We start from the raw sequence: 66,625 nt of genomic DNA on the forward strand, positions 1-66,625 counted from the left end.
ACATGATGTTTTTTTATTTCGGTGCATTAGAGCATTCACACCGTCCGCCTGAACAGCACTTGTCAGGCGCATCTCCGCTGCATCTAGAGATGAATCGCCAATTTTTTACACGTGCCGAAACAAACATTGAAAATGCTGTTTCAATGATTAAATTGACTCCATACCACTTTTACCAAGTACCAAGTTTGCTGCCGCCCCACACACAATGCTCAAACCTTCAGACTAATTAATAACTCAGATACTATTACTGATACCATTTAGGGCTGCAACTATCGATTATTTTAGTAATCGGGTAGTCTAAATATTATTCTTGCAATAAACCAAGTAATCAGATATGCGTGGAAATGTTTCATTAAATTACTTCTGCTTTGTTAGTCAAGTCAAGTCAATTTTATTCATAAAGCCTGTTATCACAAATCTCAATCTGCCTCAGAGGGCCTTACAGCATATGACATCCCTCTGCCCTTAGACTCTCATACTGACTACGGAAAAACTTCCCCAAAAAAGCCCTACAAGGGGAACAAAATGGTAGAAACCTCAGGACGACGACTGAGGAGAGATCCCTCTTTCAGGACGTTAAAGGGTTATGGTAATATATAGAGGATAAAATAAGACAGTCTAAAGTCTCTTATAATGAACAAGCAACTAATTGCATTTTCCTTTTAGAAAAGTCAATATTTTTCAGTGTATATAAACTCCCCCAGAGTATACTGTACATACCCCCCCCCCCCCCCCCCAAAAAAGTGATTAATTCCAGTTTCCTCCCCTCAATTTTAAGTTGTCTTTCAAATCAAACATCTTAAAATATGAGTGTAAGCTATTGTTCTTGCAAATGCATCAACCAAAATGTAGCTTAGCCAATTTAAGAAATGCTGCGGTTCAACACCCAGCCTGTTTAAAGTAACCTGTGCTCTACTGGCCACAGCCAGACGATACTGTTTCTGCAGGCTGAATGGCCTCTGGATTTTTCCAGGAAAGTCCATTATGCGAAAGAGATAAAGAGAAGACAAATCACCCTGCTGAACTACACTCAGTCCACTTTGACTTCACAGTGGTGTCAGAGAGTGGACCTTCTTCCCACACAAACAGCCTTTTTCTGAATCTCAGTTTGCAGGGAGCTCACAAACTACACAACAGACCAGCTTTGTTTTGGCCTGTCATCGAGTTACATTAGTCAAATCAGATTTGGCAGTTCAAAACAAATATTGGACTGTATATTCTTTTTTTAACCAAAGGGCTAGGTGATAAAACAGTAACGATAATTATCTAAATATCGGGTGATACAAAAAATGTTCAGTAAGCTTTTCATATAATTAAACTACCCATAGAGGGGGGCAGTAATGCACCTGAAACGCCAGTTTCCACCCACCATTCACCAGAAGAAAAAGACAGAAAAGCAGCTGTGGTAGTATTAAATAAAAATAAGAAGCTAAGACCAGGACGAACACCTGAATTGACATCAGTATTTTTGCACCTTTTTATGCCTTTCACGAGTATTTAAACCTCTGAAACTTAAGAAAATTGCTCTGATTTCTCTTCAAAACACGAGAAAAAAAAAACATAATGAGCTACTTGGCAAGAAATGACCTGCACACCACAAAATAATAGTAAAAGGTGACAAGGAAATTATCTTAAATTTAGCTGAGGCAATTAATAGATGTGTTAAAAAGCAATGGAAAATGTCTAGAAAACCATATATATAAAAAACATATATATATATATATATGAATATATGAACTGATTTTGAGCTGCTTTATTATACTGCAATACTTATCCTCAGGATCGCCTCGAGACATCTCTACTCGATATGTTGAACACTGCAGAGAAGCTCCTCCTTCTCCACTTCTCTGCACACATTCAGCAAACATATCATCTGTTTACTGAGACAATACAAATCTCTGTATAATTAATGAAGACCACAGGTTTACTGTTTACTTGTGTCACCGGGCTTCACATCTGTGTTATTTAGCCAGCAGCACCGGTGCTTTAAGGTGTAATTCAACCTAATGAACCGGTGGACTCTCTCTGCCTCTGAGAAACTCAAACTCCAATCCAACACTTCTTCTCTCTCCAGCTCACCTCTCGCTCTGCTCGCCAACTCTTTTGTCTTTCTGTATCTTCCCTCTCTCTCTTTTACATAAGTATCTCTCTCTCTTTCACTCTGGCTTTTTCTGCTGCAGGGCCCGAGGAAAGAGGCCTCTGCGGTGGATGGAGGCAGAAGAAGACAAATAACTTTTCAGGGCACAGGAAGTAGGTCATCCTCCTATCAAATATTTATTTCTCATACTGTGCCTAAGGCTCCAAAAGGACTCCCTCTTTAGATACTGTACGTGTGCGTGCATGTGTGTGTGTGTGCGGTTTCATGCTTTGCTCATTTGCACATATATGGCTGCTCATGGTCTGTGTCTCGCTGAATTTGAGTACAGAGATGTTGAATATTTGAAGGTTCCCCTCTCTTTAGGAGCTCTGACCGCATCTTTAACCAGTCTGCTTTATGACACGCAGCAGATACTGAAATAGCGTTTCACAGCAGAGACTATATGTGTACTGTATGCATCCATTTTTAGTCCATTTTGCAGTGCATAGGGTACTGTGTGTTCAAATTATGGAGAAGAAATGGAAAAAGGGGGCAAAAATATGAATATTTTGTCTACAGATAGAAAGTCTATGGCATAATTAAATTTAAATTAATTCAGTTTTTTTAAATAAACAACAAATATGTTTCATTCTGCTTGACTAGTTTTCTTAGTCTTCTTAGTCTTCTTAGTCTTCTTACTGCACCGTGAATTTAGGGTGGTCTAACACATCCAATTAGGACACACAGATTAACTGACCAGAAAAAAATGAATGATTAAAAAAAGCATCAATGTATAGTAATATAGTAATATATACAGTATTAGTATCATAAGTAGTATATTGTATTATATAAGGTAAAAAAATAGCAGTATTTACTGCTATGAGATGCTGGGGGCGTGTCCACTGAGATGAAACGAAGAACAAGCTGCTGCAAAGCTACAGACTCTCGTTAGCAGCTAGTAGCTAAGCACACGCTCCTAAATCAGTGATACCCAAATTATGGCCCGTGAGCCAAATCTGGCCATTGATAGGGTGCTGGGTGGCAAACAGTAAAATTATTGTGGTAAACAATAATTGCATGATAAAAATATTGCTGTCTTTTAATTCACTGATTATTAATTGGATTTAGAAATGTGGGGAGATTTCCGAGAGCTAATTTTTAAGGTCTTTAGTTTTCTTCATTTCTCTGACCATCAGTTTCAATAAAACATATAAAATTTAGACTGATAAAAAAGAAAAAAAATGTAAATAATCACAATTGAGAAGCTGGAACCAACAATTTATTTTGGACAAATTGTTATATAAACAATTACAGCATAATAAAGAACTGTTGTCTTTTAATTCACAGACAAATAATTATATTTAAAAATGTGAGGGAAAAAAAAAATTCCCAGAGCCAACTGGGATGTCTTTAGATTTCTTCGTTTCTCTTCTTAGTCTGAATATTAAAAAAAAGAGAAAAAAGTAAATAATCACAATTAAAAAGTTGGAACCAACAAATATTTGGCTTTGTTTGCTCGACAAATCAGTTACAATGACTACATGATTTAGTCTTTTAATTCACCGATTATTTATTAAATTAAAAACGTGAATATGGTAATTTCCAAGAGCCTTTGGTGATGTTTTATTTTCTACATTTCTCTGACCACCATTTTAAAATACAAACCTATAAAATTTAGACTGATTAAAAAAAGAGAAAAACTGTACATAATCATTTTTGAGAAGCTGGAACCAACAAATGTTTTGCTCTTTTTGGCCGACAAATTAGTTACACAATCATTGCATTGTAAAAAAAAATGCTGTGTTTTAATTTTATGCTGCCTGACTAATCAATTACTCAACTAATTGTTTCTGCACTGGCGTGCAGATATGACAGGACACTGCAGAGAAGAAGGAGATATTTCATCTTTGGCATTTAACCGCCTGCCTCCACAGTGTGAGACGATGGAGCAAAAGTGCAGGAGTAGCATCGTTGTGATAAAAAGCTTTAATGGCACCCATCGTGTCCTCCAGCACAGTGCACGGCAAAAATGTGCGCTTAAGAAATGTACAAGTAGAAACATTTGATATAAAATATGCTTCTCATTCCAACCTTTACTCCTGAGACGGGAGCACGTCTCCCTCCTCTCTCTTTGTTTTTCACATGCACACACAGACTGCTGTGAGAATGTCAGAGGCCCCGTCAGGAGCCCCTCCTGCTGAGGTGTGTGGTGGCTGAGCCCAGCAAGGCTCCCCATTACTGATTAATGGAACCACATCAGCTCAGTTCAATTAAGAGTCAGCGCCAGCCCCATGCGGTCCTCTCCCCAGGCCTGTCTGAGCTGCCTTTAGCTGCGACACACCGAGGACGGCGGCTGCTGCTAACAAGCTCCGCTGCAGAAACTGATGGAGCAGTGGAGCACCTTAAATCGCTTCACTGTTAACCTACTTTCTTAAATATGTGTCTGATTTTCCTTTTAAATGTCATTTTAAGCCTCGTCTGAGGCTCTTGCCTTTGTGCCTGAAAGGTGCAGTACAGATAAACTGGCATTTTAGCCTTTACCCACATATAAGACATGAATTATTAATATATTGCTCTGGCTGCCGATACACTGCGTTCAGTGGGGGTTTGTGGTGATATGACTACATTATAAATCAGTTAGTAGCCCACAAAAAATAAAAAAAATAAAAAAAATTGTATCAGTACCTTATCCTTCCTATGTCCTGTTCTAACCATCTTTTAATGTTTTCATTTATTTACCCATTTATCTATCTCTTATTCATCTGTTTTTATCTTCTTATCTTTGTTTAATCCACACTGACATGATGTCGCCTTCTAGTATTATTTCTTATCTCATTTTAATTATCTTTTATTGCATTTATTCTTATATTTTCTAAAACTTTTTTCATGTAGTACCGCCTTTAAAACTAACTACCTTTTTTGTAACTGCCTTTTGAAATCTGCCTGTTTTATGACTTTTATTCCTTTTATTTGCTTTATGTTGTTGACATTTGCATACGCATTCATTGCCTTTTAGTTTGACTGTTTTTTTCGGCATGTTTATTTTATTATTCCCTGAGTTCCCGCCTTTACTGTCTATAAAAGCACTTTGTAAACAACTGGGGGCTTCACCACAGACCAAGTTCAACAGAGGCAGGCTCTCTTCGAATGAGCTGGCTCCACAAACCCAAATGCCTCATTCAGATCTAACAGGGTACAAAAAACACGGTTATCAACTGGCTTTCTTTATTCAGACTCTGAGCGCGTTCACAGCACTGTTGGAAATTAGCACCAGCCACAAGCCAAAAACCTGTAAAATATGCCAGTGGCTGCTAGATTCGCTTCACTCGCCAACCAAAAAAACAATGGTAATCTATTCTGTGGCTGGTAGATTTTGAAATCCACAAGCAACAGTGGCAGGTGGACAAAATTTCAGTTCACAGAAAACGATAAATAACCTATAAATAATCCATTATGCGCAGCCTACTTCTGCCTTTGAAGAATATTAAAATGTTTGACAGCGCAAATAAGAGTACCAGCTGACAGAATATGACATACAGCAAATGCACAAGTTAATATGGACTATCTACTTAGGCAATTATATCACTGTTATTTTTAAAGTGACAGCTGCTCATTTTGCAGCTCTTAAACTTTAAATATGATGCAGCTGATGTTAACATTATAATCAATAATTATATTCCGGTTTAACACTTTTTCATAATGAAGGAAACGTATAAATCAACATAGTTTTTGGACAAATTAACTTAAAATGAATTTTACGGAGTGAATAAAATCTGTGATAAATACCAACAGACTAATCTATCAGCTGTAATGTAACAGCTGTGAAAAAAAAGACTTCTGCAAACTAAGCATATGAACGTATAAGTGATAACAGTATGGTATGATTTGAGTTATATAGCATTTCATGTGAAATCATCCCGATTAAAAATATATAGTGACCTGTTAACATGTGATCTGTGGTTTTAAAGAAGCTTCTTTTAGAGCCACTGTGGGCAAAGTGAGCAGAAAACACCAGACACATTCAGTGGGCCCAGATTAATGACAGTCACAACCATATGAATAAAAAAAACAATAAAAGTGCTCAGATTTTCTGAATTACTGATAAATTGCTTGTTAAATCTTGTTTTAACTTGTTAAAAAAACAAACGCTTGGTGATACATATAGCGATACTGTGACTGCACGGCTTTGGTGGTCGCCTTTTTTTCACATTGCGGCTCAACAAGTTGTATAAAGTGTATTTATAACGTTTTCTCTCAGCTGACAGTCCGTGTGGCTCATATGCTGACACTGATTATAGACTGACACTCTTCAAAAAAGCTGTAAAAGACGCTTTTCGGCTGATTTCAGGCTGAAACTCTGAACACAACCTGTTACCGACCAGGTTAAGTTTGACTCATAGGTTACCATGGTGATCTAGCCAGGTAAAAGAGAGCTAAAATAAAATAAGATAATCCTTAGTCTTCATTAGTCACACAGTGGGGAAATTTGCAGTGTTGCAGCAACTACAGGTACAGAATAAAAAGAACAATATAATAGTCAAAATTAACTGCAAATACAAAAATAAATTGAATAATAAAAAAATAAGGTGCCAAGTAAATAAAAAAAACAAGGTGCAACATAGTAACATAAATTTATATGGTACCAACAACTCTCATTCGCGATTATATATATATATATATATATATATATATATATATATATATATATATATATATATATAAAAGTTACCTTCATAGTACAGGAAAACACAGGTTTTACACACAAAATAATACTTCACCAAGGCACTAATCTCGCTTTGTAGTACAGTCTTCTGTTTTTAAATGTGATATATAAATAGCTCATAGCCTCATACAGACATTTCATATTGTTGTATTAATAATCGTTTTATGGTAGTTATATTTCGGGTGACAGTCTTACCTTAAACCAGCTGTTTCTGTTCTTCTCTGTCGATATCCAGACGTGTTTTAACCGTCAAATAAAGTCCAGACTCGTCTTGGTCCTGCTTTGTTTGTCTAAGTTGTCAAACGACCGTTAGCAGCTAGTTAGCTAACGCCATTAGCTTAACTAGCTAAAGTTAGCTCGTCGGTTTTATCCGGTTAGCATTAGCGGGTTAGCATCGTTATTAGCTCCACGCGGTCTCCGTCGCTTATTTTCGGTAAACTCGGTATTTTTGCGCTTTTAGTTGTTTGTTTTGTCCGACTTTCTCGCGGTAAAAGTCCGCCGGCTGTCGTTTGTGTCACCCGCCAGCTCTGACCTCTGCCCCGCAAACCGGAAGTAGATTTACGTGCGTTTTACGCTGCGAGTGAGCGCGCGCGGTAGCGACACCGTGCGGTGGCGGAGAGTAACAGCACGGGTTAAATTACAGATTATAATAATGTTTTAATACTTTATGTTACTTTAATCCTTGTACCCATAAACGTTATATATATTTTTCTGTTTATTTTCTTTTAAATATTTTTAATACGTTTATTTTTCTTCGCCTAGGAACTGTTTTGATTTGTAGATTTTGTCTCGTCTTAATCCTGTTTGGTTTTGTATTGCTCTTTATTTAACTGCTTCTGACACTTTTGTTTAGTCTTTACTGGATTTACCATTTATAACTGTCTTTTTTAACTGTCCTCAATTGTCAAAAAATCAAATAAACATATTTTTGAAAATAAATAAACAAATACAGAGATTCCTATTTTGCAGCCAATTTGTACAAAACATACAAACCTCAACACACATATACACAAAACACATAATAAGTATAATAATAGCATTCATTTAAAGCATAACATAAAGAAAGAAAAAGAGGAAAGGGAGGTTAAAATAAAATCTTTGAAAAAAGAGAGAAAAAAATAAAATATATCAATGTATTGTCACTTTGAAAAGTTTTTTTAAATTTAAAAACATAAATAAATGTAAAAGTTACAAAAACATAATTCATAAGGAAGTGACCTCAAAAACTTACAAAATATAATAATTTGTAAAAATAATTCCAAATATATTGTTGCATTAATTACAAATATAGCTCTCCAGTTCTATATTTTTTATTAGCTTTTTTAAAATTTAAGTCGACTCATTTCTTGCAATTCATGTGACATTTTTTGCCAAGTTTTTGAAAGAAATCAAATCAATTTGCGCAGGGTTAAAAGCATTAAATACTTCTGAAAGGTGTGTGAATGCAGCACAAGTTTCAGAGGGTTAAACACATCCAGCATCTTAACATTTAGTGCATGGATTTGGATTGATTTTTTTTCTTTAAGCTTCCAATTTTTGTCTCAAAATGTAGTACTACAAGTAGATCAACTTTTTCTGATGAAGTTCTTGATTCTTACACTTTTTTTGAGTCATACCCACATGGATACATGCTTTTCCTGTTAGTCAGCTAATTAAATGCAACGCATGATTTATTTTGGCGAAGAGCAACCAATTACTACTCAAGTTCTCTGTCATATGCAAAATAATTACAGATTAGCGCTCCTTGGAAATTGAATTCTTTGTTCTCAGACTCATTTTAACAACAATAATACAACATATACAAAAAATGTGTAAGATGAAACAAGGCAAAAGTTAAAATATAATATGTATATATGGCCAACACACTACTGTACAAAAGTTTTGTAATCGACTATAATGGATGTTTTTCTTCTTTCCCCTCAGTGTTACTTAAGAGATAAAACTGTAAAATGCAGACATCAGATGAATAATGGAAAGGGTTCCCACAGTCATGGAAAACCTGCAAAAGTCATGGAATTGCACAATTTAATTTTCCAGGCCTGGAAATGAGTAAAAATCATTGAAAGTTGTGGAAAAGTCATGGAATTTTGTTGTGTGTAATGAAATTAATTGTTTATTAATCGTCACAGTAGATGCCGATGCTGCTCTGTAAAATGTCACACCTCTCATATATCTGCAATGCCGGCATGCTGTCTAAAATTTCATACTGGAGCGACGTGATGAGACCGTTGTTTTCTTCTGTGTAAAAATACTAAAGCGACCTTAACGACAGGACTTTGACTCTGAGTAAAAAGGGCTTGAGTTAGTGTTTTTACTTTGGGCCGCCGACTCAGTAGTTAGACTGAAGAGGTTTAAACTTTGTCAGCTGTTATTCCAAAAGTGCTGACCTTTGACCTGTGATACTCAACTTATAGCTTGCAAGCCAAGTCTGGCCCCCAATACAGTGCACCATAAATATAAAGTGATTCACACTGGGAATTGTTCTGGCACTTTTAGCATACACAAGGTGCCAAAGTGCAGAAAATAGCATTAAAAAAGAGAGCTTGTTTATCAAAAAAGGATCCTCCAAACCCCTGACACAGGTCCTAGCTATCCTCCAACAAATGTCCTGAAATCTGAGAAATGTTCTAAAATCCTAAAATCCTGGAAACGTCCCAAAATCCCAGACACATCCTAAAATCCTGGAAAAGTCCCAAAATCCCAGACACATCCTTAATCAGAGAAATGTACTCAAATCCGAGAAACTTCCTAAAATCCTAAAAACTTCCTAAAATTCTAGAAGCATCTTAAAATCCTACAAACGTCCTAAAATCGTAGCAATGTCCTAAAATCGTAGAAACATCCTAAAATCAAACAAATGTCCTAAAATCGTAGAAAGATCCTAAAATCCTAGAAATGTCCTAAAATTGTAGAAACATCGTAAAATTGTAGAAACATCCCAAAATCCTACAAACATCCTAAAATCCTATAAACGTCCTAAAATCATAGAAATGTCCTTAAATCCTAGAAATGTCTTAAAATTGTAGAAACATTCTAAAATCCAACAAATGTCCCAAACTCTGTGAGATGTCCTAAAATCCTAGAAAACTTTAAACGTTCTTAAAGTGGCGTCGTGTCATAAAGTGGTCCTCAGACAAACCCAGCTGAGTATCGGTGCTCTAACTAACCGTCTGTTTCGGTTGTAACATTGCAGAAAAGCTTCGCTAAAGCGAGTCGGAGTCATTACTCTGCTCTCGACACTGAAACAGGAACCTGTTGTTCTTTATATCTGCACATTTGCTTTAGCGTCTTTTACCAATGACGGGTGATTTCTTCGCTTATTATTATTGTTATTATCGTTATGAACTGCTGCACTGAGCCACCTTTGTCTCTTTCTGTCCTTTACATTGTCGATGCGGTTGAATCACTGTGCAGCGTTTTCAAAGCCACCACACAGCTGACTGGGCGCCTAAGCGGTGTGGCCATGACACAAAAACATAAAGGCAACATTCTCCGGGAACCGGATGAAAACCTCAGCATCGCAACTTCATTTGACACTGAAAGGAGAACAAATGTTCAACAAGGTCACACCTAATTGAAAGTGATTGAAACAGTCTTCTATGGGGGACTTTTTTTATTATTCCTCTTTCTTTCTCTAACAGGGACTCCTCCCAGGTCACCTTGGTAGTTTCGACTCCTTCTTTTGGCAACTGCTTGAAATATTCAGTTTGCCTCCGGCGCTCTCAAACCCCTTCCCCCATCTCTTTTCTCAATCACTCATCCCCCTCTCCAACCTCCTTTCCTAACTTCTTTTCTGCTCCTTTTCTCCTCCTCGTCTCATCTTTATTCTTATTTTTGTTTGCCTTCATCGCACCTCCTCCTCCTCCTTGTTCTTTTCTTTTTTCCGTCCTCTTCTCTTGCAGCTCGTTGTATCCATGAGATGCAGTTGCCGCAGGGTGTTTGTGCGTGTGTGTGTGTGTGTGTGTGTGTGTGTGTGTGTGTGCGTTTCGGGCCGCTGGCTGCAGGAGGTTATACAGTGGATCCAATGAGCACCTGGAGACCACTAACCATGATCATATCAATAAAAGGACATCTGCTCTACGGCAAGAAAGACCTGCACGAGAAGAGAGGAGAGGAGGAGAGAGAGAATGTGTGTGTGTGTGTGTGTGTGTGTGTGTGGACGGGGGAGGAAAAAGAGGAGGAGAAGAGAGGAGGAGGGGAGTGAACAAAGAAGGAGACAACATAGAAAGAGGATGATAGAGAAGAAAGATGAACAAAGGAGAGATGAGTGAAAGAAAAGGAGATGCAGAAAAAAGAGAGGAGGAGACAGAAAAAGAAGGAGTTTGTGTGGAGGAGAAAAGGGAGGAGAGGAGGGGCAAGAAGAAAGAAGAAGAAGAAGAGCTGGTTAGGAGAAGAGAGGGGGAGAAAGAAAAGTGAGAAGGTTAAAGGAGAAATGGGATGAATAAGAATAAAGTGTAGAAAAGATGAAAAAAAGTAGTGAAAAAAAGGAAAAAAAAAAAAATGATGGAAAAAAATAAGAAGAACAGAAGACAAATGAAAGAAAATTGCAAAAAAAAACATTTAAGAAAAAGAGATGAAGAAAAGAAAGTGATGCATTGGCTTTAAAATGAAATATTAGAATAGGCCAACTGATTTCTGCCAATATCAGAAAACCATTTATTTGCTTTTTAAATTGACAAAGTGAATATGAACTAAACATCAGCCCTGAGCTGAAGTATTTTTCTTATTTTGCTCACTGAATGAATATTATTTACATGAAAACGTGTTGCATTTCATGTCTCCATCTGCTGGTGGACCGCCACAATAAGAGTATGCATAATTATGCTTTCTGTTGTGTCTTTTAATCAAAATTTAATAGTTTTTTTTACTTATTCTATTTTTTAAGATCCATTTTTGCACATTTCAAATGTTCTCGTTTTTGTGTCTTCAGTAAACCTGTAAAGCATTTTGAATTGCATTTGATTTGTTAGAAAAGTGCTATATAAATAAGATTTGATTGATATTATGATGTTAATTCACTACAGAAGAGACTTGATGATCACTAAAATTAGGTGGGATTTTTTTTAAAAGTGGATTTATCTATATCACTTATTGGCCAAATGACGGGCATATCGAAAATTTGCAAAAAAAAAAAAACCAAACTAAAAAAATCCAATATCTTGCATTCCTCAACACTTTGAAACTGAGCAACTTAACAAGACATGGCCCAAAAATCAGCAAGAAATTAGTAAATAAATAAATAAATAAATAAATAAAATAAAAAAAGGAAAAACAAACTAGAAAATTACCGTTAGCATTTAAAACATTTTTTAAAATATATTTTATAATATTCTGTCAGTAACAGAATTATTATAACTATAAATATATGGACATTTTCTCTATTTTTGGGATGATTTTAACAATCCTAACCTCTTTTTTCAAAACTAATTTTTAGGTAATTTTCTTGTCATGTTACTAATTTCTTGCATCAAGCTGGTCACTGCCTCCCCCAAAGTTTTTTGAAGAAAACAAACCAAGTTGCTAAAGGGTCAAAGGGTCAAATAAAAGGCCTTTGAACGCAGCACAAGAAAACTGATGCCAAACTAGGTTTCAAAGGGTTAAAAGAAATGCATCCCCTTCAATGAACTCGAGTTTCTCAACAAGATTGACTCCAGTGTCTCATCTCTATTTACATCACAGCTGTGTCCATTTATCAGAAGATACTAGAATATAAAAAGAAGTTATGCATCATTTTCTAAATGGAGATAAAAATACAAAAATGTTTTTGCTTTAGTCAGAGGGCTCGGACTTCAGCCGTGAACGTTAACAATAAAGCTTCTTCTGTAAGTGACAGTCAGCGCTGTGCAGAGAAACGTGTACAGTCGTCCAGTGGACAGTTTCACTGCTACGAGTCTATAAAAACCTCAGTAAACCAATTATCTGGTGGGATCCTATAACACAAACTAAATCCACTGGGTAAAAAATAAATAAAATATGATTGTTGAAATAGAAAAATAAAAGATGAGAGAAAAGTAAAGCAGAAAGAAAAGAGAATGAACAAAAGAAGATGAGAAAGAAAGAAGAGAGAAATTAACAAAAGATCGCACGCAAAGGAAGAGGAGAAAAAGGAGGAGGAGGACGAACAGATGTGAAAGATGAGAAGGAGGAGGAAGAGGAGGGGGAGGAGGAGGGAGGAGGAGGAGGAAGAAACAGAAAAATGAAAGAGAAAGAAGAACCCAATCAGCAGAATAAATATTTGCATTGTAAGTTTCTACCAATCATGATAAGTTACATTTGTACGTTATTATGTGACAAATACGTTTAAACGACACAATATTGTTAGTGTGTGGTTCGGTTTAGGCACAAAGATCACTTGGTTATGGTTAGAAAAGATCAAGTTTGGGCTTAAAATACTCGGTTTTGGGAACACAATCCAGCTGGAGGTCAGTAATGCCTCTGTAAAAAAACAACTGTTCTGTAGCTCTTTCCCTGCAGAATTGCAACATGATTTGATTTTTAAAAAAAAAAAAAACAACAAAAACAACAGCTTTTTGTTGTACTGTCCAGGCAGTAATACAATGATGTCTTTTTGTTGTTCTATCGCAGCAGAAATGCAGCTGTGTCTTGGTAAAAAAAAATATTATTGTTTTTTTTTTTTTGAGGCACTATCCTGACAGAAATTCAGCGATTTCTCAGCGATTTCTTGGAAAACAGTTGTCGTTTTTTGGTGGCACTTTCCCAGTAGAAATGCAGCTGTGTTGGTAAAAAAAAAATACCAATTTTTGTTGAACTCTCTTAGCAGAAGTGCAGCGATATCTCTTTAAAAAATAATAGTTTTTTGTTACACTATCCTGACAGAAATGCAGCAAAAAACACTATTTTTGGCATTATCCCAGCTGAAATCTCAGTAAAAAACAATCGCATTTGTTACACTATCTCAGCAGAAATGCAATGATATCTTCGTAAAAAAAATTATCACTTTTTGTGGCACTATCTTGATAGAAATGTGATGACTTGTTAAAAAACAGTAGCTTTTTGTTGCACTGTCCCAGAGGACGTGCAGTTATGTCTTGGTGGAAAAAATTATCATTTTGGTTGAACTATCTCAGCAGAAACGCAGCGATGTCTCTGTAGAAAATAAAACTATCCTAACAGCAGAAATGCAGCGTTGTGTTGGTTAAAATGAACCACTTTTGTTGCAGCATCCCTGCAGAAACGCAGCGATGTCTCCGGCTTTTGTTGCACTGTCTCCAGGGGAAATACAGCAATAGATCATTAAAAAAACATCCATGTTTGGTGCATAAAAAGCTGCTGGAAACAACAACTCGATGAAACACAACTGTTTTTGTTGTTTGTTGGTCTGCAGTTTGTCCGCCGTCTCACCTGGTTGTCACACCGTCCACCTCCTGATGACAGAATCATCTCATCACTATGTTACTTCAGAAATGCACAAATGCAAACGTATCCATGATTTGCAGAAACGTACATTAACATTTTCTTCTGGCGACTGGGTTTGAAAAACAGACACAAGCAAAGAGAGAAGTGCATAGAAAGAGGAGAGGAAAAAAATGAAACCTAAGTGAAAAAGGAGAAAGGAAGATGAATCAATGAGTGGAGGAAACAAGAGGAGAGGGGAGGAGAGACGAGAGGAAACAGAGTGAAACTGTTCTGCGTCACGCTGACAGCCGGACAGTCAGGTGTGTGACTGTTGTACTCACTGGTGTCGCCCTCTCAGGTGTCGCCCTCCTCTGCAGGTATTTCAAACCTGCTGCCCTCTGCTGCTGCCACACGGCACCGACACGTTACGGCAGAAATGTAATCTCTGTCTCTCACTACATGATGTCTTTGTTTGGTCCATCTACTGTCAGCTGCAAGCTGGGCGTGACACAACATGGGGAAAATGTATTAAATACTCGAAAAAACTTCTTAATGTCACAAAACTCTGCACACTGAAGTTGGATCATACTCTGGAAACATTTGAACAAAAAAATCTTAACTCCAGGTTCACTCAGCAGTCCTGAAAACAAGTGAGTCAGTGGATCTTTGAGGTGAAACCAACGTTATTTCCAGGAAGTTGAGAAAAAAAATGTTCTTGATTTAAACAGATTATAAAGTGATACAACTTGAATGAGCAACTTGACAAGAAAAGTCCTGCAAACTGCAAAAAAATGTGTAAAAATGTAAAAAAAAAAAAAAAAAAAAAAAAAAAAAAGACAAAGGATTGATCTGAAAATGAGCTGAAAAATGTCTAGAAAATTATGATTATAATCGTATTATTATTATTATATATTTAAAATGATGTGACAAAGCATTTTATTTTATTTTCTAAGATTTTATTTTAACTTTACTATTCCTGTCTTGTTTTTCTTTCTTGCTTATTTTTAAGTAATTTTCTTGTAACTTTTTTTTTTAAAACTAATTTTGGGTAAATTTTTGGGCCATTTCTTGTTAACGTGCCCGTCGCCCTTCAACGTTTCAGAAGGAAATCAGGCTGATATGCTCAGGTTTAAAAGCGTTAACAGGGACTGAAAGCGTACGTTCTTATTACTACAGTAAAGGTGCATAAATGAATATATACGTAGCAGCCATCGCCATCGATGCTGCTTTAATCTCTGAACCAGCAGACACGCCTAAGAAAGTTTCTGTGAATATGTGCAGTGCATTTTATCAGTTACCGTCTGTAATTTGTTCTGTTTGTCGGCGCAGACTCAGTTTATTAGTGTTTGTTTTTCTCCTTCTGCTGTAATGAACCCATTTCCTCTTTTATTCCAAGTTTAGCCAACATGAATTCTCCTCTCGCAGAATCACATTATTGCCGAATTAAGTGTCAATATTTTGTGCAGACGCCGGCTGATGATGTATCTTTTTTTGACAAATTGGATGCATTGTTTGAATTTATCCAGTTTGGAGACCAACGCCGCTGTTATTCTGTGTGTGATCGGTCGTCTCGGTCGGTGCAGCTAACAATCAGGCTGCTGGTGTGTGTGTGTGTGTGTGTGTGTGTGTGTGTGTGTGTTTTAGTCCTTTGTGTGCGTCGGATCGTCAGTGTGAGAAGATGTGGAGGCTTTATTGGAATTGGGGGGTTGGGAAGGTGCAGCCGTTATGATTTTTATCCTCCTTTAAAGACAGAGGAGAGGGGGAAGGGGTAAAGATGGCGATGTAGAAAGGTTGGGGGGGGGTGGCGGTTGGGTTGCAGAGGTGGAGGTGTGGTTGCGGGTGTGTGTGTGTGTGTGTTGGGGGGGGTGGGGGGGTGGGGGGTGGAGATGCAGCAGCTTTCACTGGAGAGGAAAGGGTGTGTGTTCCTGCGTTGGGGGGAGGAGGGACTCTGTCAAAGCCGATGGGGGTATATATTATGTTTTATGGTTACGAGGGGACGCATAAATCACTGTTTCATTAAACGGCTTCGGTCTCAGAGCGCCCCCCCCCCCCCCCCCCCTCCCAGCGGGACATCCCTCTTTTTCTCTTTCCCTCCATCCTTCCTCACTTTTGTCCTCTCTGCTCTCTCCGTCTCAAAACGGGCCCTCCATCGCTCCATCCACCTCTCCTTCTCCCACCCCCCTCCGCCGCTATCTCTCTCTCTTTCTCCTCCCTTTTTCTCTCTGTCTCCGAGCTGCCATCGCACATCGACTCAGTCCGGACGCTAGACAGCCGTCACACAACGGGGTCAAAGGTCAGAGCAAGAACAACAAGAAAACCACAGCCAGTGTCAAGGTTGAAGAAGAAGAAAAAAAAGGAAAAAAACACGAAGGAGAAACAGCTCTTTATTTAAATAAATAGGAAAAAGAAGCACTAACTGTCGTCCGCTTTCACTCGAGACAACATAAATCCAAACACTATCTGAATTTTTTTTCTTCTTTTTTTTTGTAAAATTCCCATCAAGGATGCGGGGGGTTGAAATTTTTGGCGACTGAAAAAACAAAAAAAATCCTCTACAGTCTACAGATGATACAGTGACAACATCCTCTTCAACATATAAAAATACTATGACAAAATCAAATGCATTATAAGCTTATTATATATATTACAATCTGTTAGGCTGTTACTGTGTGTAGATGTATCGCAGTTATCATAATAATAATTAATAAAAGCTACATTAGTTTGAATCTGATTTATGACACAACTCGTCTGTTTTTTTGTGGAAAATTTAACTCAAAGGCTAAAAAAACAAATAAAATCGTGTTAATATGACGCACCTTTTATTTTAGTTTCACATCCATATAAATAACATGTCATCATATATAAAAGCTACATTTTCTGAGTGGCGTTTCTGTGTTGCGTTCACTGGCTCTTCTGACAAATCGGAAAGGAAGCGTTTGATCCGAACAAACACACCGCGGCGTCATATAATGAAGCTCATTATCGGGGACAGCGTCTTGTTGTTGGAAGTGTCTTTACGGTGACAAACACACACACACACACACACACGCGCACACATGCACACGCACAAAACAGCGTACTTCTATACTTGTGAGGACCCTATTTCACTCAACGCGTCTCCCAAACATTTTTGCAGGGCTGTGTTATTGGACAGTTTTTGATATGTTGATAAAAAAATTTTCTTTCCATACTAATACCCATGTAGACACATTACGCTAACAAATGTCAACACGAAAGTTGATTTCGAGCAGTAAAAAAAAAAAAAAAATTAATGATTTGGAATCCGACTAATCATTCAATGCTTCTCTTTTCTCGCTATTTGATGACCTTCAAAACCTGCTAATAGACACATTTTGGGCAATCCTATACAAGAATTGAGGTTTACGCACACGCACACACACACACACACACACACACACACACACACACACACACACACACACACGCACAGCCCTTAAAGGAACAGTTCACCCAGAAAGGAAAATTCAAGGCAGAAATCTAAACTTCTGAAGATTATTTTAAGTAAACTTAAAATAATCTTAATCTTAAATAAACTTAAAATAATCTTGGAAACTGATTGCCTTGAAAAAGAAAAGTAAATATAACTATTAATCTGTTTTTATATTTACTTTATAACTGATGGTTAAGTTTAGCTAAAATTTCGCTGCACTTACTTAATACTGTAAAGTTGTTGCAATTTCAAAATAACCTTGTCGTTTTTAAGTTTTAGCAACTTCAGTAAAACACGTTAATCTGACTTAAACTTGTCACTTGATCATGACAGAGAGGATTTTGCCAAAGATGAAATTCAAAAATCTGCGAGTACTGTTTTCTTAAAATATTTAAGAAAAAACAAATGACTGACGACTTTGCAACCAGCTGAGTGCCGATACATCACGCAGTAAACTTGGTTTACTGAAGTTACTAAAACTTAGAAAGTTTGATTGAATTAAACTTCATTTTAAAGTTGCAACAAATTTTTTAAAATTAAGATGAACTTCTCAGATTTTGTGTACGACCGACTTCTCCAACTCACACTAAAACAATCTAGACTGACAGAAGTAATGAGAGACTAAATATGTTTTTGATTCTGGGGTGAACTATCCCTTTAAACCCTAAAACAGACCTCTGAAAAAGTGACCAAAATATCCTCATGGTCAAGGTCTGTAAACACTGGTCCTCACAAAGACAGAAGTACAACACACACACACACACACACACACACACACACTCGCAGCCCCCGCCGGTCTAAACTGGGAGAAAGGGCGTCTGGTGAGCAGCGATGGGATTGTGTCGTGACCCCTCTGCTGTCCCCCGTGAACCCTGTGACCTTTGACCTTCAGACTACGCATGCTGGCAGGGTGACCTTTTTATTTACATTCGGATTATGACCCTAAACTCAACGACCTCGGTTAATCTAAGAATCCAACTGTGGGCAAAAATGTACATTGTTCATCTTAATTTTAACCCTGCAGCCACAAACCTTCACCAAATCACTGTTTAAATTTAATCATCAAAATATAATTTCAAACTGATGCTGCTGCAGGACGTCAAATCCGTTTAAAGTACAAATATTTCTGTACTTTTGCTTTAAATCATCTGAAGCTTCCAGCTGCTGGATGTTTAGAAATATCAGCACGTTATTTTGTGTCACAACATATTCTGTAATTCTGAGTTTCTGCCTCTTAACAACCAATAATGTAACAATTTCCTGAAAATGTCATATTTTTTTTAATGTAAACTGATCAAAAATGTAATAAAACACAATAATTTAATGACTTAACTTAATATAGTTAAATCTCCTGACTGACATTTCAACAATCTTTTTGTTGATAATGTAATATATTTTGTTCTAATATATTTTGTAGTAAACAGCAATAATACAAAAAACTAAGCCTTCTTTTGGAAATGTAAAATGCGTAAGTACACAACATTTGTAAGATAATTCGTGTCATGTTCGCCCACTAAAAACATTAAAGCTGATTTCATGTTTTAGATATGTAACATGTAATGATATGTAACTCTCGGCTCTAGGCTTTGTTACGGTTTTGATATTTTATGACATTATAGGGAAAGTTATTTAATAATTGGGTTTTATTACATTTCAGATCAAGTATAAATTGTATCACACTTTCAGGGAATTATCACATTATTGGGTGTTACTTGTCTGTTTAACGTGGTTTTCTGAGGCTGATCAGAAGTTTCTTAATTTCATTTTCTTGGTTATTGTATGAGGTCAACACGTAAAGTCTGTTTAATAAAGAAACAGCGTGTAAGATTCAGGAGAAACCTCACATCTGCCACAGCTTAGCTGCTTAAACCTTCATCAGTCAAGCAGAAATGTTGAGAGCTTTAACAGCAGTCGTGTCTGCAGCAAACAATACTTTAAAATGTGGCTTTAATTCACCAGCGGTTCCCTCCTTCATCACGCTGACGGACCTCAGAGACTGAGAGACCTTTTCCTTCATAAACGAGTCCCCGGCTTAAATTAGTACCTTTATTTCTTGCGTTAAGCTCACCGTCGCGGCGGTAAGGGAATAAAGAGCAGCACTTAACCAGCCACACGTCAGAAAACAGCACGTTCTCACTCCAAACTCGTCAAATGGCGCCGCTCTGTCAGTGATTTTGGCTTACGAGCGTGACGTCTAAAGCGTGACGCAGCTGGACGCCGTCAGATGAGAACGTGTTTGGACAGGAAGAGTGGCGTTGTTATTTTACGCTGGTGGTCGATGGATGTATTAAAAAAAGTCTGGATACTGCGAGCTGCTCATTGCCGCATGAAGCAAAAAAAACTTTATTTCTGCGTGTAAAATACCCGGATCTACGAGCCCACGAGGCTCACCAGAGTTACAGCAGCCACGTTGTCCCGGGCGGGTAACTCCTGCCGGTGGGAGTGACGACTTTCTGGTTTAGTGCTTCGCTAGCTTGAATGGCGGTCTAAAAAATGTAATCTTGTGGCTCTTTTAGACTTTCCACATGTTACTAAACTGGGTGGCTTCAATCTCAAGAGTGAAATTAGTTGTTTCACGGAGGTTTTGATGCTCACGAAAAAATGATCCACTGATTCACAGACGTCTCCCGATGTAAGTAAAGGAGGAAAAAGTCTCTCTGGGCCAGTGGACGTCACGTGACCGACCAGGATGGTGTAAATCCCACTTTGGGCCACTATAAAAAATTTGCAAATCTGTAGCAGATGGTCGGAGGGCACCGGTGCATCCACGCGCAACATGCACAGCAGCGGCACGTGAGATCGAGGCCAGACGAAACTGCGTGCGCATGAAACGCTGGTGGAAGGATAGAGTCACGTAAAAACGCTGCTGGTAATCACGTGATACGGAGCGTGAGTGCGATTATCGGGTGAGCAGGTGGGGAGGTGGATGGGTCCCACAACAAGCGACTTTTGTGCGGGAGTCCAGAGTTCGCTCCCCATGTGGATGTTTTTGGTTTTTGCGTCTTTTGCCGGATCCAAACCATGGTGACAGTCCGTGTTGTTGTGTAAACATGGACCTGCTGCGGTCTGCATGCTGTGACATCACGGTACCGAGCTGCGTCATCGCACCATGTGCATTTGTTGACATAACTCTAACAGCATCCCGAAGCGTTAACAGCTGACGCAGAACCATGCCTAAAACGTCGCAGGTAGACGCAGAAGGTCACTGACAGAGCGGCAACATGTGACGAGTTCGGAGTGAGAACGTGTTGCAGAAACACATACGAGAAGGCATACGGAGGCTTTTCACACACGAGTATTAAAAATGAGCTGGAGTTAGGTAGTCAGCGCGCAGGCGCCACTGCGGCGGGCGAAGAGGAGGAAGATGACGATGAGGTTGACTCGTTGATTTCGTGTTTGGAGAGGGAAGAACTGTCTTATGTTACAAAACTGCGTCTGTGCGCGAAAAACACACAAAACAAACACCAAAATGTCCGTTTATCAGTGATCCCTACAGTGTGTGTACCGCTCGGTGTGTGTGTTGTGTGTGTGTGTGTGTCTGTATGTGCGCACCGTTCACATCCACAGCACTACACACACTCCTTGCAGCCACACTCCACAGGCTTCTCCACGTCCTGCGTAAACGAGGTCCCGTCGTCGCATTCGAAGGTGAGCCGCCGGCGTCGGACCCTCAGGGGAGCGCAGCAGGAAGCGGAGGCGGTGGCGCCCGGCTCAGTGCCCGCCTGGCACCGCCCCCGACACTCCACCCAGGAGAAAGGCTTGGATGTCTGGCAGAGGACGGTCCCGTGCTGCAGGCGGTGATAATCTCTCACCGGCTCACCTCGACACGGGGACTCTGTGGACGAGGACAGAGATTAAGAGACGACCACGTCTTAGCAGTTAAGCCTTTAGAACATGAGATAACTTTCTCAATTTCTTTAAAAAATATGGGAAGAAGGCAACAAGCAAGAAGAAATGACTCCAAAATTTCCAAGAAATTAATAAAGTGCAAGAAAATTACCTGGAAAAAAACAAAAATCCAGAAATGTAAGCCAACAAGAAGCTGAGTGCTGAAAATAATATAGCTAAATAAATATAGCTTTCTGTAAAAAACAAAACAAAACAGATTTTTCAAACTAATTTTCAACATCTACATATTTTCTACAATTTGTGGACATTTCTTGGCTAAGTTGCCTATTGCCTTTTCACCAGTTTTCCAAAGAAACCATCCAAACACCATCCACCATCCAAAGGTTTACATACTCGTGAAAAGCATCTGAATGCAGCACAAAAAAGTGATGTTGATCCCGTTTTTCAAGTTACCAGAAAATCATTTGGAAAATTGTAAAAAAAGAGTATATAATAATAAAAAAACGAGAAAGAAATGACATGAAATGGAGCTCTAAAAAACATAAATAATAATTCAAACACATAATTCTAATAGTAATTATTACAGTTTTTTGGAATTATTAATTTATAATTTTCTGAAACTCTGGGCCATTTCTAAAAGACACTTATGTCAAATAAGCTGCTCCAACTCTGATCCCTCGTCCGTCCGCACCTATATCACAGCTCTCTCCGGTGTATCCCGGCTCACAGACGCAGCGCTCTCCGTCCTCCGTGTCCTGACACCGGCCGTGCAAACACTGCAGACCCTGACACAAAGCCAAATGGCTCCTCCTGCAGGTTACACAACGCACCACGGTACCCCTCGTCGCAGTCGCAGCGGTACGTCTGTGCGTCCAACACCACGCACACACCTTTCACACACCTGGATGGAAACAGAATGAAATTTAAAAAAAAATATTTCTATTTGTCAAATGGAGACCTTCAAATCAATATCACGAGGAACGACGTTTGCAAAGTGGACAAATTTCAAAGTAAAGCGCATGATTTAAATGCTGGAACAAACCAAACTCACTTGCTGCCTTCACATGGATTGACACCGGTTGCCGTGGTGACGACATCCACTCCAGTAAGACCTCCTGTTATTGGCTGGTCACAGTGTTGTCCGGTCCAACCGGGCTGGCAGTGACACTGGGGACCCTGTGAAAGAGCAAGAGCACCGAGAAACATCTCAATAAATGCTTGAACCTGAATAACTGTGTGCAAAAAAAAAAAAACTTGAAATATCATAAATCTCTTTTAATCCACCTCCTTTAACCTCAAGTTTTCCAAGAGAACAGAGAGCGCTTCAAAATACCATATTTGATTGCAAGGACACGCCATAAAATACAAAATAACATTCAAGTGTTCTTCACCTCAAGAATTCCTGACGCACTTTAAATCATCAAAGAGAGCTCGACTATTGAAACATTCAAGTGAAGAAAAACAGTTTAGTGTTACCAAACAGCTGAGAAAGAAAGCAGAGTAAATATTGTAGTGATGATGATGATGATGATTATGATGACGACGATGATAATAATAATAATAATAATAATAATAATGCAGAAATGGGAAACACAGAAGGCAAAACAACCACAGAAAGCAAGGCATTGTATTGCCAACCATTTTTAAAGAAAAAATATAAAGGACAAAAAAAAACAAAGAAATTAATTCAAACAAATGAAAAAAATAAAAATATTTTTTACAGAAAAAAACTCACAAGATTTTTATTTAATAATCGCAATGAAATTTAAAGTATCCTTGTATACTTCAAATAGCTCCCTTTGAACAGGTCAGACAGTAATTTGCAGGTGGATGACGATGATGATGAGGATGTGGACGCAGACAGAGAGAGTGCTAGTGTGGAGACGGAGAGGGAGGACAGCTCGGCCCCTCCGTGCAGCTGCTGTGCCAAATTTAGGATGCAGAGCGAGAGTGGTGACAGTCAGACAGGTGTCTCCTACCTGTGCGGCGTTGGGCTGACAGATGCCGTGCAGACAGTAGAGTTTGCGGCACGGCTGACAGCCCGGCACCACCCCCGGCTTCATGTGGCTGCGGGTGAAGTCCTGCAGCTCGTGGTTGATGTAGAGGTTCCTGATGCAGCCGTGGAAGCTGGACATGTTGAGGGTCTGAGAGGACAGACCCAGAGAGGCATCCATCACCTCCTCAGGCATACCTGGACAGAAAGCAGATTTTTTTATTTAGCTTGGAAATTCTATAAACTGGTACATGAAGAGTTTTTTTTACTCTGAGTGTAGATGTTTCCACCCTCCGCTGCCTCTCTGCTCTCACCTCCGACGTACAGAGGTGCCTCCCCCGTCACCGGCTGGCTGCTGCCCTGACTGTCCAGAGTCGTCGGCTCTCCTCCGTCCACAGACAGGTTCACCATGCGATTGAAGGTCACCAGCTCCACCGTGTGAAACTGCCCGTCGTTCACCGTCTCAGTGCTGCAGATAGAGGGGGGAGCATGGCTTGAATAATAATAACAATAATAAAAATAGTAATAACGTCCAAAAAACTATATTTACAATTATCTTAATTATATATCAAAAATTTTGCTCCAGAAAAAAGAAAAAGAAAATTAATTGATTTGACACTTTTTTGAAGTCAATATCTTGTTTTTTTTCTTTTTCTTGTTTCCTACTTTTCTTTTCGTTTCTTTGTTTTTTTCTCCTTATTCTCAAGTTTATTCTTGTAACTTTTTACTTATATGTTGCTAATTCTTGGGCTATTTCTTTTTTTTTTTTTTTAAAAAAAAAGGTGCTTGTTGCCCTATTCTCACGTTTTTGAACCAAATGATTAAATTATTTGTATAGCACCTTTCATACAAGAAATGCAGCCCAACGTGCTTTACAATAAAGAAATTCTATGCACCGAGCGCTTTACATCAAAAGACATAGAAAACATTATAAAACCTGCAAGTAAAGACAAAATAAAATCTCAACAGAATAGATAGAATTCATCTTCACATGAATGAGACCCACTTGATAATACTGGTATAAATAAGATAAAAACAAGAATAAAAAGTAGAATGCACAGAATAAGATGGATATTCATACAAATAAAGCTAAAAATTGTGTATAAAATGCAAAAAAATTAAGGAAAATACAACATTTTAAAAAGGTGCAGCAGAGTGAAAGCGCAACGCAAAATGCAAAGCTGTTACAGTAGAGCTAGCTAAAGGCTAATGTGAAGCGATACGATTTTAGTTTTCTTTTTAAAATATGTAGTGAGGCGGCGTCTCTGATATAAGTAATAAGTATGCACATATTTTATCAAAGTTGAGTGTTTTATTATTAAATTTTATTTATTATTATCTACAAAAATCTGAGTGAAAATAAATATTCCAAACTATCAGAAAACTGAGTTGAAAACTGCTCATTTTGAGGATAACAGTAGTTTATTTAATAGTTTCTTCAGACTGTGTGGGTGTTGCAGATCATATTTTGATTGACATCTCCTTGGATCCCGCCTTTGTCAACTGTCTCTTGTCTCCATGACGACAGCCACGGAGCAAAGCAGAGTGGTGCAGCTCTGTCTGCTCCAGCCCTCTGACTCTGGCTGCATTTGGAAATAAAATCAGATGCTCTGCACTAAAATGGGAGAGCTGTTGTTGGAGCCGCAGAGCGTTCTGTTACTCCATGATTAATAACCGACGGTTAAATTCATCACACACTCATACACACATACATTCTGCTGCTCAGACCTGGAAAAACTGCACTGCTAAATCTAAGCTAAAATTTTCCTTTTTAACACTGCATACTCTACCCACAAATAAACTTAAACTTAATTTTAAACTGGATTTTATATAATTTTAAATAATCTTTTTATCTTTACACCCCTTGTCTCGCTTTAACTAATTTAAAATATTTTTTATTTAAATTTTCAAAAATAACTAGCTATTAATTTTACCTTTTATAACTTATTTCTTTATTCTTTTATCGTAAGTCTGTATCCTTTATTATGGTTTCTATTTTATTGCTCTATAAAGCACTTTGTATTGCTCTGTTTTACGAAAAAATAAAGCTGCCTTGCCTATTTGTACTGACGAATCCCTCTTTTTCAAATCTCAAGTTCTTTGTTTTCTCACTTCTTGTATTGTTCTCTGTTCTCTTCATCTTTTCTCTTTTCAGTCTCCTCTTCTCTGCGGCTGCTTATCACACAAATAGCCTCAGACTGTGTGTGTGTGTGTGTGTGTGTGTGTGTGTGTGTGTGTGTGTGTGTCCGAGCCTCCTCCTCCTCCTCCTCCTCCTTAACAGTGAACCATCCAACATTTAAGCTCTCGACACCTGATCAAGTGGACACTCAGCTTGAGTGTCCTCTGGCTGCTTCTGTGATTTAACCAGAATATCCACATCGCCCTTGTCTCCTGTCCACATTCCCAAATGCTGCAGCACTCGCTCTGAGCAACAACACACATCACGCACTAATGTGCTCCGAGCGCCGTTGCCGGGCTACGGAGCGCTGAGAGGCTGCCGAGGGCCTGACGGGAGTCCAGTGGATCGCTCGGCTTCACGAACACTCAGCCTTCAAAGTCTGAAGATGAGAACACGCTAATCAACCTGCACTGCGGCCGCTGGCTGAAGAAACGAGGTTAAGTGTGATGTTAAACATGCTGAGCCGGTCAGGTGCAGATGGGAGTCACGAAAAAAGCAGTATAACCGAGCTAGTTACTATGTATTTCATACTTAGTTTTAACTGACGGGACTTTTGTCTTAAACCTTTTCACCAATATTTCTGTCCTTGTGGCAAGACGACACTGTTTAGTATAAAACTGCTTATTGTGGTTTTATGGGAGCACAAAACTCAATATTTGGATGTGCTGAAAGATAAAATAAAAATTAAATAAATCACACGTATCTGCTCCTTTTAGAAAATAAGGGGATGAAAAGATGATACCTATCTCCCTAAGATTAAACAAAAATGCCAAACAAAATACTGGCATTCGAAAAACTTTTTGTCAACACTGTTAAACACGAAACAGATGACCGGCTCCATGCAACTTCAAAAAGCATTGGGAGAAAAACTGTGCGTTTATTTAGCCAATGAGACAAATCTCCCATAATAACTGTATGTATCACATGCAATAACCTACCTTAAATAAGGAAAATTTGTTTTAACTCTTTAAACCTCCCATGACCCCATAATATTTTTGTGTGTTTGCGCTGCTCCTGTATCTGTTTTTGTTTTTCTGCTCATTGTCCCTATAATGCAAAAATGTTCATAAAATAAATAAATAAAGGTATGTTTTATTCTAAAAAATGAAGAAATATAGAAAGCCCCAGTAATGAGTCCTTAAACCCGGAAATCTGTTAGCATTTTAGCACCTCCACCACCCTCATCTGAAAATAAAAGGGTTTTTTTTATGGGTTTTTGGTTAGAAACCTGAAATAACGTCTGTGGTTAACACAAGCTGAAGAGACTTTCGCATTTGTTCTCAGACATAAAATACAGCAGTAAATACCCCCGTTAGCTTTTAACTTCTGGAGACTGCATTAAGGCCTCAAAAATCCTGAAAGTGGTGTTCATATGTGGCAGCTAACTGAACACAATGTGTAATATCGTAAACGTCTACCTGTAGATTGCAGTGGCAGGCTGGTTACCGGGATCGTATGTGACCCTGACATGACCCTGATGGAGCTCGACTGCGATTGGCTCGTTGTCACCGTTATAGAGCAAGATACCATTTTCCTCTGCTGTCGACACCTGAAACACACACACACACACACGCACACACGCACGAGTAAAAGTTGAGAAAAAAATTATCTGAAATGAGCGTTTCTCAATTTTACATTTAAAATAAAGTTAGTTTCAGAAAAAAATGTTTAAAAAAACCACTTTTTTGGGTATCATTATTTTTTTTGGTTTGTTTATTTTAATTTATTTATTCTTATTTTCGGGTAGTTTTCTGGTAACTCTTTACTAATTTCGTGATAAGTAAAGGAGGGACAATTAAAAAAGAGACGAGAAATGGTCCTTAATTATAGGGCCATTTGTTGGTAAGTTGCTCATTGTCCGTTTCCCATGTTTTCTGAAAGATATCGAGCTAATAAATTCAGGTTTCAGAGGGTTAAGACACCAGTTTGAGTATGTGTGTGTGTGCTACGGCTGATTTCTGATTCCGGTCATTCGTCAGTGTCTGTCACTTACGGGGTGACGTCCTCACCTGCAGCGTGATGTTGGTCTGAGGCCAGTTCTTGACGTCTTGCAGCTGAACATAAGAGTCCCTGTCGACAAAGTTGACGCTGAGCAGCTTCTCGCAGCTCTGACCCTCGAAGCCCGGCAGACACTGACAGACCGCAGTCCCCGTCTTCTCCACACAGGGGGCGCCGTTCTGACACTGCGCCAGCTGGCAGGGGGACGGGGGAGGAAGGGCCACCTCACAAAACTCACCACTGAGGGGAAAAAGAAGACGTCCAAGAGGGAATCGGTGAACGATTTCTGTTTTGTGAACATCAGTGAGATCGCTGAGTGGATCTGGATGAGGTCACTCTGTAATGAGGCTATAAGTTATTATTTCTTAAATATCAGTGGACACAAACAGATACCAACATCCTTTTCAGGTGTGCAAACTTCAGAATACTCCTCCAGAACAGAGAACTTAACTAGCTTTGCTTAGAGGCCACTTTTGCAAAATGACAGGAGGCCCCGGGGCCAAATGTGTTTCTGTGATTTAAGGACATTTCTCCAATTTTTGGACATTTTAAGGATTTAGGACAATTCTTAGATTTTAGAACACTTAAAGGATTTTAGGACATTTCTAAGATCTTTAGGACATTTCTAGGGTTTTAGGACATTTGCAGGATTTTTAGGACATTTCTATGATTTAAAGACATTTCTAAGATTTTTGGATGTTTCTAGGATTTTAGGACATTTCGAAGATTTTAAGACAATCCTATGATTTCAGGATGTTTATAGGATTTTCTGACATTTCTAAGATTTTAGGATGTTTCTTGGATTTTAGGACGTTCCTAAGATTTTAGGGCATTTCTAGAATTTTAGGACATTTCTAGGATTTTAAGTAGGGCTAAGTGATATGGAAAAAAGTCTTATCACGACAATTTTTTTCATATCAGTTGATATATAGTCGGTTATCACGATATACATCAAATCACTATTTTTGTCAAGCTTAAAGGTTCTCTTTTACTCCTAAATGAGATATGAAGATATCATGATTTTGGCTTAAATATTTATTTTCTGTCAGACATTGAACATGACAAATAAACTGTAGACTAGGCATCACCAACTGGAGGACCTATTCTACTAAAATTCAAAGAGGTCCAGTTACTAAAATAAAAGGTCTGAACCTCATACCTAAAATCAATTTCACGATTAATCGAACATTTTACTTCAATTCCGATTAATGAACGATTATTTACACCTCTGCAAACGTGTCTGTTTCAGATGCTTTGGTGCTTTGAGGAGAAGCTGCGCTCTGTTTGTCTGTCTCACTGCGCTGCTGTCGGACCATCAGCTGTTTGATCCACGATGAGGAAATGCTGTGGCTGTCAAACACTCAGCTGTTGTTTGGTTCGCCGCGGCGCTATTCTTATTATCATTTACTGTTCGTGTTGTCTGTCAAAACATGACTGGAATGTGTTCTATCGACATTCTGTCAACTACGTCTCATATTTCAATCAAGGAAAGGTTATATTGCGATTGATATCGTTATTGTTTTATCGCCCAGCCCTAATTTTAAGACTTTCCTATGATTTTAGGACATTAGGGGCTTAGTTAGGACCTCTGTCGGGGGTGCGGGAAATCCTCCACATCAAATCGTCATTTGATTTACAAGACAGAAGTTCAAAAACCAGCTGATTTTTAAAATTATTTTGTATAATTTTGAGTAACTTTTGCACAGTACCTTACATGTTAAACACACACAGATTTGGATAATGCCTTCACTGAAGTCTTAACATGAGAATGGAAACCATATTTCTAAATTTCCAGTATCCTCTGAGCTCTGACAGTCTATCTACAGAGCACTAGTATTCCCAGCATTCCCTTTTTGTTTTTGTTGTTGTCAGTACCTGTATCCCTGCGGACAGACGCAGCTGTAACCGTCCAGATGGTCGACACACTGAGCTCCGTTCTGACAGCGATGGTCCACACATTCATTATAATCTATACTGCAGTCTGGCCCCACCCAGCCTGGAATACACACACACCTGGAACACACACACACACACATATACAACATGACACATGGTGTGGGTTTTTGGGGAGTCAACACAGACCTCAGCAAAATTCACCTTTGTATGTGTTTGTCTGTGTGTGTCTATATTTTTAATCTCATCTGGGATCTGAAACTTTGCTGAGCATGGCAGTGATATAGTGTGTGTGTGTGTGTGTGTGTGTGTGTGTGTTGTCACCTGGGGCCGGTAGGAGTGCTGATGCAGGTGGACTGATGCTGACAGGGGTTTCTACCTGGAGAACACACACCTTCCTCTTCCTCACAAAACAGACCTGAGAGCGAGAGGAGAAGAAGAGGAATCACGTCGCAGTTTCTACTTTGAGGCCAAACAATTTATTTTCTTAACTATGTTATTATTTATTTAATTTTATAGCACGTTTCAATAAATAAGCAAGAATGGGTCTTAAAAATTGATCTTAATAAATAAAATAAGTATAAACCATCAAATTGTGAGAGTAAGACACTGCATAAAAGCCAGACTAAAACGTTTATGGACATCACTGGGTGGAAGGAGGATGTAAAGTGGCGATCGATGCTGGTGTCACACCTGTGTAGTTTGGAGGACACAGGCAGGTGTAGTTTCCCACTCCGTCCACACAGGTGGCATCGTTCTCACACCCGTGGTCCTGACAGTCGTCCACGTTCACCTCGCAGAAAGTACCGTGGAAACCAAATGCACATGCACAGCTACACACACGAAAACAAAGACAAAAATAAACTGTAATATTCACAGGCAGTAAGGTATAATAAAATACTGACACCTTACAAAATATGTTGATTCATCAGCTATTAACCAGCTTATTAGTGCTTCATGTTGTGAAGGGTCGTCTGACGGCAGATGTCATTGTGTTCGCAAAACATAATCTCCAATAAACACCTGTTAGAAACCTGAAAACTGTGAAAACGGGTGTGTTTATCACCTGAGTCCTGAAATGCTTCACAGATGTTCAGAATGAAGCAGCCATATTTATATATATATTTCTAAAGCATGTGACATGTTAATGTGTCTTATGTGTAAAGATGCTAACAATTAAAATTGGCAAATTTCACATGCCGACACTGTTAGCATTTCACTTCAGCCTTAATGTCAACATGTAACTAACATGAATTCGCTCATTACTTTCAGGAGTTATTCCATCATGACGTGGACTTTTTGATGCCGTTGTTGGTGGCATCCATCCAACGGATATTGAGATATTTCAGACTTAGATCAACATTACACTGCACTGACACGTCGATAATCTAAATAAAAATGGCAGAAATTGCATGCTGTGTCCTCGCTGCAGCGGCCGCGGGTTCGATTCTGGCCTCGGCCCTTTGCTGCATGTCGTCCTCTCTCTGTTTCTCTCCCCTTTCACGTTCCTCCTAGCTGTCGTATCCATTAAAGGCTTAATACCCCCCCCCAAAAATTGCAAAAGACATATTAAAATAATTGTATATAATTATATATTATAAATAAAACAATATGTGATAATGTAAAATAATAATAAGAAGTACATATTCACTTTAAAATTGAACTGGGGATGCTGATACTCTTTCACACTTGAGCTGTCCTATCATTAAAAGGCTAAAATCCTGAAAAAAATAATCCTTAAAAAATTGCAAAAAAAATATAAGAGAAATAAACTAAACCAAAGGAAAAAAAAACACAATATGTGATCATGTAAAATAATATTAAAAAGTACATATTCACTTTCGAATGAAACTGGAGATACTGATACCAATGTTTATATATTATTGTTTTTTTATTGCTATCTATTTCTCATTCTTTGACTGTTTTAAATTTGTTAATCCCTTAATCATATTACCACTGAGTGAGATCAAATCCAATCATACACATTTATCAAACAACCTTTAAATCCGATATTGTTGTTTTTGCCCATAATTTTATCATTTTTATTTGTTGAAATAAAGATCTTAGTTAACTAACATTTTTTAAAAAATACATTAAAATGAGCAGGTTTACAGCAGAGTGCATCTATTGTTTGTTTTGTTTGTGTGTGTGTTTTTTTTGCCTCTCATACATTTGCAGTTGTTACCTGAACCCTCTCGTCTGCTCGTCACTGATGCAGATTCCTCCGTTTGTGCAGGGATTACTGACACAGGCATCCACCGGAGTCTCACAGTGTTTACCCTAAAGTATCACACACACACACACACACACACACACAAACATAGAATACAAAGCATTTTGTCGAGCATTAGATCATCTGAGTAACTGATGGGATTATTCTCAGAGACAGATGTGGGCTCAAAATAATCACCGACAGCACGCAAACACGTGAAATATTGGATCAGTGGTTTTGTAAATGGATTGTTGTTTGTGTGTGTGTGTAGAAAATTTTTGATTAAACACCACAAGGTGACGGAAAAAATGGACAAACTCGCTAACTAGATCACGAGAGCCTCTATGCAGCACGCGACTAACACACACACATACAACACAAACACGCAGTGTCGTACCGTGAAGCCGGACTTGCATGTGCAGGTGTACAGCTCCGTGTGGTGGACCTGACAGACACCCTGATTCTGGCAGGGAGAGGTCACACAGGGGCTGCATTTGGCCTGGACAGATGCCTCGACGGGACCTGACAACACACACACACACACACACACACACACAAATCAGTTAGAGGTTTGGTCTTCATAAAGACGATAAACAGCAGGAGAAAAAAGTTCTCTGACTTTCTGAGGTCAGCAGGCGACACGAGGGGCTTGATATATGAAAGAAAAAGACAGAACTCTAAAGAAAAATGTCCGTTAGATAAAAGCTGGTGGCTGAATGAAACATGTTATTATATTTTTCTCTTCGCTTTGTATTGATCGTGAAAGACATTTAACTATATTCATGTTCACACAATTCATGACCAACGTCATTCACATTCACAGGACACAGAGACCCTCACAAAGTAGACTGACTGGCACACAAAGCACATGAAAAGAAAAGTAAGAAAGAAAGAGGAAAGTAAGAAAGAAAATGATTAACATGATTTGGCACGTCAGGGCTTCAGGACACTTAAATCACTTTGGACAAGCATTATAAAGACTTTTTTTTGGTTTATTTATTTAATTTTTATCCTGTCAGCTATTCCTTTAAAATGTTGACTTGTCAAAGTCACTGAAAAGCTGATATATATCAATTATTACTTTTGATTTTGGGTCGACAGATTATCAGCCGGGCTGATTATTGGGGCGGATATCTGGCATTTTACTGATTACCGCTGTTTTATTTTAATGATCGCCGATAAAATAAATGAATTAAAAAAGTGCAAAGAAAGTGCCAGAATGGGAGGAACTTTTACTTTGTAAACCTTCAAGAGGCTATTTTTATTTAATCACTTTTTATTTCAATTTTCACTCAACTATATATAAATATTTTTTTTAAAAAGTTGCTGGAAACTTGCTGTACATGATATTGAAAGTTTCAGTTTTATATATTTACATTGACAAAAAGATTTTCTTTGTTATAGTGAATGCATATGGGTTTAAAATACTGGTTATTGGTCTCATTAACTACACATAATCAGTATCGATATCGGTCGACCCCTACTTTTGATGCTCATATAAAAGTGCACAAGCATGAAATTTAACACAAATTAATGAAGCCTGTTTTATTGTGAATGAGCAGGAAGAAGGTGACATTACCTGCCACGTGTCAAACTCACATTTAGAGAAGTGTGACTTGCGCTAAGCAAAACAAAAAGGCTCCATGCAGACGTGGGGGAACATTAATTACTGTGAGCTCTTCACAATTCATTCTTTTAGTGCCACAGTGTTTTAAAAAATGCAACAATTAGCGCCTGTGATGATGCACACAGGGTCTGATCACGCTGTCACTACTGAAAAGTTCACACTGTCTTCACACGATGAAGAGGGTGGGATCGAGCGTCTGCTGTTATAACACAAGTTCAACTCCACATTGTGAGTTTTCAGCTGTTAAAAATATTCACCTCCGAACCTCCTCGTATTTCATTGCTTCACAACTTTAAGATTCTGGTGGTTAATTAAGCTTTTTGATCAATGCGAAAAAAAGAGAGACTGTTGAAAGAAAACCCCTGCACGCATATGAATAAAACAAAACACTGAATAACAGATCGCTCTCTGCACTCTCAGATAGATCATCACCGCTACAGCCAACTGTTTTCGGGGTCACACAGTAAGTTGATTACAGTCTGACTGATGAGGCAGCATGGGCAATATGACAGGCCAAATTTAAAGATGATAATAAACTTTGCTTGTGTAGATCTTTTTTTACAAAGTGCTTCAAAGGAAAAAAAAAAGAGTGAGCTAATAATACCAAGCAATAAAAATTAAAGTTAAAAGCGGAGGAGAAAACTGCAGGGACGGAAAGGTAAAACCACAAAAACCATACCAAGTTTGCATAAAGGATTTAAAGACGTTAGAGATGCAGTCTGTTTAGTCTCAGTGGGTGTTCCACTGTCTGGGTGCTCTAATTGCAAAGACTCGGTCACCTTTTGTCTGGGAATATATTTTCAAGCAAAGTCATTAAATGCTGTGAGGTAGAATTTGAAAATAAATATTAAACAAGCAGATAATGTAAATTGGCTAGCACAGCAGTACTTTTTGTACTAACCTCAGCACCTGTTGCTAAAGTCAAATAACTAAAAGTTTCTCGGTTGAATTTGCAAAATTTGGTCCATGATGTGCATTAAAGGAGCTATATGTAAGATCTGGGCATAATTTTAGTTTAAAAACATTTAAACTTTGATTAAAAAATTAAGAATAAATCTACCTTCTTCTACCTTTTTTGTGACTGTGGTGCTGCTAAAACTGAGCTAAGTAAACTATAAAGTAAAATGTAAACAAAAACGCCACATGTGAAGCGGTCTTAGCGGTCTTAATACTTTATAGACGAATACCGGAAGAAGTCGCCATTATTACGGTGGCATCTCCCTCACTACCACATCTGTTTGAATGCAAACGGTACTGAGAAGTGAACAGTTCTCTAGTTTTACCTTTACTGACTGTGTAACGTTACTTTTGAAAACCATGTCTGGGAGTTTGGGGAGGAATCTGTGCAGCTCTCAGCTGCTCTAACGGTCGTGGCAAACTTTAACGTTAGAAAAAAACCAGAACGTGAAATACACATGCCTTTATTTGTGGCGCTGTCTGAGAGCGAGAAGTGGGTCAAAAATATTATCAGAAGGGATGAAATTATATAACAACATGAAATCACATATCTTTTAATTTTTTTTCCAAATGTAACAGGTTAGTAACGATTAAATTCAGCTTTTTATTAACTGCCTGTGTTAGCTTACGTTAGGTAGTACAGCATATTACAGCGCCTCATCACTTTATTATATGCGATATGCAAATCTGAATAAGTAAAGATCACCGTGTTTGCTCACCGGGCGAACAGCGGCAGCTAACCGGGCGAACAGCAGCAGCCCACCTGGTGATACCCGATTAGCCCGGCTAACAACGACAGCTTCCCATATAACGTACGTTCATTGGTCACTCGAGGTCACTGCCTAACTTCAGCAATCATCTACACATGCTGCTGTCACCATAACTTTATTGTTTAATACTGTATCTACGGCTGTCGATGTCAGCGGGCAGCAGCCAGCGCCGCCGCAGTATTGGCGGCGCTGCCTCCATAACCAAATATACGAACTACCAATTAAAGACGTGACGATACAACATAGCCTCCTTATCTTGAAAAAGAATATCATCCAATTAACTTTGTTAGCTCTCAAATATTGATGTTGGTTTCAGCCTGAAAAATGAAACAAAAAAGTAATTTATAACTCAAATGTAAATGATGAAATCTAACTGAAGCGACTTAACAAATCGTTTATTTAAAGCGACATCAGTCACATAAATTAGACTTATTCGATGCAGTTTTATTCTACTCATTCCCAGAGTAGCCATCGTTCACTTGTGTCCATCTGAATGAAAATATCATGTCTGCTTCGCCCCCGCTGTGACCTTGCACACATAACCAGCATTGTGCATAATATTTTTTCTGATTGCGCTCTTAAAATAGGGGCCTGTGCATCTTAAATAAAATACAAGAAAATTTAAATTCAGCTCACACGATGAGAATATTCTCAGGAATTGTGTGTCTCCTGCAAATTTTTTTCTTTAATGAAGGCAACTTTTTTTTTGCCTCGGTTAAATACAGTGAGCACGGCAGCATCTTCGGCTGTGACAGGTGTGTAGGAGTGAAAGACGCCAACTCCTGATGAAGGTCACAGCCACTAAAAAGCCTACTTTTATTAATCTATTCATCTATCTATCGCTTCATCTATTAGGAAGCGTCAGTGTGTGGGTGTTTGTTCTCTTAGCTCTTTTCACAAACGATGGCAGAATCACGCAGGATGAAAAAAAAAGAAAAAATAAGCCAATTATATTTGTTTACATCACAAATTTCTGAAAAAGATGATATTAGCATCATGTGAAGACGGTACATGTTAGGTCACTTTGATTTATAAAGACAAAATGATCCAAATGAGTGCAAAATATGAAGCTACCAAAGGTTTTTTCCTTCGTGTGCAGTTAGCAGGTGCGTGTTTTCATACCCAGACACTGGAATTTGTCGGCGGGAGTGGTGAGCAGCAGCTTGCCCTCCATGCCGCGCGGTCCGGCACAGCGGGCGATGCCGGGCTCCTTATAGCCGCTCTTCACCCAGTCTGACAGCCAGAGCAGGCGGCAGTCACAGTACAGAGGGTTGGCTCCGATCGCTCTGATAGACAGAGGTAAACAAAGAGTCAGGTCACTGACAGAGAGGAGGATCTCTGCAGAAAGAAAGGAGAAGATGTGAAGAAAAAGCACAAGAAGTGTTTATGGAGGAAGAAACCAAAGGGAAATGGAGGGGAAGAAAATGAAAATGAATGGAGAAAAGAAATGGAAACAAGGGAGAAATGATAAGTGGAGAGAATGATGCAAAATAAGTAGTAAGGTGTAGATGGAGTGAAGAAGAAGAAAAAAATTAAAAGGAGAGAAAGAAAAAGGTGAAAACGTTGAAGAAAAGATGAGACAGGTTGGAGGGTTGGAAAGGAGGAGATAGTATGACAGGAAAAGAAATGGTAAGAAGAAAGCTAGAGAAAGAGAGAGGAAAAGGATAAAAGATTCATTCAAAAGAAAGAAAAAACAAGAAAACAAGACGGACAACAGATGGAGACGCAAAGGCAGACAGACAGAAAGAAAGGATAACGAAAAAAGAAAAAAGAGAGAAAAACAGAAAAGAGTAAAAGAGAGAGGTAAAATGACAGAAAGAAAGGAAAAAGGAAAGATAAATGGAGAAATTAAGACAAAACTACACAAAAGATAAATAAAAAACAAAGAAAAAGGAAAGTAACAAGACAGAAAACAAGGCAGACAGGAAGAAAGGAAAAAAAGAAAAAAGAGAAAAAACAAAGAAAAGAAATAAAGAAAAAAAAGAAAGACAGATGGAGAAATAAAGACAATGACAAAAAAGGAAAAAGAAAATGACAAAGAAAAACGGACAAAAAGAATGGATTAAAAGACAAAAAAAATGGAAAAAAGAAAAAGAAAGAAAGAAAGAAAGTTAAAACAAAAAATACATCAACAATTTTTGCACTAATTTCTGAAGCCACATGGTGGAGCTCTCAGTCCTCCCAGCCATCGTCTCACACACACACACACACACACACACACACACACACACACACACACACACACACACACACACACAAAGGTCATATGTGAGAATCTGCAGTTCTCTTTAGTGGATTTCCATCAGGAACAAATGATGAGGAGGACAACACTTCCTGTCTGTCACTGACACACGTCTTATGTCACATCAGCTCACCTGGATCCCGTCAGGTGAGACCGCGTGTAAACGTACACGGAACGACCGTGAACATGTAAAACTCTGTTCTGAGCAAACTGGCTTGATTTCGTTCAAAAACATGGGAACAGGGCATCAAGCAACTTATAGCAAGAAATAAGCCAAAAGTCACAAGAATAAAGAAATATTAAGAAAATATAATAAAGAGAATTATGAATATATCTGTCTGGACATTATTATTATTATTATTTTAATCTTGAGGGTTTTATTAAGAACTCTTACTTTAGTGCTTTAATTAATTACAAAGTCTTGCTTTTTTATCTTTGTGTGTGTGTGTGTGTGTGTGTGTTTCATACAAAGTGCTTTGCTTGGATGAAAATTGCTATACAAATAAATTCTGACTGACAAAGACATGAAATGCTGGATTTCCACTCTAAATATGGTGATTCACCATCAGACAAACAAAGCATCAGAGAAGCATCAAAAGCAAAAAAAAAAGTCAATCTCAGCACTAAAATCGGTTGCAAAAGATCATTTTACAGCCTGACTCATTATCCTGACTGGCAGGATTTTATTTCAGAATTGATTTTTATGCTTCAGAAGGCAAAAATAAAAATACTCCCTCCTCCTGCTCTCCATCACTTCTTCTTCTCCTCCCTTTCTTAATCCTTTTCATCTCCAGCCTCTCCACCAACATCCATCTCCGCTCTCCTCCCTCCACACTTACTGTAGACCCTCACATTGACTCACACGGGTCATGCTTGACTGAAGATGATTATACTGTATATACACACACACATAAACGCATGCACGCACGCACACACACACACGCGTGCAGGCTCAGATCAATAGACCCATGGGAAACGATGGATCTCTCACTCCGGCTAATTCAATCCACCAAGCAGCCACTTGAAACCACTCAGTCTCTGAGAACTGGACTCTATCTGACTGGAGCCATAAAAGCAGGGGGATGAACATGCATCACACACGCACACACACACGCACACACACACACACACACACACACACACACACACACACACACACACACAGAGACCTCATTCTGTCAGCAAGGACAGGCCCTGCTGTCATTACTCATGTACATGTGTGCATGCTGCATGTATATTTGAGTGCTTACAGGTGAGACAGGGAGGCCACGTCGCTGAAGATGCCCTGCTGCAGCTCCGAGATGTCGTTGCCATGGAGAGAGCTGAAAGACGGACACGGCGGAGGGTCAAAAACGGTCAAAGAGAAAAACCCAGAGGCCACAATGACTGTGACAGGCGGCAACATGAGGGAACGCTCAAAGTCTAAAAGCAGATGATGGCTTGTTGTAATAAAGCGAGGGGGCGACGGTGATGTGGTTTGGCCTGTGACATGTGTGGCATGATGTGTGTGAGAGTGTATGTGTGTGTGTGTGTGTGCGTCAGGGTTCCTACAGCTTAAGGCAAGTTAGATTTAAAACTTTTTTAATGTGACTTCGAATTAAGTTTAGAATCAATCTTACAATAACCAAAACTGAACAAGGACAATTTTGTTTTGCCCAAATGGTTTTATCTCCGTCAAATGTCAAAAAATAAGTCTTTTTACGGTGGCGCACATAGAATACAATGATTATATTATATTTTTGTAAAGGTATGTGTTTAGTTCACCGACAGAAGTGGGAAATATTTGGCATTTCTGGTTCGTTTTCTGGAGGATTTTGTGTTTCTCAATCTGCATGTGAGATTTCACAGCTTGGATTCCCATCATGACAAGTTTCAGAAAAATAATTTATTAAATTATTTAACAACAACAACAACAACAACAACAACAACAACAACAACAACAACAACAAAGAAAGAGGATGTTACCAATTAGTTAAGGATTTTTTTGACAGATTAATTTAAGTCAATTTAATATAAATTAAAGGCCTTATTTTTAAATTAATGAATTTATTGCATTTTAAAACTTTTTAAGGATCCCTGGTGTGTGTGTGTGTGTGTGTGTGTGTGTGTGTGTGTGTGTGTAGGTGTGCATGTAGCTGCAGGCCAAAGAGGTATTATGATTATTATTTATTCTAATGAGGTACCAACATTTCTTTAAGAATTTTCTGTGAGAAATTTTGTATTGATCATTTTATCTTCTGATTTTGTGTGTGTTTTGAGTTCTCACAGTGTGACTCAAAACATGTGTGGCCGCATGTTTGTGTAATAAAAGCCCATAAAACTGGAGAAATCCCTTGTGTCCACGATTGAACTGGAGGAGAGCAGCTACAGTGTGTGAGTGTGTGTGTGTGTGTGTGTGTGTGTGTGTGAGAGCTCACAGCAGTCTCAGGGAGCGCAGGCCACCCAGTGCCAGAGGAGGGATGCAGCGCAGAGAGTTGTAACTGAGGATCCTGCAGGAGGAGAAACAACACAACTTGCTGATTGTATTGATTAAATATCTGTTATAAACAATGTCAAGACCCTCGGCTGCTGAGGTCTATGAATCCTTCTGTATCAGACAGACTTTAAACAGCAAAAGAACTGATGAGACTCAAAGTCCCACATAATATTTGACAAATGACATGTATAAGTGTAGTGCATGTGTGCATGTGTGCGCAGGTGCGTGTGTGCATGTGTGTGTGTGCGTGTGGACTCACAGCGTGGTGAGCTGACTCATGTTGGAGAAGGAGTCATCGGACAGGGAGCTGATTTTATTGTTGCTCAGATCTCTGCAGAGACAAAGGTAAGTTCTTATCAATACAAACACACACACACACACACACACACACGCACGTAGACACACACACACACACACACACACACAAAATACACTACATGTGTCCCAGACAAATACACAGATATATAGTACACACACAAAGAAAATAATAACACCTACTGTGATTTCTCCCCTTGACAAACACACACAAACACACTTACAATAAAAAAATCTTAAAATGCCAATGATCATTAAATCAATTTGATCACATGAAGAACTTTATGTGTGTGTGTGTGTGTGTGTGTATAAATATAAAGATGCATGAAGCTTTTTGTAATAAACTGAACTCTGCACAGATGCAAACACACAGTCCACAGCTCCCCCTGCTGGATGTGTTTATGAATACATGACCATGTTTTTGCTTTTTTTTGCTTTTTGGACATGCAGCTGTTATACATACAATATCCTTCCAACATGCCAAAATTTAGAATTCAAAATTGACAGTAAGGATGAGGTCAAAGTGCTGATTGTGATCTTAAATTGAGAGTGTGCACATCCATGTTATATGTGAATGCTGAATGCTTCTTTAAAAGAAACATGGGAAAAAGACAAAGAGCAATTTCAGATGTAAAAAAATTGTAGGAAAAAAAGGAGAAAGAAAGAAAGGAGAGAGAGAAAGAGAGAGAGAAAACTACCTGAAAATTTGAAAAAAAAAAGAGCAAAACCATATATATTAATTTAATATTTCTACAACTATAATAATTGTGTAACATAATTAAAAAAAGAATCATGATAATTGTAACTGTATTTTTTTTGGACATTTTTCCATGGCTTCTTGAAATTGTAATACTCAATTTTTTTAGTTACTCTTTTTTTCCCCCCGTGCTTTTTCTAAAGAAATCAAACCAGTTTGCTTAGAGTTCAAAGCAAAATAGTTTGAAAAAGGAACATGACCTCGATAAATTTTGCTGACCTCAAAAAGTCAATAATGCTATAATCGTCACAGGCCTACGAGCAGTGAAACTAGGAGACTGTATAACATGAGCTATGAGTTGTGCGTTATTCACTGTCAGAGCTTTTTGAACTTGCTGTCTTTACTTCACTTTAAACTAAATGTGCGTAGAGACAAAACGATAAAAATGTGTCAGCATAACTGCCCTGTATCCCGATAAAATAGCTCCTTTGCTGAATGTGGATGCATTCAAAGAGGCGGCGGAGCACAAAGGTGTAATTAGAACGACTGTTGACAGTTTCCGTGGTTATAAAGAGTGTCAGCAGAGTGATTACAGATGTGGCTGAGGATGAGTGGAGTGCGGGGATTCGCGTGAATGGAGAGTTTTAGTCGAGTGGCTCTTACACAAGCTGCAGGTATTTGAAAGTGGCTAACTCCTTGGGAACATTGGTGAACTGGTTACCATCCAGATATCTGAGAGGACGAAACAGAAAGAGAGAAAGAGGGAGAGAGAGAGAGAGAGAAAGAGAGAGAAAGGCATTTACTGTGCAGCGCTGCCAAATAACAATTCACACCCTCCATTCGGGAAATCCTGAGATCATTTCTCACATAATCACATCTCCACAAACTCAAGAGGGTCCTGATTGAATGGAATCAAATCAACATGTGACACTTAATGACATAAAGTGTTAATCCAAGTGCCTGGTTGCTGCCGGAAAACAATCAGAGCATTGAAAGATACGTTTTCAAAACACGATTTTAATGTATCCTTTAGTCTTACACTGTGAACTACCTCAGAAACCAGAAAAAATCATTATAACCTTTTTATCAGAGAAGATAAACAGAGCTGATTATCTATCTAATTAATATGATAGCGAGACAACTGGGACAAAATAAAATGCCTGTTTAGCTGCTGCTGCCACACCGACTGCTGCTGCTGCTGCTGCTTCTGCTGCTGCTCCTGCACCTACTGCTGCTGCTCCTGCACCTACTGCTGCTGCTGCTGCTGCTGCTGCTGCTGCTGCTGCTGCTGCTTCTGCTGCTGCTCCTGCACCTACTGCTGCTGCTGCTGCTGCTGCTCCTGCACCTACTGCTGCTGCTGCTGCTGCTGCTGCTGCTGCTGCGGCACCTGCTGCTGCTGCTGCTGATGCTGCTGCTGCTGCTGCTGCTGCTGCTGCTGCACCTGCTGCTGCTGCTGCTGATGCTGATGCTGCAGCTGCTGCTGCTGCTGCTGATGCTGATGCTGCAGCTGCTGCTGCTGCTGCTGCGCATGCACTTGTGTGTCTTTAAGCATATTCAGGTTTATTCTGATCTTATTTAATTTTTACATGGAGGTTTTAATATGTCTTTTTGTTTTCTAAGTGTTTTGATATAAAGCACTCACCACTGCTACTATCATTTGTCATAAGCCGCCTTGCCTAATGCAATACAATCCGATCAATACTTGGTATCAGCCAACACAAGAGTTTAGGAATTGAAACTGGTATCAGTAAGAATAAATGGTATTGGAACATTCACAGTTTAACAAATTACTTTTTTTTTAAATTTTTTTTTTTACAGCCCAAACACTACACAGGTGGACCAAGCCGTGAACTGAAGTGCCCGACAGGACCGGGATTCAAGTTCATGTCAAAAGAAATCTAAGTCAAAAAAAAGTTGCTGTGTTTGTTCTTTTGGACTCACAGCTCGGTGACGTTGCGGGGGAGTCCTCTGGGCAGAGCCTGCAGGTGTTTGTTGCTGCAGCGGACCACTGTGTCCATACAGGTGCACTGGCTGGGACACTGAGGCCCCGGGGAACAGCTGCTGTCCTCCAGAACGGAGCCTGAGCAGATGGGCGGACAGAAGAGTGGGGGTACGGTTATAAAAAGTTGATGTTAGGGAGGTGGTATTTTAAATAATGTGGTTGTAAGGGAACATTTTGCTTCTTTACCTCTGTCTACATGCTCCTCTATGAGCTGACGTAAGTCATAATAAAGTGATAAGACTTTTTAACTGTTCTGCACTCTGATCAGAATCAAAATTTTAATATATTAGAAGGGTAATCAGAATCAGAAATCAGTCACTCTGAAGCCCGCATAGAGAATTAGAGCGAGTAGAAAGAAGCACCAACAGTAGTAAAGTATGTAAATATGCTCAGTCTGTAAGTGTGAAAACATAAATGTAAAATACCGATATAGACAATCAGCTCTATTCTGTAAAAGATTTAAATTATAACAAGGAGAATTTGCTGAGTGTGTAAAGTGTGTGTAATATAAAAATGATAAAACTGTGCTTTATGTTGCAATGCAATGTGTCAAAGTAGCATATATGTTAAATATACAAAAAGATAAATATGTGTCAAAAGCTACTATGAACAAAAGCTACTATGAACAACAATATATACATAAACAAGAATCCAATTCTCTAAAGACTGCAAACTTGTTTTTAAAATGGATTTTATATGATTTGAAATAATCTTTTAATCTTTGCACATCTTTTCTGAACTTTTGCTATTTTAATGGCGATTTTTAGTTTTAAATTCTTTTGAATGGTTTAGTAATTATTTTTTCCTTTTATCTCTGTACTCTTTTAATGTAAATCTGCATCCATTATTATGTTTTATATTTTATTGCTCTGTAAAGCACTTGTATGAAATTTGCCGTGGAAGCAAAGCTGTCTTGAACTGATCATATTTCACAGTAAATTATTTCATGTTCAAATCTGAGCATTTGTATTGTACCGTCCTCGCAGCGGAAGTCGGGCACAGCTACGTCCTGCAGGGGGATCTCTCGGAGAAAGGCGGGGCCCTGGCAGCGAGGATTCCCTGTCACAATTCGTCTGCTTCGAAGCCACGCCCCAAACCAGGACAGACGGCAGTCACAGTTAAAAGGATTTGCCAGAAGATTCCTGATGGACACAGAAGAAGAACATTAGGAGATGTACATCTGAGTGTGTGTATCACTACTCTCACACTGCGGCCAAAGTGGCCCGAGTCTGATTTTTCCCGTCATGTGACCCAGATGTGATTGTTTGATGTCAGTGTGAACGGCACAAATCAGCTTTGGGCCACTTTCATATGTGGGTCTAAATCAGATATACATCTGATTTTTAAAAAATGTGACCTCAGTCTGAACAGCCATGCCAACTGTGTCGGAATTCAATGCGACTTTCACGGCTTTCTTGATCGACATCTTTCTATAAAATGAAGAAAACGCCATCTGTCCATCTGTCCGTCTGGATGTAGATTTCAGAAAAGCCAGCTTGCTAAATAATTTTAAAAGAAAACTAAAAACTTTTCTCTTCACTTTAGCCTTTAACTAGCTCTGCTTTGCACTTGCATGCTGCTGCACAGCTTTAAGATGCTGTATTTTCCTTGATTTTATGCATTTTATATACTCTCCTTTTATGCTTATTTTTATGCTTATTTTATTAAAAAAGTCAGTGGGTTATATTTTATTTTCCATTTATGTTATGCACTCTGTGCACTAGATTTTTATCCTCACTTCATCTTACTTTTACTCGCATTAATTTATTCTCTTCTGATTATATTTTACTTTTACATGCAGGTTTTCTGTTTGTCTTTTATGTGTTCTGATGTAAAGCACTTGGTGCATTTAATTTCTTTCTTGGAAAGCACATTGGGCTGCATTTCTTATATGAGAGGGGCTCTTATTATTATTATTATTCATTTTTCTCCTGGATGGGTCGCCCAATCAATCTTAAACTGCACATGGACATTGAGAATTGCCACAGGCAGAGACTGATGAAGCCCTGTGTCTCACTCATCCACTGCCCGTGCCCATTTTGTATAAAAATACTTAATAAATAACGTTGACTTGCTACTTCTTCTGTCGGTGGAATGAAAACACGGACAGTGTCACTCTGCAACTGCAACCCACACTGTGGTCAAAGGTGGAATTGCAGCTTGATTAAAGAAATGACGCACCACTTGTTCGTTCTTTCACAGAGATTAGAATCAACCCAAAATTATACGTGGCCATACGGCACTGACATAGGTAGAGACTGACAAAGCCCTCTGTCTCATTCACCCACTGCCTGTGCCCGCTTTCTGACATCTTGTCTGATACTGGCCACATTTTAAACGTTAACTTGAACAGCAATAAGCACTAAGGCTTGTAATGTGAACAGTGTGTGTGTGTGTGTGTGTGTGTGTGTGTGTGTATGTGTGTGTGTGTGTGTGTGTGTGTGTGCGTGTGTGTGTGTGTCACTTACAGTGTGGACAGGTTGGGCAGAGTGTCGAAGGCTCCCGGCAGGATGGTGCTCAGCTGGTTGTCGTAGAGGGAGAGCAGCCTGACGTTGCTCAGACCTGTGAAGCTCCCATTATGGATGCAGCTGATCTTGTTGTTTCTCAGCATCCTAAACACACACATACGCGCAAAATAAACCACAACTTTTGAAACTGTCTTTAGGGGTACATACCTACCTAGGAGCCAGATTAGACTAGCCCACCTTGCCTGTGTTTAAATGTCATTTAAAAACCCATCCGTCCTCGCTGGTGCCAGTTTGTGGTTTTATCTTGTCGTTTTATTGCCCTTTTGTAAACAGTCTGTTATGTTATATATGCTATGTTTTACCTATGTATTGATGTGCAGCACTTTGGTCAGCTCTTTTGTTTTTAAATGTGCTTTATAAATAAATCAGTATTGTATTAATGATGATGAATGTTAGAGGAGGAGTAGAAAGCGAACTCACAGCATGCGTAGTCCCTCCATGCCTTTAAACATGCTCCCTCTCACAGACTCCAGGTGATTGGCCGTCAGGTGGAGCTCCGCCACCGAGGAGGCTCCTTCGAACGCCCCGTCCTCAATCTCTGAGATCTTGTTGTTGCTCAGGTTACTGGAACAGAAGGAGGACAAAATGTCTGGTTCATGCAAACTGTTATGTTTATCACAAACTCCACCGTAGAGATTCGAGGCAATTCAATCAATATGATCATTTAGCAAAATGAAAGTCTCTTAAAGCAATCTGTCTCATCATTTACTCAACATTTTGGGTGATTTGTTTTCAAATAGTGACATTAATTCATTATTACTCTTGTTAATGTTCCTGAGTACCTTTTCCATGTACTTCTTTCCAAGTACAACACTATAAATTAAGTAATGCACTTAGGTACTTAACAAAATTCACATTACAGAGTAGTTTGGTCGGAATAAATTTCCCTTCTTAAAGCTGATGTGGGCAGTTATATTTTGGTGTCAACGGGCAAAAATCCAACAAAAACGACTGACAGAAAACACTAGACCTCTGCACCTCCTCTTCACTGTGTTTTCAGACTTTAGAAAATCAAATCTGTGACAGGAAACTTTGACCAATCACGGGCCATTTCAGAGAGAGGGCGTTCCTATCAGCTGTTGTCAAAATTTTGATGGACGTGCACGTCCCTTTAGATGGTGAAATTCTGATTAAATGATGGAGAGTCCTTCAGCGAGAGTTGCTGATCCAGCATTGGCAACGACTCCCTACACTACAAAGCAACCCAAGAAAGGGAAGACGGACCAATCAAAAAGAAGCTAAAAGAGTCTGACGCTAAACAAAACAAAACAGGAATCAATATCGCTGAAGCGTTTCAGAGATGGTGAGAAAATGTTGCTCCAGCTCCTCAACTCTACACAGGTTTCTTTAACTCTCAAATTGCGAATATAAAATACACTTAATTGTGTAACCGGCAGACGGAGGCGGCTGGTTTGTGAGCAGGGAAACACCGGAGAGAGCTTTGATACAGGTGTGAAAGGACGAGGGATCAGGGTGGTTTTTGGAGATAAGCCGGTATCCATTAACCCTTCAATTGCACAAACTGAATCGGATCAATGGGAACACAACAGTTTCGAAAAAAAAAAAACTCCCATTTATTGCAAAAAGTTTTTATATTTGCATGAGGTGGTATTTCAGGGGATTTGAAAAACCAATATTTTCCAAAACTGCAATGGAAACACTGAGTCTTTTCTAGGTCACATGATGCTATGAGCTTGTCAGTAGGAACTGGCTCCCTCATGACGCAGCAGGGGCTACAAGAGCTGTTATTGCATCACGTAACTCTGAGAAAGTTAAGCGGATCATCCGGAAATTTGGAAATTGTGGACTATCACCTCCCAGAAATCCCTCATACGTGGTCGCTCCCATGTATAAGGGGCTCGCCTTTCCATTATTACTCACATAACGCGCCTACGTCTCCTTATATTGGAAATAATGACGGCTAGTACGTTGGCTGCAATAGAAATAAACCGGCTGATGTTTTGAACATCCGTCGCCATGGTTACTGGAATGATTTTGCAACATGAGAAGTTGCATAACATCACTCAATGGAGACGCAGTCATCTGCAAATGTGTTTTATCGACATTTCAAAAATATCGCTTAATCTTCAATGGAAACTTGCCTTCTGTTGCTGCGGTTACACAGGTTACACCCAGCACTGCTGCGACTAATAAACTCCGTTTAAAGCAGTTACAGCTGCCAACAGAAGGTCCACTGTCCTCCCCCTCTGGTGAAGCGGGGAGTAAGGTGGAGGAGCCGCAGGGTGTGGTCGCTCGCTACTTCTCATCTTATTTGTCGTCTGATCAACAGAGAGAGAGCTGCAGGAGGAGGGTATATTATTTTTAGATTCTGCCCTTTGTTTTTTTTTTGCCCTTTTCCAGTGAACTGCACACCCCAGCTTTAAGGTCAAGGCAAAGGCCAGACAATGAGATGATTCTTTTGATGATTGAACTCATTATTGTTGAAGTTTTTTTGAGTGACCTACATTTTCTTGAGCTGCGACAGGCCCTTGAAGGCTCCGGTGGCCTCAAGCACGGAGAGGTCGTTGTTGTTGAGACGCCTGGGACGGTCACAGAGAGCGGACATGTAAGAGGACGGAGCCAAAAACATCATTAGCAGAAGAGTCGGTTTGGGATGTGTGTGTCAGAGCGTGCATCCATGCAGCATGAGTCCATACAGAGCATGTCAACACGGATATCCGTAAAGAGCCCGCGTGCGTGTATTCATGTGACTGTGTAATGTATGTACATGCATGAGGAGTGTAATCATGAGTGTGTCTTGCAGACGATTGATTTGACACTGAGGTTCCCACAGGAGTCGGCTGTGCTGAAAGGCATGCACTTTAAATAAAAGCATCCTCCAAACAGAATATGGCAGAATGTAACTGTATCCTGGAGCCAGACTGATGTATCAGCAGGGCCGATATCGTCAGCTGATATTGGCTAAATCGGATACTCAATGCATTGTTTAAATCAATGATCTAGCATTTGTATGGGCTTTTTTTTCTCTTTAATGTATTTTTGGAAGCTTTTAGTAACACCTTGGCCGAGGCACAAAGGTTGAAAAACAGCGTTTTGGCTTTTTTCATTTTAATACCATGTGTATTTATTAATCTGCACTCTCATTTAAATAAATTAAACTGAAACTGAAAATTAGGCAAAAACATCAAACATTTGCAGGTTCCAGATTCTTCAAAGTGAGGATTTGCTGTTTTTAATTTGTTATTTTCTGTAATTGTAAATTAAATTTCAGGACTATTATTTAGAGCAAACAAGCAGTTTTAAGACGTCCTTTGGTCTTGAGGAACTTGTGAGGAGTATTTTTCTTTTTTTTCTGACATTTTTAGATTAAACTAAGAAAAATGTGATTGATTATTAGTGTTTATAATCATTAGTTAATCCTAATCTATAACATCATGCACTGTATGTTAACACATACGCAAAAAGAAACAGCAATGCATTAAACTGCATTAAGAAAGGATTTACTGGCACTATTTTAAATATATTTTACCCATAAAAGGTTTAAAATATTTTGTTTTATTTGTTTATATTTATAGTTATTTGATGTTTTTTTAAATGCTGGTGAGGTAAATTATGTAAAATGTACAGTTACTGTCATCTTTGACATTTAAGTTTTTTATTATTTAATTTTTAAGTGTCCTGTCTCGGACATATCATCTTCATTATATACACCATATATACAGTCGATATTTTAGTGACATTAATACTTTCTTAATAATCATATTTCAAGAATGCTTTCCTGAAATGCTTGTTTGATCAGTTTTCATTAAATAATAAAAAAGTACGTATACAGTCAATATTTTAGTGACAATAATACTTTCTTAATTATCAAATTTAAAGAATGATCCCGATATACTTGATCAATTTTCATGGAGAAAGTATATCTACGGTCGATATTTTAGTGGTATAATCGGCATTGCGGTATCCGCAGGACTCTAATCAGACTGTGTGTGTTTTCTGTGCAGGTGTTAAAGTGTCTCACAGCTCTTCAGTGGAGGACGGCAGGTGTTCAGGAAACTTGGTGAGGCGAAGGTTGGAGCAGTCGACCACGTTCGCTTCGCAGCGACACTTAGCGGGACACACCGGCTTGCTGTTACACTCATAGCTCAGACGCCTGTCTTCGGTACCTGAACAAACATACAAACACACAGCGATCACATCATTTTAAGTAGTCTGTCAATAATTGACGGTTCTTCCATCGAATGAGTATCAATATGAACATTTCTCGCACCAAATTGAATGTGTGCTCTCTCATTTAGAGAAAAATTTCTCCTAAACAACTGAATCTGTCCAAATAAGTTTCCACACACATTAAAAAAGCTACGTGGTTGCACAACTAGGTTTGATTGTATATCAACAAAAAAGGTTTTTAACAACATAATTCTTAAAAATCTTTGTTAATCACTTCAATCAGTTGTTAATAGCTAGTTTGGACCAAAGATTGTTCCTTTCACTTACACTGTCCAAATGTCCAAATTTCTCACTCACACTAAAAGACTAAATCACTAAATCAGCTCCTGCAATTAAAGGTATACTAGGCAGGATTTTCCAAGAAAACAAGATACAGACTCAAGTTTCAGGATTCAAAAAACCTTCATGATTTTTGTATTTATGTACTGCTCATGGTCTGAAAGAAAATCCAGACAAAGAGCAGAGTCTTGGCACATAAATACGCTGTCACACACCTCTCGTGGGTCAAAAGTGACGATTGAGAAGGATTACTTCTGTATGAGTCCAAACATTGTTTTTTTCTTTTAGGAAAATCCAGCATAGTGTCTTTAATGTCTCTGTAAATCCAGCAGATTATGAGCTAACTGAGTTCTGAACATGAACACTGAGAGAAAAGATTACAGATTTGAAAGCAGTCTGGTACTGTCTCAGTGTATATATCCTGTCAAGCTGTTTAAGTTAAATGTATTTGTATTTTCAAGTTTGCTCAGGCATAAACAGAGCAGGCTTCACAGTCCAGCAAACGCACGCACGCACACACGCACGCACGCACGCACACACGCACGCACGCACACACACACACACACACACACACACACACACACACACACACACACACAAACATAATCACCTGGGATGTGGTACTGCTCCTTGGCTGTCACGAAAGAAAAAGAGAAACAAAACCAAGTTAGTCAAAAGCTCTGAAAGCTTCAAAGAAGCACACACAAACACAGACACATATTAACCCTTTGAAACCTGGATTGACATAAGTATTCTTGTGCCATGTTCAGACAACTTTCACAAGCATTTAAACCTCTGAAACACTGAGATAACTGGTTTGATTTCTGTCAAAATCAATCATGGGGAAAGAAAAGAAATCAGCAACTTGGCATGAAATGTCCACCAAAAAACTAAAAGGTGATAAAAAAAAACAAAAAAACCTGAAAATCAGCATAAAAATGAGAGGGGGAGAGAGAGAATCAACAAAAATATTGTAAAAAATATCAATAAATCTAGATGTATAATTCTATATTTAAACTTCGGCTAAAAAAATATCAATTATTTCATTTTATTTTAGTTTTGGGACATCGCTTGTTAAGTTGCTCATTGCCTTCTTTCCACGTTTTTTTGAGCCAAAGTTTTCAGGTTTCAAAGAGTTTAAAGATGCAACGTAATGCATCTGCAGCAGAAGGTGCCACCGCATTTTAGTTTACACCTCTTATATTAACGATGGTAATTTGATTTAATTTCACTCTCACACACACACACACACACACACACACACACACACAAACACACAAGGAGGTACAAAACTGGCAGTAACCGTTAAACGATCTGTGTCCAGGTTGAAGTTTTACTGTTTTTTGAGGCGATGTGTCGCCTGCGTGCAGCCTTCCAGGCCTGGCAGCTGCCTAAAGCGGCGTGGAGCAGTTTATGTGGTGATCAGTGAGCCTGCCACGGTCTCACTGGCCAGGAGCTGGCTTCACACACTGGCACGGTGCGGGTGAGGCAAACGGCCGGCAGCGTTTAGTCACAGTCATCCAGCTACAGGCGGTCAGATTAACTCACTTCAGTCTCATCTTGTTGTTACGCACTCTGTCGCACTTTCTAAAAACTTTCAAACATGAACTAGTGAACATTTTTTCTGTCAGTGTAACTGTATCTAAGAATCACTGCAGCTGTTTCTGTGTCACTGAATAAGCTGTTTGCGTGTGATATAATATGTTTAATGTACCTGTTTTATCATCATAAAAAAAGGATTTAAAACATTTGCATAACTTTAACTTTAAAGTAACTTCTTGCTGGTTGCTCTACTTGCTTTTATACCTTTATTTTATACGTTTATATTTTTGCACCATACTATGATCCAGTTTTACAATTGCTACATATTCTAATATATATTCACAATATGTTTGCCTTTTCTGCTATGTTATTTTATACTTACTTACTCCTTTTATATTGCAGGCTTTGTATCTGCACTCTGCTGCACAGCAGTTTCTCTCAGTATAAATAAAGTTTCTTTTCTTATCTTGCCTCATCTGAAGTAAACATGTTGGATTTCACATTGGCCAGATACAACATGCTCTTGTAGTTGAAGCACCATAGATATAAGTCTGAGACGGGAAATTAACAGTTTCCACTCGCAACTCTTTTCAGCTGCAACAATCTTGTATTTAGTTTAGCTTGCCTGACCTTGACTCCAATATTTATTTCATGTATCAAAGAAAAGAGGGACAACAAGTTCTTGTTGGTTCAGTTTTTTGTGGGCAAATAATTGTGTAACAGTGTGGATGTTGTATTTCGAACAGCGCAGTGAACTAATATATATGCTAATGGAGCTTGTTTATGAAAAGGCTTTTGGGAGACAATAATTTGCATTTCTCACACAAACTGTGTGGATATTTCTCTTGGGGGAAGCTTTGCTGCAGTCCATCATGTAAACTCATAAACCCAGACTGTCATCACATGTCTCAATTCACAATACACACACACACACACACACACACACACACACACACACACACACACACACACACACACACACACAGCCAGGCACTGACCGGAGCAGCGGAACTTGCTGCTCTTGATCTGTGCGATGCGTTTGTTGGCGAGGCGGCGAGGGCTGGCGCAGCGCGCTCCGCTGGTCTCGATGGGGTTTGAACGCAGGAAATCGGCCAGCCACTTCACATTACAGTCACACACGAAGGGGTTCTGGGCCAGGTGGCTGATGGGAAATCACAGGGGGCAGGACATCAGTCAGATCAGACTGAATAGAGTGGAACAGAACCTAAAATAGCGCGTGTGTGTGTGTGTGTGTGTGTGTGTGTGTGTGTGTGTGTGTGTGTGTGTGTGTGTGTGTGTGTGTGTTCTCACAGTGTCTGGATGCTGTGCAGTGAGCTGAAGGTGCCTTTAGCCAGACTCTGGATTTTGTTGTCATACAGCGACAGCAGAGCCAAGTTCTCCAGATCTTTGAACACTGACGCTCTGATGCAGTGGATTTTATTGGCGTTCAGCAACCTGAGAAACACAAGATGACATCAGCATAATGAAGTTTATGTTTACATCTCACAAGCCCTATTTTTATTACATTTATATTTGGAACAAAAAAATTTAACTGCCGATGTGATATTTTGTTTTACATCACCTGTCACACATTTGTTTTTACTTTCATACATAGCAACTGCAGCTATCATCAACTCACAAAAACTTGACCAGGGCATCCCTTTATGCTGACATGACTCACTTTCTAAACAAAGACCCAGTCCTGGTAAACGGCTACCTATAAGGCTTTTTTTTTTTTTTTAGTGCCAATTCTGACAACAGATGCAGATATTTTCAAATTCCTCACAGTTGTTTTAAATGGAGATCCTGTTTCTAAATTTCTGCTGCTGCGTCATAAAGCTCCTTCATCCTAACACAATTATTACAACTGAGGCTTCAGCATGTGGAACGCATTGTGTGGTGCAAAAGAAGACGGCGGCGTTATCAAAAAAATAACATCGCAGCGTGTTACAAGAAACAGATTTACATCAGCTTGACTTGGCACAAAAACTAAACAGAGAGACATCGGAGTTTCCATCCAACGCTCCAATAGCTTATGGGCACTTTGAGGCCGTTTGACACCTGAAATTCATTTGCCTAAAACGCAGTCGGTGTAAATATCAGCTCAGACAAATATATGCATGTTGTGGTTTGGACTTACAGCAGCTCCAGCGAGGCCAGGCCATCAAACACTCCGCCGGGCAACTCAGTGATCTTATTACCATACAGCACCCTGCACACAAAGATGGTTTTGTACTTTATGTATTCATACATATTAATGTGCTGCCAGTTACTGTGATGTTTTATTATTAATTTGCATCATCATTAACAAACTGTGAGATTCTTTCAGTAAAACATTTAGGTGGCTTTACACTCTCTACAAACCCAAACAAAAAAACACATCCATACACACCAAGAACACATTAATGCAGACAGTACAGGCGCACACACACACACACACACACACACACACAGAGACCCCCAGGCCACCCACTGTGATTATCTGTATGTCCTGATATTTCATAAAGAATCTGTTTACAGAGAGCAGCCGCCACGTTTGAATTATTCATACCGACAGACGCACAAACACGCGTCCTGCGGTGCAGACATATGGAGGTATAGACAGGCATAATGCAGACATATGTAAACACATATTGGTGAAGGCACTCTCACGACACCCCAACAGTTTATTTTTACACACACACACACACACACACACACACACACACACACACACACACACACACACACACACACACACACACACACACCAGCACTCTGCGTGTCACTCACAGGGAGTTGAGAGCTCGGAGGCCGTGGAAAGCATCGGGAGCGATCTCGGATATCTGGTTGTTGCTCAGGTCTCTGGGAATCAAACAAACAAACAAACAAACAAACAAACAAAGATCACACACAGACTTTAGTCACAGCTGCCAGAAACACTTTCTCTGAGCTTGTTAAGAACTGCTGAACGCTTGATTTTTGTTTTGATGTAAAGGTGAAAACTGATCACAGCAGGGATCACTGTGCCATCCTTGATTGCGATTTCATCTTCAATAAAAAAAATTAAATCAGTCTTGTTTCTATCAGCTCAGGAACATGTCAAAGATCATTACTGAAAAACTGGAAAATATCATTCATGAATATATTATTTCCTGTCTTGTCTACAAAAAGAACCTTTTTCCTGTTTTTCTTTTTTGTTTTACTGCTTCCGGGGTTTTTACTTGAACTAAAAAATGATCCTCGGATGCCAATGGGAGTTCCCACTGCTTTTAGAATGAATTTTAATAAAGTTATTTATAACTTTGCTGCATTTTAACACTTTATATTCCTCCCCTTTCCCTAAGAGCCGCAGATTCTGTACTTCTAGTCGTTCCAACGTTGGGATTTAGTCACAAAACTCACAACTCCGAAGAAGATTTGTGAAGAAACTCACGTTCACTGTCTAACTTCCAGACCTTCATCAGACATGAAGGTCTAGTGACCGAAACATTACAATATTTCTAGGATTATTTGTTTTGGCTTATGAGAGAAACAAAGTTTTCTCTTCAAATTCTAGGTGACGAGCGATGAGTAACCGACACACAAATGCTCATTTCGCAGAAGAAGTGTTCCTTTAAGAGATGAGGAAGTGTTTAATAGTGCATTTTTTTCCTTTATGTAACATTTCATGTGCTATGTTCAGGGGTCAAACATGCATGAATGGTTTTATTGTTCATTTTTCTAATCCCCAAATCAAATCAAAACCATTTATAAAAATGAGAAACCCGACTTTATGTGAAAGGCAGGCTCTCAGAGAGCGAGCGCTGCTCTGCTTAAGTTTTTAAATCTCTGATTTGGTCAGGCCGGGCCAAACCACAACATGTCAGATTATAAAATCCTTGTTCTGCTGCCACATGTCAGTCGCTCAACTGTCACAATAAATTTTAACACAAACCACTTAAACCAGCCTGGTAATGTAATCAGCCCCCGTCGCTGTGCTCGGGGCGGTCTCACAGTGATGATGTAGGAGGACGGGGAGGGAGGGAGAGGAGGATAAGACTGAGAGGAAAAGGAAAACCACAGAGAGGCAAAGATGGAGAGAGAGAACATCTGAGGATGGAAATGGGCAAAAGAAAAGAGAACGAAGGGAAAGAAGAAGGCCACAAAGAGAGAAAAGGAAACTAAAATAGGGAACAAAGCTGCAAACCTTATTATTGTGGTGAAACGTGCATTTTAAACATATTCACCAGATCACAGCGATATAAATCTGATTCATCATGCAAGACCCTTTAAAAGGCCTCCGATGGGGGCTGCATCTCTTTGCAGGCTGACATAAATCAAACGCTCCTCCATGCTGAAAATCCACTGGGGCTGTTTGTTATGTCGAGCAGGAAAACCACAGCTCGGTGAACAGCGGAGACGGAGGAAGGAGAGAGAGATCCAGTTGGCAGATCAGAGTTTAAAACAGACGTTTTCCCAGAGGCATTGGCCCTCTGGAGGCAGACATACTGTACTCTCAATGGTGGAGTTGAAAACTTAAGGGGCGGAGCCATAAAACCACATTTTCTTTGGCGAGGTGGCGTTAGTCAAGCTGACTAGCAGAAAAATGCATTTTTAATCTCTTGATGAATAATCACAGTCATGGAAGCTAAAGGAAATATTTGAGTGTCGTTGTTTAACTTCTTCGGGGAAAAGCTGCCAGCAACAAAAAGACTTTGAATTTAAGTTAAATAAACGTTAATTTGAGAGTATTTACAAGCATAAATCTGTGTCATTTCATTTAAAGGAGTGGCCGGTGACATCTGAGGTGGACCTGAAACGTTTCTCATTAAACTTACCACAAAAAACTTAAACTTTCAATGAAAATGCATGTGGGAACAATGACATGGTCAAAGCAGATATCCCAAACTCTTCCACTACACTCTGCTACTGCCAATTAGCTCGATTCTCCGTCACCATGAAGGAGGACCCGGCTGCCGCTCAAAAAATCACAACTGTTTGCTGTCCTGGCTCCACAACTGTGAAAGAAACTCCCAACAGACATCAGGGAGGCAGACACTGTACACATCTTCCACTGCAGACTGAAAACTCATCTGTTCAGACTGCACTTCGGGCTGTTAACCCTTCGGGCCCGTTTTAATATTACACACATTCATATCTCTCACACACAAAATGTACCTTTTAAAATCAAGCTTTAAAAAATATTATACATTAATATTACATAATAATATTTTCTACTTTCATTGAGTTAGTTTTTTAACCAACATCGGTCCGAATCATAAATATCAAATATTTATTAATTTTCAGAATTTTAACCCATTAAATGCCAGGTTTTTGTCCTGATGCCATTATGTTTTTAGATGACAAAATTTAAAAAATATATTTTCAATATACTGCATGTACAGTAGATTTCTTTTTCTATTTCTTTTTCTGATCATAATCTGGGATATGTCAACAATTAGCAGTAACATTAATTGTGACAGTGCATCTAGTGGAAATAGCATGTATTTTCTTCATATGCCAAATGTGGTTAAAAATGACCTCATCAGGTGGAAAATAGTCAAAATGACAAATTCAGAGTCAAAAGCCCAGAATGACACCCAGAAATAATACAAGTCATGTTTTTCTGCTTTGATGGCTGTGGGATCAAAAAAGTCAGTTTGAATGGGTTTCAGTGGAGCATTTTTTACACTTAACAGTGTGAACTCAACAGTTTTGTTCGTACAGTGTATTTTAGATTTATTGTAATCTTATACACAAGCATGAACACAGCCAAAATCATGAAAAAATACACAAGCTACCTTTCCCAGTTTAAGGACTCATTCCTGTTGTTTCCACACAGTTAAATGCATTTATTTTAAGTTGCTTTGAATAAAAACATCAGCTAAATAAATGTTATGTAATGCAGCTTCTCACAGAATAATTAAATAAAAAAAAAGGGCTTCCAAATTTTCCCTGCCCGTGTCTGGAGGCAGCCAACATGTTCTTCCCCAGACTCTGTCTTCTGAGGTTTTCCCAGGCCAGTATAGTATGTTCTGGGTCTGGGTCGTCTCCCAGTTTACTAAATCTGCCTACGGTTTCAATCACTTGCCTTATATTAAAATGCCAAAGATGGAAAAAGTCAGAGACATTAATCCTAAAAACTTTTTGAACCTAAACTGCTTTTTTATCAGAAAGTATGTCTGAAGAGGACTCACATTCGACGAAGCTTCTTGTAGGAGGTGAAGGCGCCCGGAGGGACAGACTTTATGCCATTCTGCTCCAAACGGCTAAAGAGACAGTGACAAAGACAGAAAGAGACAGACATTAATAATTTGCCTCCTGCAGGTCGTTATACACCACAGCACAGCTGCCAGCTGGATGTTATTTCCATCAACTGGACTGTCTGCAGTTTCCATTCAAACTCAAACATTGAGCCTCGTGCAGCCACATTCTCTTAAATGTCTCTTATATTGCTGCATGAGGCTCAATGTTTGAGTTTGAGAAGTCAACTCCAGATGCAGCAAACGCTCTTAACCACCCAAATTTGCTCTGACCCAGGTGTGCTCAATGATGAATCGCACTTGATCTTAACTCACCTGCGCACGTAACGCCCCCTAAACACTAAATAAGAGCAGGTTTTGTATCGTGTGCAAAGACTCTGATACATAAACAAGACTGAGGACTTGACACCAAAAAAGTCTGTAAGAAGAAGAACTTCTGCTGCAGTGAAACTGACGTACTGTTAAATAAATTCAAAGTAAATGTGATTTCAGGAAGATGCATTGAAGTATTAAAAGTAAAAGCACACATGCAAAAAGGTTTTAATTAATTTAGTAAAACAAAAGGTTTAAAGTTGTTAAAAGAAAACGCAGCAATGCCTCATACATGTATGGAATCTGGAACCATGAATGTTTATTTTTTACTGTTTATTTTTTTATTTTACATGAAAAATGACTGAAAAATACAGTTCGGTTCTGGTCAGCAGAGGGACGCACAGTAACTGAATTTACAGTAACTGAGATCATATTTAATAATCCAGGCATTATAAAAAAAAACCATGATCTAAATTTGATTGAATGATATTTGTGCTCCACTCAGGGTGAGCTGTGGGGGGCTCATGTGTTTGCGCTCCAGTGCTGCTCATATCGACACTGAAACAGCTCGAGTCAGTCAATAAACCCAATAATCACCAATAAATCCATCACTAACTTTTGGGTAAAGGTGTGTGACAGATCACAAACACTGAAATAGCATTCATGCTCTGCAAAAAAGAAAATCTGAATGCCTAAATTGAAAACCGAATACCTACCCAATTAACAAATACCCAAATAGCAGAATTAATACCCGAATACCGTTTACGTGATACAAATTTTCCTTTACTTGGTTTTATGAAAAGGTTTAAACCACCCCTCTGCAGCTGAGTGAATTTGAATGGGTTTGGGCCTTTTGGAGCTGACTGAGGTTTTCACCTGGATCATATTTAATTTGTTTGGGCTTTTAAACCTAATCTAATCAGATTATTAGGCTCCATGCAAACGCGCCTGGTTTAAGTTCAAACGTAAACTTCCACTCACATCTCAGTCATGGCCTCGGGCAGGTGAGCAGGGATGGCAGTGAGGCCCCTCCCTCGACAGTCCACGATGTTGTTGCTGCAGGAGCACATCGGAGGACAGGAGCCGGACGCCAGGCTGCACGGCTGGACGAAGGCACTGCCGCCGTGTCCTGCAGACGAAAAAGAAGAAAAACTAACTTTGACTCTCTCACCCGCACTCAGACCTCAGTGTTTTGTTGTTAGTGGGCTGCCGTACCTGAGCAGGCGAAGTCGCTCTTGCGTAGCTCGGCGAGGTTTAGGCCCCTGAGAGCCGGAGGAGAGCTGCACTGAGTGTAGAGGCCTAAAGCCGCCCGCTGCCGCAGCCACGGAGACAACCAGGCCAGGTGACAGTCACAACGCAGGGAGTTAGAGTGGAGACGACTGGGAGGACAGAGGAAGGCAAAGAGGACAAGTGGGAGTGAAGGAGGGAGGAAAAAGTGAAAGAGGGAAGGAGGGGAATAAAGTGAAAAAGAGAAGAGGAAATGGAAAGAGTAAGGAGTGAAGGAAGACAAGTAAAGGGATATTAAGGGAGGAAGCAAAAAGAAAACAGAAGCCAAAGAGGAGAGGAAAATGTAAAAAAGGGAGTGGATATAGAAGGGAAAAGCAGTGAGAGACATTAAGAAAGGAGATATAAAGAAATAAAAGGAGAGAAGAAAATAAAAATAAAGAAGAATTGTTAAGTATCTGACTGCTGTCATTGAACAACAAGGCTTTCTGGGTAACGTAGTGCATTCAAAGACTTACAAGGTGCGGAGCTTCGGCATGTGGTTGAAACTGGAGACTGGAATAGTGCTGATGTTGTTGTTGTTCAGCGTGCTGGGAGAAAGAGAGAGACAAAAACAGAGAAAAAGTGAGGGAGAAAGAAGGAATAAATTAAAATGGAAAGAGAGGAGGAGGTAGAGAGGAATAAAAAAAAAGTGGTGAGAGAAAACATGGGAGGTGAGATGATGACGAGAGTCAGGGTTAAAAGGAGCAGATGGGAATAAATATTCACAGAAAGAGAAAATAAAAAAAGATGAATAAATAAATCAATAAAAAGATGAATAAATAAATACTTAAAAGATGATTGAATAAATAAATAAAAGGAGAAAATTTTAAAAAGTTGACGGTAAATGAAAGTGAGAGAAAATGAAAAAAAGAAGAAAACGTTAACGGGATTTAGAAAGACATCATGAGCGACTGCAGTATATTCAATATAACAAACACTGGTGGTAACTGACTGTGCTGTTTACAGATTTACTGAATACTCACAGCACTTCCAGAGATCGCAGAGCTCTGAACGCCCCCTCCTCGATACAGCTGATGTGGTTTTTATCCAGCTGACTGGTAGTCAAAGAAACACAAAGCAAGAATTATTGATATGTTATATTATTATGATATTTTAATCAAACAAGTGACCAATCTTTTGCACACAGGTTTAGGTGAAGGGCATCAGCATGCAGTATGTGTTTCTGTATATTGAGTCAAATATGTAGTGTTACAACAAAGATGTTTGTATTAAATGTGGCGAAAGTTAAACTTGAGATATTACTCTGTTTTTAATGTCTTTTTCATTTTTTTTACATTACGTTGCCTTCACTGCTACATGCTAATGTCAAGGAAACGTGAACTCCTTGACTTTTAATGTCCAGTTGTGTTTAGAGGCTGTTATTGGTGATTTTTCAGGGTAGAAAGAACCGCTATTCTCCATTACACTCATTCTAGAGCTGCTATTATGGTGCAGAGATGCTGAGACCCAAAAATGCTGACCAGAGAGGAGACTGGGGGTTTCTCAGAGGGAGGGGTTTAAAGAGCAAGGGCTCTAACTTGGTGAGTTTCAGAAAGACGATGAATGGAGTAGTTCCAGCACCGACAGTGTGAGGGATATAAAGTGTTTTTTGACAGTTAAAGCATGTAAACATGTTTAAATAGAAACAAAAAATACAAGTAAGAACCTGAAAATGAGCATAAAGCTGTCAAACGCACTGGTGCATCTTACATCCCTTAATCTCTCTGTATGGATGGTAATATATGCTGGAAGATACCGTAGATGTTAAATCTTTTGATCATGTGTGTAGGCGGGTTTCCGTTAACCCTAAAAGTGCCCAAACTGAAACTGCAAATATAAAAGACGCCTGATGGAAACACGTCAATTTTTAAAAAAAAAATCCATTCATCATAAAAAAGAGGTTTTACATTTTCATGAGGTCGTATTTCAGGCAATTTGAAAAAGCCATGTTTTGCAAAAATGCAATGGAAACACTTTTTTAGTCTTTTCTAGGTCACATGATGCTATGGCTATGTGTTTGTCAGAAGGAACTGAGCTACAAGAGCTGTTACTGCATCACATAACTCTGAGAAAGTCGAGCGGATCATCCGGAAGTTTTGAATCCACAATTCCTCTGTGAAATCGTGGACTATCATAAAGGGCTCACATTTCCATTATCACTCGCACAGCACGCCGACGTGGCCTTGGATTGGAAAGAATGACGGCTCGTGCGGTGGCTGCAATAGAAATAAACATTAAGTTTTGTGCAGCTCTGCAATGGAAACCCGCCTTGTGATGTTCACAGTTTAATAGTTTTCTGACAGTATCAGGTTGTTTTGTTATGGCGACGCTTTCCTTTTCTTTTATTCACAATTCTTTTGTCAGCTTTGTTTACGTGTGTGTGTGTGTGTGTGTGTGTGTGTGTGTGTGTGTGGCTTCACACACAGGTTTTTCAGGTCCGTGGCTCCTCTGAAGGCCCTCCTTGGGATGGCCTGGATGCCATTTTCACTTAAGTCCCTGGAAAACAGAGAAACAGAGAGAGAAACTTGCTGTTGAGAAACATAAAAAATATATCCTTTCTTTTTTTTCTCACTTTAACTTATTTATGTAATCTTATTATTCAATCACGCCTTGGTAATATAGTGTTTTTGTTTTGCTGATGCCATCAAAGCCCACTGAAAGCCTCCATATCTTCTTCTCCATCTGTTAAACCCAGATGACTTACTGGGAAGAAAACACATTTCAAGAAGAAGGTAGATAAACATACAAAACAGTTTTAAAAAGAAAAATCAGAGAAAAAATCTAAACTATATATGAATATAGCAATGTAGAAAATATCTAAGCTTTAGATCTTAACATCTAATAGTGCTTCCGGGCTCTTTGCTGGTAAACATTAGGTCACCCTGCAGCATCCAGTTATCAGTCTGATCCGCACCATTACCAGCTAGTTTCATACCGATCTAAACATCGCTTCCTCTTAATCTTAATGTTTTTTTCCTCTAGCCTGAAGGTATCTGAGGGGGATGTGCAGCAGCCGAGATTGCTCGGAGACAAGAGAGGGTCATACGAGCTACAACAGGCTGGAGATATATTGACAAAAAGGAGGATGAGTAGAAAGAGAAACAAGGCCACAGCTAATAAACAACAGCAACCACAACAACACAACACAGAACACAACACACACAATAAAGGCAAAACTACAGGCATAAAACTCTCTGTGTGTGTGTGTGTGTGTGTGTGTGTGTGTGCGATAGACCACAGAAGAGGATGTGCATCATTCTCTGGCTGCCCTGGAGGACCTCAGACACACTCCATTAACGTCAGGGTCAAACCAGAGAGGCTGACAGCAGAGGAAACACCCACTTACTGAGACATGCACCGCTGATATGATATACTGTTTGACATCCAGCCTCAGAACACTCTATATACACTCACTATATGTGAGAGCAGATCCAATTCACGCAATCTAACACTAAATCTGAGTATTACTGGTTTCTAAGACAAAAGCAAACCAGTAAAGTCGTATCTGCCTTTATTCCACTGCGACACTAAAACGTCTGAGTTTGTGTTGTATTCAGGAGCACACAGTGTGTTAATACTGACGTGTGATGCAACGGTTTTATCCACTTGTATCTGCTGCTGTTGAATTTATTAATACCATGCTGCGCTTCACTAAAGCTACACATCATCCTGAACATCTTTTTTTATCGTCACCACGATGTCAACTTGTGCGATAAACATAAATATTAAGACTTTCGATAACTGCAACATCTGGTGCAAAATTTCAACATTCCTTTGTGCAGTTATTCAAATGTGCAAATTTATTTTAACTCTTCCAACTTTATATAGCACCTTTTAATTCAAAATACAATCCAGTGCATTACAGTTTGATTGGAAAAAAATGAAAACAACATGTGAAATAAGCAAAAATGGATAAAAAAAAACTCTTTTTACTCTTTCTTCAAAAATTCAAAAGTAAAAACCATAAAAAAAAACCTAAAATAGTAAGACACTACATAAAAGCCAGACTTAAAAATTTATGTTTAAAAGTTTGAATATTTGCAGCTCCTCTCAGATCCTGCTGTTCCAACATTTTGAATGTAGGTTATATATAACATGTAACACATATTCTATATGTTCTTAGTGTTATTCTTACTTACTCTGTTTTTTATTGTAGCATTGCACACACATTTATATTTATAGATTACATTACATTATTATTCATATTTTTCATACTTTCATACTAGTTTTTTTTATACATTGTATTGTAGCACAAGGCTATCACATTTTTTACACACTTTACACACTCAGCACATTATCCATTTATAATTTACATATTTACTTATTGGTGGTAATTGTCTTTTACTGTATTACACACTTACATACTCAGCATATAATACATCCGTTATTTTAGATATTTACATACTAGTGGTAATTGCTTACTTTTACTGCATTTCTGTGTCTATGTTTGTATTTATAGCTTGTGCTGGTACTTTTTTCTACTTGCTATAATTCTCTATGCTGGCATCAGAGTGACTGTAATGAAGCACAATTTCACCCTGGGGATCAATAAAGTATTTCTGATTTCTGAATATATTACAAATGTGTTGAATAAGACCCTCTCTGTAGGCAGTATTTTGTCTGATATTTGCAGGGTTCAACGATAAGTATTGTCTGAAGACCCAGGGACAGTAAAAGTTATAATATATTATTGTGTAATATTGTATACTGAAGAAAGGTTATGTAAACATGTTTAATGTTGAGGGATCTAAGAAGAGCACCAAACAATTGATTATAACATTCGTCCTAGCTGATTTTGCAAATGTGTCGCTCTCTGAATCCAGTCTGAAAGCAATCAATCTGTGCAGTCGGTTGTCTGTCAGCTGTAGCTCTGTCTCCGCCGAGAGTTCGGCGGTAAACCAGAAGCTTCCTCTGTGTGTCCAAACCACAGGAAGAATCATGGAGAGGTCAGCGGTTAAAAGCAGCGAGACAGCCCGGAATAAAATAAAACCTCGACACTGTCTGAGGTCTGTGATAAAAGCAGAGGTAGCACTGCGTCTTTGAGGCATAAAGGTCAGCGGTGTTGCAGACATGAAACATCCAGCGAGGGAGGCGTTGATGGAAACACAGAGTGAAACAGCAGTGATAGACACAGGGAACATGTGTGAGACGGTGCAGGACAGGGAGGCTGATACAGGGTTAAACAGGACATATATTAAAGGTCCAGTGTGTAAGATTTAGGGGGATTGGTGATTAAAGCCAGCTGAAACTTCAGATGTTCCTCTCTATAGTTCCACTATAACTCAAACAGAATATTATTTTTAGCATTATTTTTGTACAATTCAAGTTGACATAAGAAGATAAGAGGGAACAAAAACAAAATATAAAAATGAAATTGATTTTGCTCTTGAAAAATGACTTTCTTTTAGAAAAATGTGATTTTCCAGCTTTTTGTCTGAAATTTAATGAAAACGCACAAATTATTTTTTTCTGTACTCATCACATCTCTTTCATTCTCTCAGGTAATAAAAAACACAAAAAGAAATGATCAATTATCGGAATCTACCATTTTTACAGAGCAAACTGAACGATTTGTAAATGCAACTATTTTTTTTCTTCTTTCTTTCTCCTTCCTATGGTGTGGGGAGAGTAGGAGGTTATGTTGTTGTGGCTGTGTGCAACGTTTGCTGTTCTCATAAAACTGGGTGACATGCACTCTCGAATGGTTGTATGTTGTTAATTCACAACCCAATAAAGAAACATGTGGGGAAGAAAAAGATGTATTCTGATGCTGTTGGTCATTAAGTGGCTGCTGGCTACGGTGGTCAACACAAAAACAGGAATGTCACTATATGGAGTCAGTGTTTGTCCTTTCTGGGCTACTGTAAATAATATGGCGGTACAACACGGCAATCTGTGTAGACGAGGACCCGATCCCTAAGTAGATACAAATATCTCATTCTAAGGTAACGAAAACACAGTTACTCTTATTTTCATCATTTATTCCCTTTAGAAAACATTCTTATTTTATTTTATTCCATTTCTGCTGATATATCCTACTCAAAAAATGGACTTAGAAAAATTAAATTAGAGAGGAGGTGGTTCAGCATCTGATCCCAGTAGAAACATTTTGGATCGAACCAATTTTGGAAACGCCAGAGCCAAACCAGAACACAGTAAAATAAAGGGAGAGCCCTTTAGCAAATAAAGGGAATAAAAAATGAGTGGGAAGAAGATAAAGAAAGAGACAGTACAGGAATCAGGGAGAGCTGGAGCAGAGGAGAGGGATGTTCTGGTGACGGAGACAGAGAGGGACATAGAGGCCTAATGGAAAGAGACAGAGGAGAAAGGAGACGAACCCCGGTTACACAAACAGTTTTTCTGCTTCATTTCAGGGAGAGCTCAAGGCCAGTGAACCAAACGAACGTAAAACCGAATCCCTCTTTTTTACCGTCTGCGCCTCTCTGCTCACTTCCAGTAAGCTTCATATCCACTCGTGAAAAGTCAATGTTGTTAAAAGGATTTCAGCTCTGTTTGTCACGAATAATGTGTTCATTTGCAACACAGAGAAAGAACGAGAGCTCAGCTAACAGACGTTATTGCTGAAGTACTTTTCTGAGGGTCGTTTTCCATTAGAAAATAGTCCCGCCTCAGTGTAGCTGATCAACACAGCGATGCCCTGCAAAACTGCCGGGAGTTGAGGAACTTTTGCACCTCCTCGAGCGACCATGGTGTGATATTTCTGGTTGCCATTTTGGGAAAGAAAAAAGAAATGATACGAAATTGCGACAACTACAATTACTTGGCTGTTAAAAAATGGCGGGCATGGGTTCGTGGGCTTGGGTTTCTCTCTGACCAACCAGTGGTCTGCAGTGTTTTCACGTCACCTTTTAGTACCTCATAGTACCCGGTCGGCTTTTCTTGGAACCAAAGGAGAGCAGGTACCAAAAAAGGTGGTACCAGGTATGAGGTACCAGGTACTTTTTCCTAACGGAAAACCAAAAAAGGCGAGTAGAATAGAGCCGGTATCTTTAATCGAGGCTGTCTTCATGAGAAATTGTACATGCATACATGACATATGTAAACCAAACACTAATTAAGCTGTCTGAGAACAAAATCTATTTCAGTCAATTGAGAATAAAGTTGTATCATATTGTATTTTATTACATACTGAAGAAAAAGATACTTGCACTAACATTAAAAAAATACTTTATTAGATTTTCTCAAGTAATATATGTAGGAAACCACAAATGAAACCACAAATTTTGATTTAATATTGAGCATAATAGACAAAAGAATTACATTCACATGAATAAAATAGTTTCTAATCTTTTTTTTTTTAACTTTGATTTTTTTCAATTTGTAAAAAATTTACTATTACATCCAAGTTGAACTTTTCCTGTAGAATAAAGTAGTATAAAACTTTAATTTTGTTACAGGCAATTTTTCTCAACTCAATCTGTTGATTCTGTATATTCAGTGCTATA

The 66,625-nt window shown here is 38.9% G+C and overlaps 1 protein-coding gene across 1 annotated transcript; it reads right to left on the bottom strand.

The window, feature by feature from the left end:
* Positions 1 to 21,176: 21,176 nt before the first annotated feature.
* LOC121942024 (slit homolog 1 protein-like) lies at positions 21,177 to 60,191 on the bottom strand. Its single transcript, XM_042485086.1, is given in 34 exon segments — positions 21,177 to 21,442; positions 22,148 to 22,250; positions 22,252 to 22,357; positions 22,508 to 22,632; positions 23,436 to 23,647; positions 23,764 to 23,918; positions 27,047 to 27,177; positions 27,638 to 27,866; positions 29,502 to 29,639; positions 29,844 to 29,937; positions 30,213 to 30,352; positions 31,705 to 31,799; positions 32,129 to 32,253; positions 36,208 to 36,371; positions 38,578 to 38,649; positions 39,745 to 39,816; positions 40,063 to 40,134; positions 41,479 to 41,547; positions 42,757 to 42,895; positions 43,793 to 43,959; positions 45,286 to 45,429; positions 45,766 to 45,909; positions 47,811 to 47,885; positions 49,328 to 49,472; positions 50,426 to 50,449; positions 52,356 to 52,519; positions 52,669 to 52,812; positions 53,498 to 53,569; positions 54,130 to 54,201; positions 57,516 to 57,587; positions 58,875 to 59,022; positions 59,109 to 59,272; positions 59,636 to 59,707; positions 60,143 to 60,191. Coding segments are annotated over 33 exon segments (4,062 nt in total). The 5' UTR covers positions 59,656 to 59,707; positions 60,143 to 60,191.
* Positions 60,192 to 66,625: the final 6,434 nt, after the last annotated feature.

This window comes from Plectropomus leopardus, chromosome 4, assembly GCF_008729295.1.
Source record: "Plectropomus leopardus isolate mb chromosome 4, YSFRI_Pleo_2.0, whole genome shotgun sequence".
Classification (NCBI taxonomy): domain Eukaryota; kingdom Metazoa; phylum Chordata; class Actinopteri; order Perciformes; family Serranidae; genus Plectropomus; species Plectropomus leopardus.